Here is a 57,060-nt window from a genome sequence, read left to right as displayed (position 1 = left end):
GTAATATAGAAATGGAAATTCCAGGGTAGGGACGTTGATCATTAGATGAATAAAATGGATTGTTGAAAATCTGTCGCGATTGGTTTCATTTTAGGAAAAGAGGGAGGTTAACCGGTGATATAAAAGAGCTTACCGTGACCTTGTTATAAACGATTGATACAATCGATGACTTATCTAAAGATCTTCTTCGATAAATTCTGGCACGTTTAAAGACAAAAATAAACCAACAAAGATAGGGGCACCGTTTATTCCCATATGTATGCCACAAGTCTTTGGAAAGCCGCAACATAACCTGTATAGGCGTGAATTCGTTTTCCTTTAATTGGCTTATAAAAATTTCAAAAGCTATCATTATAGCTTGAATACCTCGTTACCCTTCGCTATAATCAAATCGAAGGACACATTTATAGTCAAACATGGATCTTAGAACGATTCTTTCGGCAGATAATTATATTGAGACTCTTAAGCTGACGGTGAAACATTTCTTGCAAACATATTTATTTTTAATAGCTTCGATGATTCATGGCGGCAGTGTAATTGAATCATAAGAATAAGAGCTGACAATATGTCAAGTTAACGCGAACTACGGTGGAAGAATGGGAAAGAAAACACAATACTACTTTATTCATGAATATGTCTGCTTTTAGCACCATTTCTGTGTACATTTTACCACCTTTTGTTCAGTTGTATTTGAAACTTACTCCTGCTTTTAAAGTTTAGGCCTGTAGCATCACCGACGAGTCCTTGAAGGACGAAGCAGCTTTACGATGAAGTTGAATTCATTGTTTGGCTCTAATCTAATTCTAAATTTATTTTGGAAGGTGCTTGTGTGTCCATTGTGCAATCCCCTTGTGTCATTGTGTCTGGAGTGTGTTAGAACATCACTCTCTGTATCCAGGTTTTGGATTTTACATTTTGAGTTTCCTGGATGAACGGTAACCCTTGTAACATAAACATTCCACATTCGTCGATGACATTGTCAAATGTTTTCTCTGTTCATTTTTCATCTCTGTTGACTCAGCTGTTCTTCTCTTGTCATGCACACTACTGCTGATATGTGGGCCACATAAAGATATATGCAGCAGGCTCTTAACGGAAGAACGTATTGAATAGATAAATGCACTTTTCATTTGTATAACATGCGTGCAATCTGTTTTGAATTGGGTGTATTTTCTTTTGTATACGCGATATCTACAAGCTCTTGTGTAAAACGTTCCTTTCAAAACTTGAAACTAATCTTCATATTTAATGCATTGATAACTTATAATAAAAGTCAACATAACCTACCTCGGGAAGTGATTGATAAACATCAGATGACCCATCTAGAAAATGAGGAGTATTTAAAAAAAATCACTATATTTGAACAAATCGACCATAACCAGTGATACAGTTTTATGTCAATTATAAGTAGTTATGACTTCTAAACTTTCAATATAAGATTGTATAATAGACACACAAGTAAATAAAACATTTAAATACAACTTTAGAGTTAGATACAGTAGAGGCAAATAAAATGGTCACATGCCCCAATCTTTAACAAATATTTACAGACAACAATACCGTTTTCCTAATTGAAGTATTAAGGTGGAAGATTAATTATAAGTATTGTTTGTTGTCTTTAGGGGGTTGTTTGCTGGTTTGTTTGTTTTTAATGTTTATTTTTATTAATTTTTATATTGTGTTGCTATGTTTAAAGTCTATATTGTGTAAACATGTTTCGTGACCACAGCTATTTCATGAATCATGCTTTAGTAAAACTTCATTATTTGGTTCTGTTGTTTCTTATTCTAAATTTGCATTCAAATGTGCTATTCATTTGTATGTCGTTTGTAAAAGCATTGAATAGTATAAACCATATTCATCAACGTTAGATGAATGCCCAGGATGTTCACCTTTAATATACTCTTTCGAAGCTATTAATAGCTGGTCAGAGGCGTACCGACAATTAATGGTACATGCCTGACCAGCTGACTGCTACACGGTTTATATCGATTATGATTCCACTGATGTCTTTATTATCTAACATTTGGAATTTTGCTGGGGAAATTGATGCAATTATTTGTTAGTATTTACGCCTTGAGACACGTAAAGCATGTCAGTGGATATATAAAAATGCTTTAACATGGAGTCGTTTAAGTTTGTATTTCTTACTTATACATAACTAAGAAAAACACATTACAGATGATGGCCCCCTACTATTAAGTTAGAACCCTGTATCGAACCTCGCCTATTAAGCTGGAACTTCCATTCTGTTCCTATCTCTGTATCGACCCTCGCCTTTTAAATTGGAACTCCCGTCCTTTTCCTATGCCTGTATTAACCCTCGCCTATGACGTTGGAACTTCAATCTTCTTCCTATCCCTATATAGACCCTCGCCTATTAAGCTGGAACTTCCATCCTCTTCCTATCCCTGTATAGACCCTCGCCTATGAAGTTGGAACTTCCATCCTCTTCCTATGCCTGTATTAACCCTCGCCTATGAAGCTGGAACTTCCATCCTCTTCCTATCCCTATATAGACCCTCGCCTATTAAGCTGGAACTTCCATCCTCTTCCTATCCCTGTATAGACCCTCGCCTATGAAGCTGGAACTTCCATCCTCTTCCTATCCCTATATAGACCCTCGCCTATTAAGCTGGAACTTCCATCCTCTTCCTATCCCTGTATAGACCCTCGCCTATTAAGCTGGAACTTCCATCCTCTTTCTATCCCTGTATCGACCCAAACCAGTTAGCTGAATAATTGATAAAGCTTGTCTGTTGAGTATGTAGCCCTTTTTCATAAGTGATGTATATGTGTCTTGGAATCAACGTACATATTTTTGTTACATGTTAGAATAGTTAGAAAAACGTGATCAGTCATGGTTTAATATGACGCATATTTTAATTTCAGGTAGTTTTATCCACAAACAGGTATATGATAGGTATGTAATGTTTAGGCTACTACAGGTTTGTTTTTCATCTCTCTACCAAGTCTATCAATTACTATGAAGTTATCTGGATGGTCTTATATCTTATTTCACCTAATGGATTAAAAGTTTGAAACTTTTGTACAAAAAATGCCAAAATAATATTCTAACACAGAATTACAATAATAGTTCACATTCCCCAGGAAATCGAAATAAGATATTTTTTGCACAGTCGATATTGCACGATCAGTTCATGCCTGATGTCGGCAATAAAATTAAGTTTTCTCTAGTGGTTTTAACCAAACACATAAACGGATCCATGAGGTTGGTGAAAACGCTAATGGAATATACCATTGACAGTTGATTAGAGACGAATCAAATGTTTTATTACCCGATGGGCATGAATGACCTCTTCAAGTACACTTCACATTTTAAGTTCGTAACTATTAATCATTTTGAGACAGTCCTAGCTTCTGGCAATGCTGCATATTATATTATGTTATTTTATCTCAGCGTACCGCTATCACAACTCCACAGCGCACCTCTTATAACCCTTTTGGTTTTCAGAATGTTTTTAGATATGTATTAACATGTTCATGTAACTTATTCTCTTTCTTCCATTGATTTCGCAATTGCGTTTAATTATCATCTTTATTGATTAATGGTTGCCAGGCAACAACCAGATTCTCCACTACCGCCCATATTTTTGTATTATCTAAATATATTCAAACCTACATTGACTACATTGATGAAGTTTTAATATACGTAGACTGTTTGTGTGAGGGTGAACATAGTGTATCTAGGGAATAATGATATGGCAATTTCAGCTGCCAATTCTGGGACTGCTTTTCTTTTCCTAAGAAATCAAATCACACAGAATAAGGCATTTAGAACTCTGAAATATACAGTCAACGAGTTTGCAAAGTGTTATCGTATGAAATAAAACCGAACAATAAAGAAAGAAGAGACAAATCGAAAGAACACGTGAGGATATAAATAGTGTAGGAGATTATCGACCCAGCTCACTAAATCTGTAATACTGCTGTAGGCTGTATATATCATACACTTCATCTTTCGTTATCTTAGACATAAACATCAATAATACCGCCTAATAAAACACACATCACACTTTTTTTTCGCATTGGCAAGAAATTGACAACCGTCTGGTGAAAGTGACACTTTCAGCTGTAGGTTTCTCTAGCAACTCACGTGAAGTCCCTTTTACTATCTCCAATGTTATTTGGAATGCTTTGTGTCTGGAGTTTGCCAGACTATTCCTCAAGCTTTATCTATCAACGAAAGAAAACGACAAGTGTAGAAGTTTTATATTGAATTTATTTTTATATACCGTATATGTAAACAATATATAATGGCACGTGTTTCTAATTTCTATTTATTTTCTATTCTCAATTTCCCACCCCCATTACCATTATATCATTATCATATCATCATACTTTGTCATCAATATCTAATCTTCATAATATATCCTCAACATTATATCCTCATTCAATCATCGCAACAATACATCATCATCATCATCATCATCATCATCATCATCATCATCATCATCATCATCATCACCATTCTTTGTCAGCATCATCGTATCTTCAATACAGCATCGTAAACCTCAGCACAAATACCCTCTGGCACCCTATTATGCATATACAGTTTTATAAAAATGGGGACACATACTAACCCACATATATATATAACAAGCAAAGCACATACGCAGAGAGAGAGAGAGGGGGGAGGGGGGGGAGAGAGAAGGGGAGAGAGAGAGATGTCAGACATTCAGATCAATAAATAGCTAATAATGATACTGTAATAATAATACTGTTCTCCTTTATCATAGGCATTGTATCTGTATATCTTTACAGTACTATTTCATAATTTGTCCATCTAAGCATCTGGTTATATATACATAGTGCTTGATAAGCAAAACATTCCTTTATCAGTTATATTGTTGAAAACTGTTTGTTAAAATAATCCAAAATTCATAGCCGTTTATTTATGTTACGCTCTCAGTTACTCAGTTACATTTCCAGAATCATTGAGTAAAATCAGGAGACAATACCATGTGACATCTAATTGTTTAGTGATGATATTGCAGTTGAAGTTGATCGCTGAATTGAGAACAAGACCTGCTGCTCTCTGCAGTAGTCTAACTTTTATCGTATTTCTCCGCATTCTGACACCTGATATTGCCCACAAGCTCGCTTGGAAACAAAGAGAAAGTAAATCGAAATAAAACACAAACATTAGTATCATAGTTATTCATGGTCTCCTCTTGTATTAGATTTAGGATACTCGTCTTGAATATTTCATTATTGCAATAATGAAAAATCCAATACTTGTATCATAAATCTAATATGAAGGGAAACCCATGACAGAAACTCTGTTCATGAAACGATCCATTGGAATGTCTGTTTTGGTCAGCAATGTACCTTCAAGACCAGTTTCATTAAATATCAAATAAATTGAAAACATCTCTAACAGTTTTATCGCAAAAGTGAGAAGAATCGCCTTTGACAGGGTTTAAGGTAAAAATGTAGAAGACAGAAATAAATAGGGAATGCCGATGTGTAGCACCATTTTTAATTTATGACGTAACGTCAATATCCGTATTTGATCAATGTCCATATTATGGCATCACAGTCGATTTCTCAATGACGCAACTAATGAAAAATGCTTGAGTGTAAAGCATACTAATGACATAGACTCAAACATCACATGGTCGAAATATCAAACAAGCAGATTATGAAATAAATCCATCTTATGATATGGTCTTAAGTAGGAATACAACGTTTAAAAAACGTACCAACATGTCAACACAGTCATAATAAACTCAAATTCAATAAAACAAGGGCAAAATATAACAAAAGAAAAATTACCACGAAAACCCATGAAAAAATTACAAAGAGAATAAGACCAGGTTTTTTGGAGAAGCAAATGTCTTCTGTTTTATCGACGACATCCGCAATGTGAATCTTGTTTGCTTCAAATAAGCAATATCACGCTATCAAATGAGAACAAGGTGGAGCTCTCGTGATCCTGTGAATAGCAAGTGCTAAACTGGCCGTGGTGGATTTCGATATTTGGTGTTACGGCTTGGATATAGCAGGATGGAATATTCACATGTCTATGTGCATTAGAAATTACAGCTGCTAGGTTTGAACATTCGAAAACAAATCGCTTCTGTATCTAAACTGCATGAACACTCCGCTTTCAGAAGTTACATTAATTAGATATCAGTAGTTGGAAGAGTAAGGCTTCGGGAAATTTCACGTATCATAAATATGACAAACGTACATATCAGATATGTTTGGGTTTGTCTTCATTGTTAAATGATGCTGGAAGCAGTCTGTGAAGGATGATGAATGACATCACAAATGTCTGTCCACCAGCTTATCGTATCATAATCCAATTATGAAACGGAGCACTCCGATAATGTCAATCAATTTTAATGTACGGATGAATTTGATACTGCCGTAGTCCTGTCTGTAAACAAAGTAATCACAAAAGCTGTCTAACGAGTTTTTAAATTCTGTCTTACCGTTTGATAACCATATATAACTGAAATTTTATACTCTTGTCTCATTACCACTTCTTTCTTTGAGAGAAGTGACCATATCTTATAAACAGACATTTTCTCTCGCAAACGGAGAAAAAATATTTGATTTCAATTATTCTGATCCCAAATTAATTTTCCTATGTGAATGTGTAATTGAGTGATTGAGTATCACAGGCGTGCATTCTGTTAACAATAAGTGTCATGTTACGGTCATAAGTATTGCAATGGATTTTACATGCAATTTGAAACATTTCTCAGAGTGAATGATATGGTGTAGTTGTATAAAGCCCTTAAAGTGTATCGATTAAGATTTAATTAGTTATTTATTCAGTTATTTTCATCCAGGATGAAAAATTCCCGGATATAAATATGTACATCTTATAATTTAAGGCTTGAATGTGTCTTTGTGTAGAAGAATTTGCAGTTCTTAGTTATACATATAAATATAACAAGCGGAACAAGCAATTTCAACTGATACATATCACTCTTGTTGGCCCGGATGTAAGCGCGCGAGGTGTCTTATTATGGGAAGAAACAGGAGTACCTGGGGAAACCCCACGTGGTCGGGTCAAGTTACCCCTAACCATTTGCTGTGTAGCTGTATAAAGCCCTTGAAGTCTATCAGCTGATAGTTTTCATGTTATAACCGTATGAACAGTCGATAACTAGTATGTGTTTACTCTTTCTACTGTTTCAGAATGTTGGGTAGCTGACCGAAATACAGCCGACGGCATTTAAAACATCATGGAAAAGAGAGAGAAAAGTCACTATAAGAATAAACTTGTTACAGGCGATTACGTGGAATGTCAGAAAGCCCTGTCTCGTTTCATCAAAGAAGGTGACAATCAAAAAGCGGACGATCTTTTGAACCTTATTCAGAACTACAACCGTACTGATATTCTAGTCAAATATCGCGAAAATGAAGATGAAACGTTTCTACATACGGCCGCAAAATATCAAGACGATGATATCATGGTCCAACGACTTGCCAGAGTATGTCCACAACTTCTTACTCAGGCGAGGGAAAACTCGGAAGATTATAAGGGACAGACTGCCTTCCATATAGCAATAACCAAGGGCAACGAACAAGCTGTTGAAACTATGCTTGTACAGGCGAAGCAGGCACAATCCACTGATCTCTTAAAGAGGATGATTTATACAGAGGCAACTGGAGCGCGGTTTGTAAATACAGTGATGATGGGTGGAATACCCCTCAGCGTCGCAGCTTTAGCATTTTATGAAGGTATAGTTACAACTTTAATTGAAAATGATGCTGAAATAGAATTTGCAAACGTAGACGGTGATACTGTATTCCATTCCTTGATTAAGTATGCTGCCATATATCCTGAAAAAGTCATTGATGTGGTGTCAATGCTCAGACACCTCCAGGAAGAACTGATGAATAAAGGGATAACAGAGCATATGTTTTCAGATGATACCGAAAGTCTAAAGTATAGATACCAATACACGTATGTGTGGTTCATAAGAAATAAGGAACATCTCAGTCCACTACAGCTAGCAGCTAAACATGGCGTCGTGGAAGCATTCAATTTCATCATGAATCTGGAAAACGTCTACTGTTTCTTTAGCACGCACGATGGTCTGTTTGACATTAAAATGTATGACGTTACAGAGGTAGACTCACTTGCAAATGTAAGAGCAGCTGCCTCAAATTATGGCCAAATGAAGAAGTCGCTTAGCCGCGGAACCGTGATTCCAAAATGGGAAGGAATTGCTAGCAAACAATTGCGGAAGTCCAAACAGCAGTATGTGACATGCTGCAGTGATTACCCAAAGACAGAAAGCATTTTAGAAATGATGTTCAACAACAGCTACCATTCCAAAGACGCTTTCCGACTGATAGAAATGCCGCCCGTGAAGAATCTAGTTCGTGCCAAGTGGACATTTTATAGATGGATTTACTACATCTGGTTTTGTTTCCATGTACTTTTTATCGTTGGTCTAACAGGGTATGCTGTTTTAAGGCCACAAATATTCTTCAACACATCCGGCAAATCTCGGGCAGATCGAGAAGCCGATAACCCGCAGGTGAATTACTTTGTCAATGTATTCCACTGGTTAACATTTGTTTGTGGTTTGCTCTACGTTGCAGTATCAGTTCTACTTTTTGTGCCAAAATTCCGCCGCTCTAATTCCCGTCAGTATTTCCTACATAATCTGGAATATATAGTGATTCTTTCTGTTCATTCAAGTTGTATTATCGTAGATACATTCATGACAGCTTCAGACGATTCTCACGATGGTATACCACTCATTATCGCTTTGATTACTGGTTGGTGGTTCACGATATTCTTTCTGCGACCACAGAGGATATTCAGCTTCTTCACGGAGATGATTAAACGAGTGATAATTGGAGATTTATTCAGATTCGGTATCGTGTTGCTATTTGAACTAATTTCCTTCACAGCAGCATTACATATCCTCTTTCAAGTGGATGTTACTCCGAATGGTGACGGTGACGTTGTCCAGAACGAATACTCGTCCTACTGGACAACCATGTTGATGATGTTCAAACTTATGCTCGGTCTTGGAGACATCGAGTCTCTGTTCGAATCCCGCGTGCCTTGGTTGTCTGTTGCACTATTTGTTGTATTTGTAATACTTTCCTATGTCCTTCTGCTGAATGCCCTGATCGCCATGATGTCACAGACTTGTGCTATCGTTCTTGAAGACAGATATCCGCAGTGGCGAGTACAACAACTATCTGTGATTTTGTTTCTGGAAGACATTTTTTGTTTATGTTGTCTAAATAAAATTTTACCTTGTCATGCAGAACCTAGGGAGATACGCGGGTTTGATACTGCTACAAAGCAAAACAAATCTGATAAACGTTTTCTCTTTGAAATACATTCCCTGCAAATGACATATGCTACTGAGGAAGATAAATCAGGATTAGTTAAAACTGCAGCGCAAGGGGTAGCAAATGTGACAGCTCATTACGATTTGGATGCACGTATGAATACTATGAGTTTCAGACCTTTGAGTCCGATACATAGAGCAACTTCATCTTTCATGAGCACAAGAAGAACCCGCCCTGGCATGTTTATCGACACGAAATCTCCAATGAAACCTACGAGACGAAATTTGGATGTTTTAGAAGAAGAAGCAGAAGAAGCAGAAATAGATACCCTTCCAAGGAAAAGAAAACAGGCCAACTTTCTAAACCATCTGCCAGAAATTGTACAAAGTGGACACAGCCCACGTTTACAGAAAAAACAAAGCTCTAAGCGTAAGAGACACAAATCGGAAAACTTACACGAAAAGAAACCATCCTCACCTACGATGGTAAACCCTGAATCTAATGGTTCGATGTATGCTTCAGCCCCGGAAGGTCTGCCTATCGTTGGGAAAGGTCGAGAGATAGATATTCAAACCGTTCGTCCCTCACATGTTTAGATAAGCATATGATACCATCGTATCTAAGGCATAACCTCAATGCCATGACAATATTAAAAGCATGTTTAGTTTCGTCTGTATGGAACAAGTCAAACTTCGCGATGCATATTAAAGAGTAATAATTATAATTGATAAATGATATAAAGTAGGTATCTTTTGCAAATTTAATAAAGGAAATGTGAATTGTGGCTAATTCTTTAGTACCACATCAGAACAATTTTAATCATAATAAGCAGAATGAAAGCAATTCCTATTTCGTACAAACAGTGTCAATTCAAGTTTTTATACTTATATTAGATATATCTTTTGAATCATGTTAATATTATCTAACTTCTCATGTACATGAAATTGAAAAAACACCCTATCCAACAACACATAATTTGATATCATACAATACAATTTTCCGGCTCAAATATTGTTCAAGGTGTTAAATCTTGTAATGGAACTTTTTTATATTTTTTATAACGAAATCATTATCCTTTAATTATTTGAATATATTTCGAAAACTGTCGTTTTAATATGTTTATGTGTATAATAATGTGATGTGTGTAATGGGATGGTTAGCTTTTAATAGCAAACAATATAGTTATAAATACAGCAATACGTCACTTCAAAGTCTTCAACGGCACCGGTCGGAAAGTTATCAAAATAGCACAAATTCGTGAATTTGGAAATTTTTCATTATCAAAGATCAATTTCAACCAGTAATATAATTTATGTGTTACTATGTGGAAGGTGACATGTCGTCTAATTTTGAAAGAATTTGCATCACTTATTTATATATGTATGTATTCAAAATAAGTATGACTTTACGTTTCGATAAGCAAGTTGAGAACAGCTTTAACTAATGTCATATTCATACTCAGAGCCCGTTGCATAATCATTGTGTTAGCTTTTGATTACTTAACATGCATTTCGAATGTAACAAAATGAGCATTACCACGTTACGTATCAACCTTGACCAAAGGGGAATAACTCCTTTATACATAGAGAAAATCGGCGAATCAATATAAAACCTTCGGTATTGAACTTCAAATAGTGACCATCTCACAAAGACCACTCAAAACAGAATATAAACGTTCCTTTAACTTTGATTAATTGCATTTAAATTCAATGCATTTTTGTTGAATATTTATTTATTTAGTGATCATAGTGATCTCATTATTGAGAAGCATTTTCTTTCTTTATGAGATATGAAGCTGGGAGTGTTGGATATTCGTTACTTTGCTTTCTTTATTGTATATATTTGAGAACGTTACATTGCTTACTTGACTTAGATTTGCATGGTGAACGTCTTCCATGAAGCAGATGACGGACCAGGTAATATTTTCTTGTACTTTTTCATGTGTTTCCATATAAGTCTTTCATTTGTTCATAGATTTTTAACCTGAGTTTGCACAATAATTATGTTCACGTGTTGGTTTCTGATACTCTATGTATATGTTTTGCTAAGAACACGTGTTAAGATTTGATGTCAAAGCAAACACTTTTAGATTTGATATCAAAGAACACTTGTTCAGATTTGATATCTGAGAACACATTTTCAGATTTGATATATAAGAACACTTGTTCAGATTTGATATCTGAGAACACGTGTTTAAAATTGATATATAAGAACATGTGTTCAGATTTGATATCTAAGAACATGTGTTTAAAATTGATGTGTGATAACACATTTTCAGATTTGATATCTGAGAACATGTGTTCAGATTTGATATCTTAGAACACGTTTTAAGATTTGATATCTGAGTACAAGTGTTTTTAGATTTAATATTTAAGAACACCTGTTAGATTTGATATTTGAGAACACGTATTTAGATTGGATATCAAAGAAATCGCATTTAGATTCGATATCAGAGCACACGTTTTAATAGTTGATACCAGAGAACACGTGTTTAGAGTTTATATCAATGAAAGAACGAAAATACCACTTTTCTTCTTTACCAGCATTTTTATTTGTCTATTTTGTTTGATTGATGTTTTTTTTTTAAAGTAGGTAAGGAAAAAGGGTACAAGAAAGTATTACGTTGAGAGTATACATGACAACATGTACATAATGTATATGTAGGAGACAAACATATATTTTAAGATGAAAATAATATTGTTTGCTATTGTTGACAATCCTTTTTAAGGGACAAATCACAAATATGATAATTTATTTTTGTTTTTGTTAAAGCACAAGAGAGAAATATCAAATTATTTCATTTATATTTGTATATTTTCTGCCAACAGGTGGGTTATTTTCTGTACAGTGATTTCTGAAAGTGCTTCCCTTCATTAATGACCACATATGTACTAGATTGTCTGTTATATTGTGTTCAATTTATAATACTTAAGCGTTTTGATTATCGTTGTCTTTCATTTTCGCTGTTGACAGATTGAGGAAATAGCTATTTCAAATACATGTTTTGTGATATCTTGTTCTCCTAGTACGAGGAAAGATTAGAAAACACAACCTTGTATATCCTTAACAAAAATATTTAATATCTTTATCTATTTTAGGTGTTTTGCTTATCAGTGATATCGATATACACATAAATGAAAACAAATCAATAGTGGACATGTTACTATTAACAGGGTGTAATAAGTTTATGTGTTGTTTATCAATCAAATTAAAGAAATACATTCATATGTATGTAGATACACAGTATTCATTAACGTATTAATACGTATGCTTTGTTTTCTGTGATAATCATGACAATGGTGTTTTTTCCTTTTTATCTGATAGCTTATATTTCTTGTTTAACATTTATACGTGTTTGTTTTATCAATGCAGACAGAATAAAGATTTTATTCATAGGTCATAGTGTTATGTTATCATTTTTGTCCCGATTTACGTCACTCGATTCGTCTCTTTCAACATACATGTCTATCAAGCTAGCGCCCATTACAGCAAAGTACGCTATAGAAATATGTATAATAGGGATTACACCACCACGGAGCCGTAAGGTATCTTACTGAATTAAACAAGTGTGAAAAAAAATTCAACATCGTATTTTATCTATAACTTAATAGTATTGTGGAATTGTAAAGAGAGAAAAGTACATATCATCTTTTAATACAAATTTTAAATTCGGTACAATACTTAAATAAGTAATTAAATTGCATCAATCAGCTGTTTCGTCCTCTAGGGGCACGTTAAGAGGATACGATCTAAATTCACTATAGACGAATGTGAAAAATTGATCGAAAGAAATGTCAAAATCTAATCAGGGAGCTGGGAGCTTGGTCGGCAATAAATTTCGTTATTTCCATATATCCGATAATATATCTGATGTGTTACACTTTACTTACTGTGCATGTGCTTTAATATAGGATCATAAATTCCAAAGAAAATTTCCTCGAAGCTCAAGCTTATTAATAAGAAAAGTTCATCATAATTTGAAATCCATCCAAAATTGACTTCCTTTACCACCGATTGTCGTTTTTAAAGAAACGAGATAGAGTTAACGGATGAAGGTCAGTGCCTCGATACGACCACGCATAACTCATTACACGATTACAACGTGTCATTATCTAATACTAAATAAGTACACGAAGTGGATCAGAATTATCGGTAACGTATATAACACGGAATCCTTACAACAAAGTATTCACTATGAGTGCATTACTTTATTTCCGGTCAGCAGACATAGTTAACATGATCGCAGATATGGGCTTTATCACGTGACGAATAGGTAATTGTAAGCTGTTTGTCTGATGTTCAGTATGCATGCATTCACAGGATCAACATTTAAACTAGAGTATTCAGAAAGTGTAGAAATACCCAGAATATCCATCCCCCCTCCCCCTTTAATGAACGAATTAATACATGAACATGTGTAGTAGATCAGTAACAACAGAATACCTCTGGCCACTGGCCAATACATAATTGTTCACAGTAGATGTCAGTAATAAATTGACATAGGCAGATACATTATGATGAAGCATCTTACTTATGTCTAGCACAATTTTGAATAATTTAATCTTACATATTAACTTCTAATAGTTCACTACCTTCTAATTATCATCAGTTATTTAGGTTTTTTTATATTGGGAGATGGCTTTCGTTCAACCTCTTTGATGTAATGTAAATAATACATGTGTTAGATATGACTTGATATAACTTGTTCCAGAATTACTGTAAAATAAATAAAATTGATTTTAAGTATATTGTAAAAAACCTACCGAATACGAAATTGTAAATATTGGTAAATTGTAATATATGAAAAGGTACAATGTATAAATACGATGAAATAAATTAGTTCACGTGTCATAACTAAGTACCCTTGAAAATATGGGGTTTTTTTAAGATAACACTTGTAAATAAGTCTTTTTATTCCATTATCCAAATTCATTTTTTTTTTTTTGTCAACTTTAAAGTTAACGACTATATCAATCATCATATATCATATCGACACTAAGTGGTCAAGGCCAACGTTTGCGGCCTACATTTCAACACCATTGCGTAATGTCCACTGTTTTGGGTAAACGATACCTCGATAATCAAAATTTTCTATAGGAAATGCAATTTGTCTAAATAATCATATCTCCTGATATCTGGTTCTATTCAAATGAAATCTAAGCTGTTTATTGTTCGGTAATATATTAAAAAGTCTTCCATATTGGATCCAAATTGCGGTTAATTCCTCCTAAAAGCCGGAAACATTTTCTTCATCATATACGTGTTAGTTTTACAAACACTTAACTTTATACAGATAGATGGTGACCTGGTCAGATTTGTGCTATGACTGTAACCTTGTTTGACACATTGACAATGTAGTAAATATACCGCTCCTTAAGTCCCTAGCAGAGGAACAATGTTGACAACAACCTTGAACATTTCTAAAGGAACCTTATTTTATTAATTCAGTTATAAAAGTAGAGTGTTACAAAGATATTCTTGCGTTTTAAAATTAATTCAAGATAAGGCTTAATACCGATATATCTATCAACATACAGATACTTTTTTTTATTATTTTTTTTTTTTCTATTTATTTTATTTTCATTCAATTATTTATCTATCAATTGTTTTTATTTAACAATAAATACACTTTTTGTATCTAAATGCAACAAGGACAGTCCAGGCGGTGTCCTTGGACAAGACTTTTTTTCTCCCAATAGTACGCAACGGTTTCCCGCATGGTGTTCATTGAGGTAGTCGCCACTTGAAAAAGACGTCACAATCTCATTAAAATTGTTCCGTGTCAATTCGTGAGAATTACATTCTCAGAATGTTTATATTTATGCATGTTTCGGAACTAAATAAAATCATAGTCACGTGGTATTGCCTATTTTACTATATAATTCTATAGAGAATGATACATTTTCAGTGAATGAACACGCTATAATTGGAGAAATTGAATAATAGGTTTTTACAATAGAATTGACAATGAAATTGATCTCCTTATTAAGTACTTTAGATATGTAACACGATGTTTACATAGTTCAATTAATGTGATGATTTTAGTTAATTTGATTAAATATTACATTAAAGTTCGAAGATACAATGCTTATAGTAACGGTGAACTTCCAAACTATTCTTACATTTTGTAAACTTGGTACCATTTCCAAACAATACGCTTACTTACTGCTTTCATCTCTGAACATTGACACAAAGATATCGTATCGTTATGGCTGATTTTGCAAAAAAAAAAAAAAAAAAAAAAAAATAATAAATAAAAGATATACCCCTATCCATATAACAAACACATATTTAGAATGTAAAACAATTTCAAAATGAACATATTATTTAGCAGCAGTCATTACCGATTTGACTTGTAACATTTGGAATTGAAAATTGACGTTTTGTCCAGTTACATTTCAATAAACAACACGAAAATACCGACATATCAACTAGATCAATTAAACTAGGGTTAAGTATGAACAAAATAAAATTTACACGAAAACTCCTAAAAGAAGGACTAGGAAAATAAGACCAGTTATTCCGGAAGAGAAAGCGTCTTCTCGTTCATCGACGACACCCGTCATATAAATCTTGGACCAACCAAGTAATAATGACATATTCTCAAGCAGGAACAGCACGTCCAGCTGCATATCAGACAAAGAAATAGAATATTTTCAATAAGATCACCAAGACGACCGTAAAACTTCCCTTCATTATTTTCATAAACCTTTTAATCTGTATTACCTGTTTGTCCGTTAGTTGTCAAATCTTGCGCGAAAATCATAATGGGAACGGGCCCTTCAGTATCGAATCAACAGCGACAAGTCAGTACAATGGATTTTTTTTATGCAGGGTAAGCTATCCAGAAATATAAAACCATCATGCTTACCACTGCTGATTTCGTTGTAGGAAAAGATTTAGCTTTCTACTTACTAGATACCTACTGTTATTTCGTAGAATAACATGATCGGGTTAACATTATTGGATTCATAAAACTACGGTGAGAAATCAGCAAAAACGATTCAGCAAAGGATAACTGATAACGAAGACTAGTTTCTGTTTTTTAAAGATCTCGTTCACATTAAACGTTCAGGTTCTATCTGTTTGTATCAGGTTCTATCTGTTTGTAACGCCATCTAGGCTAAACGGCCAGACTTCCAGAAATGTTAGACGTACCAAACTGTCCTTGAAGAACTTTAGTTCTTATTCGAATGGCTCGGCCACCAACATTTTTCCCTGATAAAATCTATAATATCGGGCGGCGGGGTTCACGAACTTCTAAAGGTTTTGCAAGTGGTTGGTGTCGGTTTCTGTTCACATCGAATTTTTTGTTTCCGGTTTCTAACTTTCTTTGTGACGTTTTCTCTCTGTGTTTCCTCATGTCCACTTCACGTCAATGCTTTCGTTACCTGTAACTTTGGTCTCCCTGCGACCTATCCACACCAAACCCTTCGTTACCACAACTGAAAATTATCATTGAAAGGGGGATTTAAGGATTGTCAAGTATATAGCCTAGGACTTCTGAAGATGAAATAACAGTTCGTTTAGAAAAGTCCATCAGCAGACGTTGATGACAACTTCCCAAACATATTCAATTTAAACTTCAGTAATGGACACTATTAATGGAACAATATTGATTTTGACTCTTTTAGAATTTTAGGAGGAAATGCACTCTAAATCCGTTAACAACTTCCACTTTCGATTTAATAAGTCTAATTCTTGAGTTAATGTATTTTCGTTGATACACAGACATATTTTTCTCTTCACTGTTTAAATATCTTTAATTAATTTCACATTATGTGGATTTAGTTTAAATAACAAGCGATGAAAATGAAAAGTTCCCTAATAACATTTACAAAAGCGTCGGCTTAATACGGAAGTTCCATATCTCAACATTTTAAGTAGTAGGGCATAGTTATTTCTGATGCAATGTAAAGTGATACATTTTCGTATAGAAATATTGTGACTGAGCGTCCATAGTAATTTGGCTGACTTGATAACACCAAAATCACCAGACATTTAAGTATATCTGCATTCTGAATGAAGCGTTCGATGAAAAGGGAGCATTTGCTCATTGTAGTTTTTCTCATGTGGAAGTATAATGTAGTTTGTAATGTACCTGTTCTGTTTATGTCCTCACACTAAAATTATTATTTTGTCTTTTGAAATATTTAATGGATTTTATTTAGATTTAAAGAAACCTATTGGTAATATGTAGAATTATATGCGTAAAACTTTTGTTGAGTGAAAAGTTTATCAAAAAGAACCACATGTTTATATATTTTTCTTGTAAACACAGACATTTTTTTTACATCAGCCGTATATCTTTCTCTTTTCCAACATCGAAATCGACATGGACAGCTCTCTACCAAGCTGCATGCTAAACGTTATGATTTAAAGTTCAAAACTGTGAATTTCCAATTTCTGGGTATCAACAATCCTGCAATCAGAACCTATCATATCCACATGGTGTACACCTTGTTCTCACATATTGGTATTTAATCAAAGTTTATTGAATCTGAATTTGGATAATGATTCTATTTACATGTAGATTTTCAATTGCAGGTGTTGTGCCAACATGTAGCAGAAAATGTTCAAACAAGATAACAGAATGAAGATCCCTTGTTTGTGATCAACATTACGTGTTTGTTATATGTTTTCGTGATATAGCACATAAAAAGTTTTATTGAAACAAGCTTTTTCACCTTTACCCTTTTATTTTGTGTTTTTGTTGTTGAGTATGAATTTTCATGCTATTAACCTGTTCATTTTGTCTAATATGAAACCATGTTTTTGACATGCTTGCTTGTTAAATGTTGCTCTACGTCCTATCAATGGTCTTGTACTTCCAGCAGAAAAATCACTAACCTGCGGCCAATAACTGACAACTTCCCCATGCACCCAACGTAGGAGGTCAAGTGAAACATGTCACTATAATGTATACAAAATATTCATTTTTTGTGTTCTTTTTAGAATTCAACAACATGTTTTCTGTAATAATAGGACGTTTGCTTAATTTGTATGATTTCTGGTATTAGATTTAATGTTTAATTATCACGAAGATTAATCTTCGGTGAAAGTTCAAACACGAATGTTATCACACTGTGTAAATGTTTAAAAGAAAAGAAAGGTTGAATTATCATTTTATTATTATTTATAATAGTTCTACGTTTTTGATTAAGTAAGGGTATTTATTTACTTTTCGTTGAGTACCTGATACCTTCCCTTATGATCGCTGATAATCTAGGTCGATCTGGGGCTGGAAAGCAGACAACTCAACCTACATTTGGAATGCCGTGCTGATTATTTACTTATAGAATGTACATTTTCAATTAATTATGTATACAACATGAAATTCCTTAGTGTTTCTTCTAGGTACCACCGGTATGTAGATCGCTTTCTTTTCAGACCTGTGAGTGACCAACCTCTTTATCAGTTAGCGGTTAAATCAAGGTTAAGACACTTTGGAGGAATGTTCAACGGAATATTCACTACATCCATACACTTACGAAATTAAAATTCAAAACAATTCTCAGCTTTTCAAATAACATAGTTCAAATTTCAACCTGGAAACTTCAACATATGCTTTCTGATATCAATATATTCATCGAGTTTTATAAAATAGTTATGTTTATATTTATACTTTATATTTTCAAAAGTTGTAATTACATTTCAGTATTTGAAATTTGTAGAAAAACCCCATCGGATTAAATATATAATTAAATAACGATATATGATTATTATAATAAGTAGAAGTGTCATCTGATAATTTATAACGTCATTTTGTGTTGAAAATATTTGAGAGTAAAAAATAAAAGGCAATGACGTAGATTCCTCAACAACATCATGTAAAAACATCCGGATAAAGCTTCTACCAGGTGGGTCTACTTCTATACTTTTGATTCTTTGTTAACAGTTTCTTCAAAACACGGCTATCCTGGAGTCACGATTAAGAACATCACGATCCGTTGTGATATTTATTGAGAGATCTCCAAATTTGTTTAAAATTACCCTTGATACCATCTCATACCATACGGAGCCCAGGAAGGGACATCAGGGAAAAATGTTAATCCGTCGCCTCGGCTTAGCATTCCGTCGCCTCGGTGTATTAATCCGTCGCCTCTGTATAAGTAATCCATGGCCTCAGTTTAAATACAGCCTTTATGAAGCAATTATACCATTTATAAATATGTAAAGAATATGCACTGGCCGTTTTATTAAACTGAAATAATGGTTTACTAAATGGATTTGGCAGTGATCATCATCAAGTGTGCAACAGCACACGTCTTTAAATAATCAAAGGAAGATCATTATCAGTATAGTTGGACGTCATTTGTCATTTGTTTAAATTGAATGTTATTTCACTTAAATGAAAAGAGAATTTACCTGATTGGAAACAAAATGATTAAACCCCTGAGGTAGGGGTTGGATATACTGAAATCATTTGGTCAGTCCGTCTGTAGATGTACCACAAGAGTCGGACAATCTCTATGTAAAATATCGCTGTTATACTACTTGAATGGCAGGATTTCTATATACATGTATAACAGTAGAAATCCTGCTATTTAATTACAGTATAATAGCTATATTTCACACACAGAATACCCGATTCCTGTGGATGTACCAGCTACTCCTCCTAATTTCAACTACTTGATGGATTTTAACGAAACTTGCTGGCAATGAATGATCCATATGCATAATCTATATCAGATTTGGTTATCTCCCCTCTTCCGAAAGTTATGTCCCATTGGCCACGCAAAAATGTACCCGCTATCACTCTTAAACTACATGATAGATATTTCAACATGCGTAGGTAGTTCGGTTATTCCCCTTTTTCGGAAGTTGGTACACATTACGTAAATTGATCAGTAATTTCCATAGTCTGTTTTACTGTAAAATCATTCTCCTCCACAATAAAAAATTACCTCAGTAGTAAAATAATAGCTCTATATGACAGTTTACATCCCACTAGTTTAGATCATGGGGCGAAGCCGCAAACATGTGACCATGAAAGCTACAAATGACGTCCATCAATAATGATAATTATCTTCCTTTGATTATTTAAAGACGTGTCGTGTTGCACACTTGATGATGATCACTGCCAAATCCATTTATCAAACCATTATTTCAGTTAAAACAGCCAGTGCATATCCTTTACGTATTTATTAATAGTATAATTGTTTAATAAAGGCTGTATTAAACCGAGGCCACGGATTATTTAAACCGAGGCCACGGATTACTTAAACTGAGGTCACGGATTGCTAAACCGAAGTCACGGATTATCATTTTTTCCTGATGTCCCTTCCCGGGCTCCGTACTCCGTAGATACCATGTGTTGACAAAAACGAATGCTTAATTCGAAAACTTGTAGCATTAGATCTAACGTTAAACAGTGTTTATTTCAATAGTTGCACATATTCCCTAAGAATTTTATAAAAATTTTGCTTATTAAATTTTGATATTCTCTCAATCGAAAGGTAGTGAAATTTGAATTTTTTTTCTGTATCAAGTTAGCCATGCTTTAACGTAATGTACGTCTCCCATTACCGAAGCCATTGTTTGTACGTATGAAACGATAACTTTTACTCTAGTGTACCTAATCCAGATAACTTTAGGACCAACGGATGTTTCGTCTTTTATAAGAGGTACCTCCTTGTGGGGAACAACTGTTAGTATGTGGGAATGATCGATATGGATGTCAAATTACTTACACAACTAGATCAACACAGCTCATTGTCACGACCTGATAACACGTTTAATAATAACACGTGATTTGATAGCTATTTAAACCGCTTGGTGCCTGTTTTTGCCAGAATTTGACTTGACTGTACGCTGTCCTGGATCTATACTTGTCAAAACCATCCTACAAATATATTTTCGGACACGTACACGGCCGTCATCCTTTCTGCTGTTAAACTATTTTCTTACGTAAGTATTCATTTTGTTGTTGGTACCAAAGACATAATCTCATGCAACCATTTATGTAATTTTATCCTATTTATTTTTTCACAGTGATATGATGAATACATCTCTTCATGTATATTATACTTAATTAAGTTGTCTTTAAAAGATATGATTAAACAATATAGGATAAACTTCAAAGTTTAATTGAATTCTTAAGTAAATCGTTTAAAAAGTATGTGTGAAATGAGCAAGTGAAGCAGCTGACAACAATTACAGTGAGCTTTGATTTATGTATTGAATAAAGCAAGCTTTAAATGAAAATTATGGAATAAATTACCAATTAATCAATATTTACAAATTTCGAAGACAACTGAATGTCAGTCAAAACAATATTTTTAAAAAACTAACATGTAGCATCGTATGGTTAGAAAAGGTTACATATTATCATTTTTCATGCAGACGGATATTAGATATCTTGTGGATCAGGTTAGTGAAAAAGTATGGAGAAGGTTTGCGGTCACCATAATGATTTCAATGGAAACATTCCATTTGTTAGCAAGATGAAGCTGGTTAGGTTTGCTTTTGGTGTTATTGTTGTATATCTTTTTATCATTTAAGAATGTGACATTACCAATTTGAAGCGATAAAGATTTACATGTCGGGTATAACACTAAGTCTTTTTCTCCTTGTACTTTTTACATGGGTCTCCGTGAATGCTTTTCATTTTTGTATTTTACCATGGGTTTATATTATAGAAATTTGGTATGGGTTATGATTATGTTGACGTGTTGGTATTTTTGTTATTAAAGAACATTGTTATAATTTTCTGATTTATAATCATTTGTTTTAAAAAGAATTATAAATCATCATGGTAAAAATTGGTAGAAATATACAATGTATCAAATCCAATGCTCACCTTCCTATTCAGTGTCGGGTATTATCCTGAATTATCGCAACATCATTGCATACCATTGTTAAACAAGCTGTAACAAGAGGAAACTCATTCTTTTTTATAGCCTTACTATTTTGCACTGGCTTGTGTCATTGTAAATAGCTGTACCTTTAAATGCTGGTACTTATCAGATGCACAAATATGCCTACATATTTAATTATGAAAATATAACTTAAAACTAATATGTTTTGTTCAGAATGAATTTACACTTCACTTTTTCTAACAAATCGTTTATTCGTTTCACTTATTCAAGCTAACGAGAGAAATAAAATCGTTTTAAGGTGTGAAATTTCCTAGGGTTCTCAAGAAAGGAGGATATAGGACGTCTTAATCAACATGACTGTTAATATTTTTTCATCAATTTACTCAAGGTTCCGAAGCGAAGCTGTTGAACAAAGAACATGCGTTCTCTCCTGATACTCTGCTGTCTCGTGTGCCTGGTTGGAATGGGTTACGCGGATTTGTGTGGGCAACAGTGCTTACAACTTCAACATTCTTGTCTAGTCATCTGCCAGTCATCAGAATCCTCCATATTGTGTGCAGACCAGTGTTCGACGAAGAAAAACATTTGTACTACCAACTGTGTGAACGCTTGGTTTGGACCATGACAATCACTAATCACCTTGTCTTGTAATGAAATGGCAGCATCAAACAAAATGTATATCCACAATTCATTCACCGCCACAGAAAGATAGTTATTCGAATTTTGACACTTTGACTCTTCAACGACGATCGTAAACTCTCAGGCTGGATATTTTTTTTGCAGTCAGATATGGTATTGCGTGATAATTAACCATTTGCTTTAATGCAATATTGAAGTAACTTTTCCTCTTGTATTGTTCTTAATGTTCCTGCTAAATCATACTTTCAAGTGTTCGTACAAAGTTTGCGAAGTATTAAAAAGCGCTGAATCAATTTTCAGAGAGACAATCGAAATTGTGTTAAGGAAAGTCAGTACGATATCATTCAATCTCGTCAATATATCGATAATCAATCCCATTCTTACTATCATTTGTTATTCTTATTAGTCATTGTGGAGGGAGAATCATCAATTCATTATTTATTTATTGTCTCGCTGTAAGGAATATAATGTTTTGTTTGAATTATGTACATTAGTATTTCTGATTCAATACAATTTCAAGAAATTTGAATGCTAAAACTGTTTTCATATTTTTTAAAATTGTTTAATTTTGTAGAACAGGGCTGATGCATTTAATCATTATTTGCCATATCTGACATCCAAAATTAAAATATCAGAAGATTTTGATTGTTCAATTACCTAGGCGTCTGAAAATTTAGGTGCCTCAAGTAGGTAACGACTGCTTAGTTTTTAAGCCATTAAATCTCATTTCCAAATATACATGTAGCAATGGTATACAAGGCCAACTAATATGCACTCAAGAATAAACATTTTCACTGAAAGATTGTGGATAGTTCATTAATAACACCATCTCTCTTCATCATAATGCTCAATCGGTACACTGCACCGGAATACACCAAACGCTTTCTACCAAATACGAAACAAAACAATCATCCGACATTTACGTTCGTCGTTAAACAATATCATAATGTATGAAATATATTTCCTATAAGCACCTGACATGTTTACAAAAGTTTATTCAAACCCAAATTAATTAAACAAGACCAAAATATAAATAAATTATGAGCATTATGATAGTTCAAAACGTGTTAGGAAAAGACCATGTTACCCGGAATGGAAAGCTTCTTATTCTTCAATGACGACTTCTGCAATGTAAATATTCGTCAATGCAAGTAACAATGTTAACAATAACAAAAACAAAAATCATGGTTACAATAATTAGCTTCTCCGAAAACTTTATCAACCTGTATATCGGAATGTCAGCTGTCGTTCTGGGACTTGTGATATTGGGATGATGACGACAAGTGAGCAAACATGTATGGTTAAACGTCTCATTTCCTTATAGTTTTAACATGATTTTTGTGATAGCGGTTATACGTATGCTTCATAAATGAAAGAATGACATATTTCATAAGTTAATAATATTTTCATGAGTGCGAATGAAACATGCATGATATCCAACGGTTTTCCATTTGATTTCTTTATTCGTATATTTTAAGGGGAAAAAAGACCGAAAAAACATTATCTTTATTTTTGGCGTCACATAATTATGTAAAAAAAATCCTACTACTTTGTACTGATATCGGCAAAAAATCGCTGCCAGATTGTAATAAGAAAAAAAAATAAACTCGCTGTGTTCAAAGATTCAGTCAAAGATCCACTTATTGTACCTTCCCTTCATTTGGCGAATATTTTAATACACATTGAATGGAAAGCACTGTTCTGACTGCTTTCAACAAAAAACAAAACATCATCATTCTATATCGATACGGTGAGATCATTTTTATCGAATTGATACTTTCTTATATATAACGGGTAAAATATAATAAAATGAGTTGTTTTATCACACCATTATGTACCATCAACTTTTAAATAAGAAAAGAAGACAGATAATTAAATGATTGATTGTAAATACTAGATTTAAACGTTGTATAATGCTATTAATCAGGGTTTTCAGTGCCTCTGTAAATTAATTATTTTGAATTATGGTCAGAATTAAGGGTATGGACGGACAAAATATTTAGTTTTGCCTCTTGTCTACGTTCTGAAGTTACACCACAGCATTGATATTGATGAGGCCAAAATTTCAAAAAATTCAGCAGTTTAGGTAAAAGCATATACTGGCTTTCATAGTTGGTTGGAACGACCATTTCGGTACAGAAGTAGCCAATGGGAGGATCGGCAGAATGCCTCTAGTCCATTAAGACTAAATAATGTTCTGATATCTACACATATGATTTATTTCTTTGAGTCGTATGTAAAATAAAGCATGCACTATGATTAATAAATAATGAAAGGATTTTGTGGCCATCACCTCAATTTTTATGATCATATTCGAACACAGACATTTTACAATATTCCTCGAGAACATATTCTGTTTATTATTCTTATTGTCAATAGCATGTAACTGCGTGTAACAAATGAAGGAAAACATTGTAAACAATAGCAAAGCGATTAGCATTAGCGAGACAATGTTTACGAAACAAAGATGTTCTCTCTTTAATACAAATTAGTACCATGGTAGCACAACTTTTTATGTAACGATTTGCTTGGTAAATGGAACCCAGGAATACAAATTCATTGAAGACAGTCATGCAAATAAAATCACAAGGCATTCACTCACAAAGATTTCTGTGAATCGGTCGAAAATTTTCAAAATTGAAACCACAAGTATAAACATGGCCTTTAAAACTACAGAAAATACCAACATATGAACAGAATTCTTATCAATACTCAACTTCAACACAACAATGATAAAAAATGAACGAAAGAAAGAAACATAAACACGTAAAAAGCAAAAGGAGAGTCAGTTCATGTATTCCGGAAGAGTAAGTATTTTCTACTTCATTGATGTCACTCGCCATGTAAATCTGGGTCAATCCGAGTGAGTAATGCTATGATCTCAAATGAGAATAAGATATACATTATATATGGTAATACCAGAATATTATTGGATTTGTATCTCTTTTTCTGTAAATATCAATTAACTGTTAACATGGCCAACAGTGTGAGTTTAACGTCACATGAACTTGTCGGTATCTTTAGATGAGATATAGTCAACATGCAAAAGCAAGTATCATGTTGTCAAAATTGGAGATCTAAATGATTTGTCTCAATTGACATCTCTGATCACTGGAAATAGTTGTCTGTCGTACATAAATGTTGTTTACGTAAAACTACTGACGTCCATACATGCGATAAGTCACAGCAAACGTGAAATGTAGACGATACTCAGCGGGAAACCATTGGACAGAAAAAGGAAATCAAATGTTAAAACACATGTATGTTCAGCGAACAAAAGGCTTGGAGAAATTTTAATACAGTGAATAGATGTATTTTTATTAAACATAACTCATATACGTTCAGTTGCTAAAGATATATCATACAACAAGTAATAAAAGGTTTCATCACCAACACTCTTCACATTTCACTAGAAGATATGATAAAAGGATGGTCAGATATACTCAGAAAAGTAATATCCAAAAATGATGGTGGAAACAGAAAGCATCAAGATTGATATTACTATTTAACTATCGCATTTTAAGACTCTAGAACTTGTAGCGACGTATAGAAGTTCTGATGAAATTAGAATATTAGTATTTACTAATAAGGCCTAGAATGGGACAATATGCAAATCGGACGTACGTCAAGAACGGCACGGCATTACGTACTAAATATTTGTTCTTCATATTTTTTTTTATGAATGAGTGGTAATTGCGAACACGAACCGAACTTTCTTTTTCTTTTTTTTCTTTTTTTCCCTTTAAATGATAAATCCTAAGATAAATTGACGGTGGCCTTCTCTAAAATCTGTCTGGTTAAAATTACTGATTTATCGATACAGACGGTGTCATATCTGAAATCGTTCTCGACCGTGTCTGAAATATAATCAAAAGAGTATGAGAAATTTAATTAGGCATTACATCAGTACTACATACAAGTCGAATAATGCAAAACAAAACAAAAACATTTCAAACATATATACAAATATCTATAGAGCATTTTTAAAAGACAATGGGAAACTGATGTCGTAATGAAGTAAATGTTAAACTGTATATTACTTTCACCATAGGTATTACTCAATTTTGTTCAATAAATGTATCGGATGAAGATAAATTATTTCACTACGATGGTTGGGTAAATCACTGGATCTTGATTGTAAGTGGAAGTAAAAACTTAACACCACGTAATGCCAGGAATGTCTGGTACATCAGTCCGTCTGAATTCATTGTTGTTAAAATGAATGTTCTCATTGTCTCCCGTTTAACAAATGAGTAAACCATCAATTATTATCTGCTAGTGTCAGGTGATTACTCTTTAAATTACGTGTCTTTAATGCAGTGCGACAAAAATAACTTTCCTCAAGAGCCTTTTATTAGAAATATTATCAACAGTATACGAAGCCAGCACTGAATTTCTTGCTGGTGAAAACGCATTCAAACTAGATATTTTTACGTACCAGTTTATATTAATTGGGATATATGTTGTTTATTCCTTATAATCATTAAATTTGTAATCATTTAGGTCATATTAATGGACATGTTCGTCATCTGTGACATGTTAGAAATTCATTGTTTAAGGACTTCCGCTTGTGCTGAATGCAAACTAATGTATATGTCTGACAAAAAGCCATTTTTTATTTGAAGGTTCATATATTACCAGTAACACGCGTTCTTTTCTGATTCCGTGTTGTCTCCTGTGCCCGGTAGGGCGGGTTACTGCAAACTCATGCCTTCATATATGCCAACAGTCACGTGTGACCTGTTTGGAAATTTGCCGGTCTTCACCAAATCCAATATCATACGCTGACCAGTGTTTAACGAAGGAGAGTTTCTGTAAAATCAATTGTAGTAACCCATAGGCATTGGGTTAGTCGGTATCAAAATACGACAGAGAGTGTGGTGAAGTTGGCAATCAAAACATGACGATGTATGATTGGGATCATTTAATTAGATTAGGTTTTTACATACATGTATGTATTCATCAGAGAATTATATCACTCAACATGTTATGTACTTAGACTCAGAATGTGTACTGACCCGAGATTTAGCTTTTCTGAGTTGTAGTGTTCTTTACAACGTACGGTTTATCTCACTATGTTTCTGTTCTAAGTGCTCGGGTCCTCGATTTTGCGCCAATGCAATTTAAATTTTGGTTTCACTTTTTATTTTTTATTTCAGCAGCCAAATTCAAACAATTCGTAGAAGTTGATTTTTTATATAAACGCAATATGAATTGCACTTTGAGAAAGAGACGTAAGGTTCGCTAAACACAGAAAGATGTTGTGTTGTCAATCATTACGGTAAATATAACCAAAATTGAAATCACATTATACAGGTGAAGTCATTGTCCAATTATGTCTCGAACATCGAGATAACAACACCAAGTTTGCAAATAAAGGACATTTTCCGACCGCGTTTTCTGCATTTTAAACTCCTCATTTATAGAACCATCATCACAACCGAAATTCAATTCGCCAGTGTAAAGGGATAAAGGTTAATTGAAAACATAATTCAAAAGAATTATCATCTTTATTCAATCACAGTAATCAATAACGTGAATAACGCAGACATGTGTTGTCTATGAGTTTGTACATAGTACGATCATCATTTCTTAAAGCATTAAAAAATAGACTAGCTGATTTCTAATCAGGTTAAAATTGGTGTCGATTTGTGCTACATTGCAGGTAGGGGAGGATTGAAAATGCTTAAGCACTTTTGAATTGTCATCCAAAAGCAAAAGCAAGAAATCGGCCTGGAATCTACGTAGAGGATCTCGTACAAATTGTCGGTGACATGATGACTATGGATTAGAAGAGCACGTGTCTGTTGTTGGTCGTTCGTAAAAGCTTTTTCTCTGAGGTGGGTGGAAGTCATGAAACTGCCACTGTAATTATATAAAGGAATATCACCAAAGTCAAAAATGATAGCAACAACACTCATAATATCGATAACATTTTCTAATGAAAAGTCTGTATGACTTCACTTATTGATTGCTATCAATTGATTTGTTATAAAACATAAGTGAATGACTGGTATAATCAGGTCATATTTGCATCTTTTTAAAGCTTCATATGACTGAGAAAAAATGTCAGTTCAACACTCTTTTTTAATTAATATAATAGAATGTTTATGTCCCTTAATACATAAAAATACATTCCCTTATCTAATATCAATATTTATCTAATAAATTATTTTTATACCACCCCTCCAGCTCCCATACCATCCTCTCCCATTTTCCCAAAAAGTTTCTCAGCATTTTGTATCTTGAATTAAAATGAAGATAATCTAAACCAAATTACATTTAAGTTCCATCCCTGTCTAGCTAAAGGCATAATTACGTAACCTACCCCGCCTTCGAGGAAGTTCCCAAAAGAGGAATGGCGATACAGAGTTTCATCCATGACGTCATCAAACTTCCGGCGAAATTCAGGATTGGACCAGTCCCATTTGTACATTTCCTCTTGGGCCAGGTGAGTGTCGTTATTGACAGTTTGGTACAAGGGCATACTCCAACATGCCTCCACATCCACCCGTGGATAGTACAACAGAAGGGACAAACACATCTCCTCGTACGTAGAAAGGCCTCCCTGGTTCAAGAGCATTTAAACTTAATCTAGTATCTTGTTACTTTTGTCCTATAAACAGCGTCATTTAAGTACGTGGTAAGTTTGAGTGGTGAGGGAAATCGGCGTTCTCGGAGAAAAACTTCCCACCAGTGGTCAGTACTTCGAACCCGCGATTGTGGAAGGCTAGTAATTTGGCTGGTCAAACGCCTTAGCCACTCTTCCATCGCGACATCTAAAATGATCTTGATATCTGTATATACTTGGGGTATGGGTTAGAAATTAATTATATGTATAAGGTACTCAACAATTGAAGGGAATGCAACAAAATGTGGGACACTTGATCAAGTGACTCTGATAACTTTACATAAGAAACGAAAAAAGGAAGTCTGTAGTTTAATTTCAGATATCTGTACAGGTATGCTTCATTTTATTATTGTTTTTAGCATTGTTAATTCTTGTTACCAACATTAGCGATATAAATGACGGACTGTCGAAACTTTACATTTCTTTTCTATCTTAATAATTATATTAACAATTAGAGACGAAGACAGTATGTATACTTAAAAGAGAAGATTGTTATCTTACTTGAGTTTATATTGGAAAAATTACAATCGCAGTCTGCGAGAATAACACCTCATGAAGTAGGAATGTACTCAATATAGATTCAGAATAAGAACATAGTAACAAAAACTATATCGAAAAACTCTGGCAGTTCATATTGGCATGACAGTACGCTATCATAAAAACTCTGGCAGTTCACTTTGACATGACAGTACGCTATCATAAAAAAACTCTGGCAGTTCATATTGGCATGACAGTACGATATCATAAAAACTCTGGCAGTTCATATTGGCATGACAGTACGCTATCATAAAAACTCTGGCAGTTCATATTGGCATGACAGTACGCTATCATAAAAAACTCTGGCAGTTCACTTTGACATGACAGTACGCTATCATAAAAATTCTGGCAGTTCACTTTGACATGACAGTACGCTATCATAAAAACTCTGGCAGTTCACTTTGACATGACAGTACGCTATCATAAAAACTCTGGCAGTTCATATTGACATGACAGTACGCTATCATAAAAACTCTGGCAGTTCATATTGGCATTACAGTACGCTATCATAAAAACTCTGGCAGTTCATATTTGCATGACAGTACGCTATCATAACTTCTTTATCACTACTGGATATTGATAAGTAACATATATGTTAAAGTATAATTTGATAATGTGACGAATCGAGACAGACAAATACTACTATAACACAAATCTGCATTTACAGTGTCCAGTTGTGAAAAAAAATTATGATAGCTTGTCATAAACTACAGGAGTGGTGAACAGGTATATTATAGAATTAAAGGTACAGTCAATATCAGAGGTAAGAAGTTGGCATGCTTTAGTCGATGAACAACCCTCTATGCAAAAATCAATACAATGAAATGACTGCAATTATTGTGCTGAATATATGCTTTGAAATACCTACCAGGGTAAGAGATGTTCGCGATGTGGAGTCATAATCACAGTTCACCTCTATACTGTCGCCCTATAGAAAACATTTTATAAATTATCAAATGTATTAAGTTTTCTCTAGACAAAATAAAGAAGTATTCATTCTAATCAATTAATCGATCACGATGATTTGATACAGAATAGCAAACCTTTCAATACATAAACATTTTATCCATTAATTCCCAATACAATCATATATCAAATGTATATTTCACTATTACGAATATACGTTTTACTACTAACAAATTTATCATATTTGTATATGATATTGATATTATTTCCCCTTAAGATATATTTGAATCAATAAACTTGAAAAAAGATATTGTATTTTTATGATAAATGATGATAAACATGCAACCTTTTTGAGTATACGTTCACGTTTGAGGTAGTGAAATTCTTGAAAGTTGAAATCGTAGTAGTTGTCATCAGCGAAAGGTTCGATCTCTGAGCCATTCCTAAAAACTCGTGTACTGAATTTTTTTGCTAACAAATGGGAATGCTGCAATACCGCAAATACGTTAACGCCTTCTTCTGGAACACCCTGAAATAACCACAAAGATGATTCACCTCAGTCTGTCAAAGTCATAGATAAGATACCTCTCGAATAATTTTGTTGCCTTTATCACATTCGTATATATCTTTTAAAGTCTGCCTTTATAATCAAGGGAGACAACCAACACAGATATTTTGTATTAGGGGAAATAAAAAATTCATTGTAGCTTTCGCATTGATCGATAAGGGTTAACCGTAAAAACATAAAATTAGAACACAGAAAGCATACCAAATAAGACTGCTAAGCAACACTTCATCAAACATTGTCGACTAAGGAAAAAGGTCGATGACATAAGAAAACCATATACGAAAGATCATCTAGAAAAAGTCGTTACATTCAATGATACAAAAATGTACTGTAAAAACTATAAAGACAACGATAAAACAGCGCGATTGAAGTCATACCCTTGCGAGATCATACTCGGAACAGTACGCTTTTGAGATAAAACTGTTCTCGTGTGGTGGAATGATTTGCGAAGGGTCAACAAAGAAACCTGCAATGAGCAATCCGGCATCGTACTTGCGAACCTCCGGAGTGTAGGTTATCCTGATGCCGGACGAATCCACGATTCCTAACAAAGGAAATTCATTGTACAGCACATTGTTCATGCAGGCTTTTTGTAGCTGATAATGCCGGAATTCATAAATATGTGACAGTTATTTGATTTATTTAACTTAGTTGATATAATAGAATCTTTTCTGACATAGATAAACACCAGATATTATTTAAAACGGTTCAAATGTACCAAGACGTAGTTGAAATGTTCTTGCATATGTCTGACAGTAAACAACGTAACAAGTTCAATGCCGCAGGAGAGTTAGGTTCCTGATGCAAATGTTGCCTCATTTTCCAAAAGCATGCCCGATTGGAGACAAATTTGATAACACTGCAGGCCAAGACAGCGTGGCGACGTTCTGCAGCGCCGCCTCATGTATAGTAGGATGTCGTGCGTTGACCTGCTGAAAAAATGGCTAGCGGCTATTACAAATTAGTGGAAGTACGTGACGTAACTCAAGCCATACGACGCTAACAACAAGCAGCGGTAAGGGGTAGACATACAAAAGGGTGACGTGCCCGTAGACCATCTTCTCGCAATCGTTTTCTTACAGTTTTTGCGTGGATAGGACATTTATGAGTACCTAAGATATGAAGGCAGATTCAGTGGCAGGAAAGTGCTGACTGCGAGAATAAACCTGTCCTGACGTTGTGACATCACCCGCGGACGAATAAATTTAGGTCTATCAACAACTCTTTTTTCTCATTTTCCCTTAACAAGACATTCTGTAGTGCAAATATGTATTTGTCTTTGACCTTACACAATCATCGCAATGGCCTGACATCGAGTTCGTGTGTTGAAAATGTTCACCCATCACTGTATTGCAAATTATTCTGAGATATTTAAGTGTCAAGCATGCTTACAGGACGAAAACGTTCATTTTCGCCCCGACATGACATGAACACAATGATTTTCTGATAAAGGGCATAGAATATTACCAATAAACATAATTTTGGATTATTATCTCTATGCGTTGTATAGGTTTTAAACTCGTACAAACATGCGCTGACAATTAAAGAAAAAACATCATCTTTCGAACAAGCACTTCATTTTTTCTGAATATTTCTAGTATGCAGCTTCTTTTTACTGATAGTATATAAATGTTCTACTGAATTATACCATTGAGGTAATACAACTCTGCCAAAACTGCTCTCGTCTTTTGTTTATGTGACGTACCCGATATGTTGGCTTGGTTGTTGTAATGCGTCTCCAAAATAAAGAAACGGGGGTCTTTATCCGTTCCAAGGGACACTCCAACATCGGGCGGGTAATAAAATGCCTGTAGACAAAATATCCGATAAAAGCACATAGATAATTATAGATATCATGAAGGATCGGGATAGATACAACGTCACGACAATTGCAATGAAAGTCTTATGGAAGACAGCTCAAAAGTAAACAAAATCATATTTCATTAAAGAAGTAATCGAATACCATATTCTGTGCTGCCTTATTATCCTCAGCCTCGTTCGTATTTTGTCTCTTGCTCCGTATGCATCCGTACTTTACATTATCAGATATTTTTCCAAAGAAAAGGATCCTGATATGCAGTTTTCAGTATATTCGTTATATGTAAATTTTCTGTTGAAAGGGGAAATGCACAATGAAAATTATCTTACACCTCCTCCAATTTCCCAGGAAGCAAATACAGCTCTGCAGTTGACGAACTCCGCGGGAGCATTTTCATAACACATGTAAGTGGTATTTGCCATTGAAGGAGAGATATTCGCGCAGTGGTACAACAACATGTGATGGACAAATGGCGTGTGTCCCTCCTGGATGTTCCCCTCCACCTACAAGAGACGGTTTCCATTCGACCGTTCGCTAGAATAACTTATACAATTTTAATTATTATCTTCAATATTATAAGATAAATATTCTAAAGATAAAAATATAAAATGTTGTTAACATGACCTGGTGATATATTGTCCTTAAAATTTTTCACTGTCTATTCAAACAATAAAGCGATGAATGAATGGAATAATAATTAATGTAGTTGCAACTGACCCATAAAACCTTGATATTCATAAATAAACAAGAAAATATCATGTCGACATAATTATAACCAAAAGTCAAATCACTAAAAGAAAGGGCAAACAATATGCAAAAGACAGATCTATACGGGGACTCCTGAAAAGGTACAAAGAGAATAAGGACATGTGTTCTGGAAGAGTAAGCATCTTCTGCTTCATCGACGACACCTTCCAAGAGAGTAATGTCACGTTCTAAGATAAGAACAAGGTATGCCAGTCATACTTACGAGCATCAGATACGCATAGCTTGATATAGTACAAAGAGAGTATTTCTCGATGAGGTCACTATGACTCTCATAAAATTTCCTTCAGAATTGTCATCAATCTGCATCTATTATATGTATTGATATTTTCATGTGTATTTCAGTGTAAGCATGTTTGAAGTAACAGTCAAATGTACACAGTTGTAATTATAGGTTTATAAACTTAGCTGACAATACCTTTACTACATGATGTTTCTTGCCGAGGTCAGGGAAGTCGAATGCTGTACATCTGTATGTGGTGGGTTTAGGAGGGATAAGATACTGTAAAGAATTCAAAGACACTAATATATATATAATATAATCGACCTCCTATATCGACTAAGACCGATCAAAACTTACCGAGTTTCAAACAATATACAGCATTGGTAACATTTAAAAAGCAAATGCAATGGACAGTGGACGTAATGCAGAGATAAATGATGCATGCAATCTTAACTTTGTTCCGGTTTTATATCACATTATAAACTACAAATCAAACTACTACCGGTCGAAACCTACTTAAATTTTCGCAATCGTATTATCGTGCACTTTCATTTTTGATAAATTAACGCAACGATGAAATTGCTCTTCCACAATAACTACTATATAAACATCATACAGAAACTGCATATCTAATGCGATACGATCAGTGCTGAAAGATTAATACCTGACTGGTGTGTTAACTAGTTTTATGAACAAACACTCAAAGGTAAATTATTTTAGAACATCCTATCTTTAATCTAAGCTTTAAGATGGATATAGACAATAAATTATAAGTATTTACATGGTTAGGAAACACATGTTATTCGTATTATTTATGATAATAACAATCAAAACACTTTCAATATCAGTTATTTGAAGTTATATAAAAAAAAGTTTTTCGGTAAATATCGTACGAATGTATCTCAGCTTACATGTTGGTTGAGAAAATCATGTGTTATGACGTTCGCTGGCATACCAGATGCCTCTTCCGATAAAGTTGTAGCCAAAAGCATGAGACTCTTGGTACCCCGACGAGATGCTCCATGCCAAGGAAGTGACGCCATTGATACAGGGTCGTCCGGATGATAGGAAAATATAAGCTTGATAGTATCGTCCTGTAACAAATGATATTTGCGTCTGTTGAAAAACAGAAATGTGTTTCAAAGCTTAATGATACTTTCTTTTAATACGGGTTTCTTAAAACAGGTAAATATTCTAAGTCATCTGAAATAATTGTATGAAGACACAAGTCATTCTGCCTGAATGTTATACATTTTCATTTTGTACACAAAAGGAGTTGTGACTAAACATTATTTGTTAAGGATACAAGATATGGTTCGGAGTGATATGTAAATAGTTCAGACAGGGGAGGGTTTTGTGCGCTCGCCTTTTTACACCATGTGCGTTTGATAAACAAAGAATAGTAAACTAGATACATACTGTAATTTTGATGTCATCAGGATCGCAAGTCTCGATCTTTCTTGTGAAGGTGAGAATAGTACTATCGTCTGTCTCGGCGCCGTGTTCCAAAAACCAGTCCTGAAATTTGTCCACTACAGGTGCAGAGTACCCAGCAGTGTGACAGTCCTGTGGGGCAAAAGTGTTACCTTAATACTATTATCCTTCATTAAAGCTGAACTAATGCCAATAAAGTTTATTGAATGCCTTATTGGGCATCACGTCGTATGAGAGAGAGCTTCCATTGGTATGCAAACAGATCTCAGCAATTTCAACGAAAGAATTTATAATGTTGACAAAACTTATATTTCTTCTTGTGATGTGAAGAACACGTTAGTTAATATGCATGTTGATAGTGCTATCGCTGATTCAGTTATCAAGAGCTAGCGCGTGTACCTCTTGTCAAAACAAAAAGGTCATTCAATATTCTTAAACAAAACACTCCGCGTCGCCATTTTAAACATTTACAAGGTGGACATGTTTAACAGATGTTTTTGTGCCAGTGTTAAATGTTAAAATCGAATCATTTCTACAAATATTCCAGTACGTATGCAATCACTTGTTCCTAAAATCATTCAGATTCTGGTCGCTTTGTGGTGACAAATAAATATGAAGAATTGAAAGATTCTCTTAAAAACAAATCTGTGATGAAACCATCGTAGAAAATGAAATTTTATATCTAAAATTGTTAAAGGAAAACAACCTTGTCAGGCAAAAGCGGACTTGTGTTCAAAGCAACGTTTTCTCACTTTCTTTACGCGTTCCAGCTATCGCTATAGACATAGAATAAATATAGAATATCCTCTACATGTATCAAGGGAAGTCGTGCATGGGAGCTGGTACATCAATAATTACCTTCAGGAACGCATTTCCGTCTTTAACCCATCCGATGACTACATCTGCAGGAAACATGCCACCTGTTCGAGAAAGTCCAAAGCCGACATATCCATGGGTCTTGACGTGGGTCTGAAACGTTATGTGGGTGTCATTTGAACGCCAATATAGGACGTAATTACCATCGTCATCCAACTGCTTCCTATGTTCATACGCAAGAGAGGATGACGAGTGACCATTTACCGTTCCTGTGGAAGAGACCGGTACGCTTCTAGGCGAGGATTTTGCACCATTTTCCGGCGATGGAGTCACTACATTGTTTTGAATTCGAATGCGATTCATTATATTGTTCCAATATGGAGGTAGAAAAACATTACTTTGTGAGCACATCACAAATGAAAAGCACAAAGCTACCTGCAAAATGCGTTCATACGCCATTTTTACATATATAAGAAAGATTCACTTTCAGTGTGGTTGTGCTCGGCAAGCGTCTGCCACACAGATATTATGGTTTTCCGGCTGTGATTTTAAAGGTCAGTGATGACCATACATAACCATGTTTCTAAGGGCTGGAGATATTTCTTGTGGTGGTCAAGGTAGCATTTCATGGTGGTCACTTTAATTTGACCGTCAGTACAAAGTGGCCTAAATATGTTAACCACGTACACAGTTTTATTTTATGTTACGGTCAGGCCTCGGTTTGCCCTATGGTGTTTTTTGTATGCAATCTGTAGACTAAGAAATTTTCTAACGAGAGGGAGAGGGGGGATATATACACGGTATTTATTTTTCTATCTATCTCGGCAATAACTCGCTTACAGAGAGCGTCATCTGTGCAAAAAGCCAGAACTGAGATGGAAGGTTACGTGGTTTCCAACTCAAAGACCTTATATTATTTAACGTAAATATTTAATGGATGATATAATGAAATACGGAACGTCTTTCAATTTGTTATCCAGTTTTGAGAATGAAACAGATCAAACGAAAGTAAATTCTAATTTTTTGTTTGATTCCTCATTCTTTTCATACTGACACAAAGTTCTGCATCTTATCTCTGCACAATGGGGGTCATAAATATGTCTAGGTGTAGACACGAATGTAACTGTGTCTGGAGAAATTGGAAATTAACTTCTACTGTATATACATAACGGAGTAAAGATTAGGGTCGACATAACAAACTAGATGTCGCTATGAGATACACTTGTATGAAAACAGACAAACTGATTTTGTTTTATTTTCGTTCAATATAAATATAAACATGCTGGTCATTTATTCCGAGGAAAAAATACAAATATCATATAACATTGTAACGACATTTAAAATTGTATAAAAAACACATTAATGAACAACACCTTTTACCGCTAAATTAAAATGAGATACAGATGAGCCAAACACTGAATTAAATTACATCATATGACTGTGTCGTCCTCCTAGGACTTTTCAGAAATGATAAGTTGAAACCTAGGTTGTTACTCAAGAAAATTTAATGTTATGGAAAGAAATATCAGATATCTAGATTTGGAGATGCACTAGCTCAATCAATTTAGTAATGTTTTATATCTGGTAATTTCAGGAAAAGTCAAGTACCTGAATATATTCCAATAAATCAGAACATAGCACCACCAGCAGTGCCTGCCACCTAAAATCTCGAAGATATGTGTAAAATGAACAAACTCTTTCGATTTCAGATTTGTTTTCTGGTTGTTGTATAACCTTTTGAATTATTTGATAAAGGTTTGTCAATCGCCTTTAATCCCCTACAAGTTTGCCATTAAAACAAAGGTTTTTGTTATGTAAGTTTGTAAACATCAAACACAATCTTTCAGTATGTAATGATTCATTCATAATATTTCACATAACATTTACAGATAGCTGAGTGTTTAATAAACAAATGATATTGAATCGTCGATTAGACAGTACGAGATCTCCACTTGTAACATAATAGATTAATTATCCTAGGAATTAAATCATTTTACTAATACAAGATTAGATATTAGCTCTTTGGATTTAGCTTTTATACAAGGAAATTGATTGTTGATTCAAAATATGCCAATCATAACATCAAATGTTTGCGTGTGCTTGAACTTTCAACCAAACGACATAACATTATCTGACTTAGAAAGGCTATCATGTGCTTGGATGGTACACGTATCACATTGTGGAGCCCAGAGTGAGAACAAAATGGAAAACTTCTGCAGAAATCTACAGATAATTACATTTCCGGCCGCTGTGATCATCTCAAAGCTCCCATTCAAAGAAATAAAAAGTTAGTGAACTCTATTGAAAATATCATAGATATTTTTGCTTTTTGAGAATATTTTTGTTAATTACAACAGTTGTTTGTTTTTCCTAACATATTATCACTCCCCTTATTCCAACCCTGTAGTGAGAGGGTAAGTGAATTAATCCTTATTTTCCTTGCTTGGATTATATATCGATATAGCGGACTTCCAGACCACAGATAAACTTTAATCTTTGAAAATGGAACTTAATTTTGAAGCAAGACGCTTTCTTCTTATCTGCTTTCGTGTTGAAATCTAACAATATTAAACACTTTGAAAATCTCAAGGGAAATAGATCTAACGAGAGCGTCCATTCAGTCTGAAACACGTAACATGGTACAAGGCACAAAAGCAGGTGCTCTAATAGAAATGTTTTCAAAAGTCGAAAAGGTTAAATATCATAAATAGCTTTAGAAAGAGTTATACAACTGTTGCTGTATGATAAACGTGATAATTTCGATTTCCCTATTGTGACCATTCCGTTTCTATATCGTGGTACACTGCTTCTTTAGCATGTGACGTATGTTTAACTTGGTTTCATATTTTGAGATTTGTTCTAAATATGACGACTTTCTTGAAAGATAATAATATTTAACGCCGTAACATTGACAGATAGTAAAATACGCTACTTTTTCTGGGACATCTGACTTTTTGTTGCAGTTTACCTATTGTTTGTGAAAGTTTTCAAATATGAATAAAACAAAATCAGGATTTTCTTCTATCAAATCCCAGTAGATGAGAGATATGCCTATTGAATATTTTGGCGCCAAATTTGCCTTGAAACACTTTTTATTTCATTTTCAGTTTCCTATTTTAAGTGTACTTTTTAAGTTGAATTTAAGTTTTTTAGCGATGCTCCGTTACTTTTTTGTCGGTGTAATCGTTCTCAGACATTCATCCTCCAGTTACAAGATCTATGATAATATCTAATAGGTTTAATATAATATATGTACCAAAATAGAAATAGGAATGTCTGAGCAATTTAACATATAGATTACAGTAATACTGATATGTTTTGTGTTTTCAATATACTGCATTTGTTTTTACACCTAAAGTGACGTCATCGTAGACAAAACCTTGATAAAATATTAACTTATTTTTTCTAAGCTAAATACTTGAGTGTTAGTGACGTTTTGTAGCTTTCATTGGGATATGAACACCTTTTTTTCTCCGCATAGCCGTATATATTTGATAATGTGGTGAAGCTGGCGATTAAGGCTTTAAGTGATAGCCGGTATGTTGGTTCCAATAACACTATAAATCATGAAGTTTGGTATTATATTCAGTGAAAAGAAAATATATTTAAATATATTACGGGTAAGTTGTATGATGTTTCTTTGTATGCGCCAGCGAATATATTATCTATCAGCATAGTTTTCTGATATTTATATGCATATTTTTTCTGATTTATAGAGGGGTCGCAGTGACTTTTCTATTTTTTTTTTTTTTTTTTTTGTAACCTCGGATGAAAGTACGAAGTTCGGTGGTTCGACGCTTCCTGCCCGAGGTTTCCATTTCAACGGAAGATGAAAAACGGGTCGGTCTGTAAGGTCATGGTTGTTGTCTTTTTTCCAGGACATTTTATCGTAATTGCACTAGATGGAATGTAACTGGCTTCCCGTATCTTGTTCAATGAGAAAGCAACCAGCTACTTCAAGACTACTGTGGCTCAGAATGACTCTGGTTATTCACTTGGCGAAATAAAAAAAAAGCAAAGAATGCACGATTTACCCTAACAAAGCTTACATATTCGTTCACTGATAATTCAATTAAGAGATAAAACACACATATGGCATGATTTTAATATTTTAATAAACTTGCAACTCCCATGGTTATAAGGTATCAAGTGAACTACAACTACAGATAATGGATAGATAAAAGCTTAAATATACACATAACACAGTCTTTATACACATTGACATGTCAACTAGGACACTGTACTGACATTAGTTTAATATTGGAAGAAATTTTGTTGGCATCACGCAACAACAAATATGATTTTTCAATCGTCAATAATTACAGGACTGTGAATTTATCTATTTCATTCATTCTTTAAATTTTGTGTGAAAAGGTAATATGCGGAAATTGAAACTAATGGTATTTTACATTTAGTCTGAACATTCGGCTAGTACATGTATCAGCAATATAAAATGTTTGTACACATGATTGTACAGAAGACACAAAAGATTGACACCAATTACCTCTTTCTCTAGACAGCTATGTATATGTTTTAACTGGAGAGAATTTTCTTTGTCTCACCTTAGGATGACAATGACGCCATATCAACAATGTTAAACATTGACAATTAATTACTCCCATGAGGATGAGATAGGGAGGAAGCTGCAAACACTCGGCAAATGTCATTTTTTTTCCAACACAGTAATATTCCTGTTTTGGGAGTAAAAAATTCTAATAATTAAAATCGTCCGAGAAAAAAATGCTGACAAGAAGTAACCTCCGGATTAAGTTTTTTTTTTTTTATATAGAAAAGCTTTGAATTAAAAAGGACATGAATTTCAAACTTTGTGTATGAGTGTGTTTGTGTGTGTGGTGGTGGTGGTGGTGTGTGTGTGCGTGTGGGAGGGTGTGTGTGTGTGTGTGAGTGTGTGTGGGTATGTGTGTGGGTGTGTGTGTGTGGGGGGGGGGGGTGTTTGTGGGGTGTGTGTGTGTATGTGAGTGGGTGTGTGTATGTATGTATGTGTGTGAAGTTGATAAGTAACATTTTTTTTTAAACGCATACATATGGTTCCATGTCCTATGTTCTAAACCAAACCCAGGGTCGCTGCAACTTAACATGGTTGGTGACAGTAAGGATAATCATATCTACACCATGTCGCAAAATGTTCACAGTTGTATTTCCCAAGATTATACTTAAGATCCCGGGGTATACAACTAAGTGCTCTCTCGGCGATCTTCTCCCCAGGAAGAGGCCTGGAAATGAAAAAGATATCTAATTAATATGACAGTGATATACATGAAAATACTGCAAATAGTTGAAGTGTGTATATATAACATGATTCTTTACTATTCGGAAACCAGAGCGCTGAACTAAAAACTAAAACAAGCCTCAATTCATTTCACTGAAAATGTTTAAACGGTAATCCTCGTACAACAGGATACATGCATTATTTCAGCTGAATATTTGTGTACCAATCAGCTCAGTTTATCCACACTTACTTAATTTTTCCATCCAGATAATTGTCTATCACGGCATTACAATCCCCAATGGTCTCAAACAAGTCACGTGATTCTACGTCACCTCCATTGTCTGCCACAAAATCCACTACCTTGTTCTTTCCTGCTTATTCAAGAAATGTAAGAATTCACATTTTGCGAGTAATAACTCACTCTGACAGTATTATTTCACTTACTAATTGAACTTATTTTTGGTGATGTTGCTTTCTGTCTCGTTTTGTCATGAAGACATTATAAGCAATAAAAGTAAAACTTCTTTTTTTGTTTATTTTATATAATTTTGAATTTAGATTTCTTTTGTTTGTTTGTTTGTTTGTTTACATGCTTGCTTGTCTGTCTGTCTGTCTGTTTTGTTTTGTGTTGCGTAAGTGTGTTTTTATTAAACATTGTTCGAAATGTAATTATGTCTTATGTTTGCCTTATATAACTGTTCATAATTGGAGGAAATAAATGAGATAATTTAATCTAACACATATAGTAGTTAGCGCACTACAATGTTAACATTTTCTCGTCATCAATATGATTCCTTTATCTTATATATCCATACAATGGTATATCAAACAGCTGAAAACTACGGTAGTGGCAAAAAACTAGCAGCCATATTAATGTTATAAACATTTAACGTAGAGTTTTCTACGTGATATCTTGATAACTAAAAACTTTTCCACAATATACATTTATCGAAAAAATTCTGCGGAATCTGGAAGCAGGTACGTTCTATCAAAAAAGGCTGAAAAGTCGAAAATGTCCATCCTAATAAAGTCTAACTGAGGAAAGATTTCCAAACTGGTTATTATGTAAGTAGAGAGATCATTTTACGTAATGCCTTTGATTTCAAGTCCATGACTCACTGTTTAGATGGAATTTAACTATCTTTACATACCTATATATATTGCGTAATGAAGAAATCCAGTGCGTTCTATCTGTATCATGTCACCTTTCTTCACATTTTGCATACTGATTTTGATCCTTGATTTTCGCATTTGGTCCGATTCCGAACTGCGAAAAGATCTTGAAACACTATTGAATGACGCAACTGAACATTGTAGACTTCCAGAGAAATTTTGGCTCGACCCACCCGTAGAGAACGACATACCAAAGGACGGTGATGTTCCTGGAATCACATACAAACATATTATGAATGTATATATTTATGTATTCATATCCTTATTAGACGATCAGGAGTAGATTTGAAAATAAGGTTTAAAGTTTATGTGTAATAATCATGGCGATATGAACAGTCATCGATCACATGTATCTACATATTAAAAGAATAAATTATATAAGACGCATTGTCGTACTTGTATGAAGAGATGTATCTCAGAAAAAAATATCCAAACATCCACAATCTTACCCATTCTAAATTAATAACTACCACCCTGTTCCCAAGTACAACAGGGCTGCTAGGCAGTGTAAAACTGCTTGTAAACCTATCAAAATGTAAACTCTCGCGAGATTGGCGCAATGGTAATTTTACAAGGAAAACTCTAGAGCGATTCCGTAAAGCGGCATTCATCGTGAGAATTTAGGGATTAACAGTCGTTGGTAGAAATGAATAGGAAAATTTAGCTTACAACATCTAATTGCTGTGACAAATGAAAGCCGATTAGTTCCATAAGAAAGATAAAAGTTATCTCGTTATTATGAATTAAATTGTAACACATATAGCGAGTTGATAAAAATATTTTCCATCTTGTATACTATAGAAGACCATGCCTGAATGTTGACCCTGATAGGGGTCACTATTTGGAGTTTTTTTTTATATAGGAAGGCATTCTTTACTGTCGACCGATATCAAGACATAAATACCGGATAGATAATCAGAACGACGTGTCAAAGATATGCATCGTAACACTGGCTGTCACTACGTATACCGGTATGAGTATACGCTTAATGGCCGCCAATACTGGTCAGTGATTACACATCTTACCCAGCCAATGAGTCATAACTACTTAATACCTCATAACATTTATGGTAACTACTGGTCAGTGTGGATACCTCATTACATTGATGGTCACTACTGGTCAGTGTGTTTACTTTATTACAATGATGGTCACTACTGGTCAGTGTGTTTACCTCATTACATTGACGGTAACTGCTGGTCAATGTATATACCTCATTACATTGATGGTCATTACTCATCAATTTTTTTACCTCATCACATTGATGGTCACTACTGGTTAGTGTGTATACCTCATTACATTGACGGTCATTACTTAGCAGTGTATATACCAAATTACACTGATGGTCTGTACTGGTCAGTATTTTGAATCTCACTGCTGATCAGTGTTTATACTTCATTATAATGACTGTCAAGATATCATGTTTTCTAATGTTTAACTTTGAAGCTTTGTCATGCCTTTCGGGAAACTTGTTTTTTTTTTAAATCCTACAGAAAACTTTAATATTCACGATGTTTCGCTTAATGATACTTAGAATGACATTATGACAAGTGTTTTTCCTGTTAGCTAATTTAACAAATGTCTTCTTTATTCATTGCTGATAAATCATGTGTCTCTCTCAATGCTCAAATATATAACGTTAACTTTCTTTATACGTATTGTAAACGGAAACGAATTTCGTAATACAAATATCTGTTATTTTGTGACGTGTACAGCTGTGAATAATTGTTTTGAGATACATTTAATGCAATACAATAAAGTGGTCATTGTGTTCTGATGAGATCATTTTGGTGATAATATATCAATTCTAAAATCATCTACTGTTATGCATACCTTTAAGCTTCAATCTCTGTCTCGTTGGAGTGTCTTCTAATGCCTCCTGTGATTACAATAATGATTTATTTTTATACAACAAAGTTCAGTGAAATATCTGTAAATCTGGAAAGTCCTGTTTCTATATTTAATCAAAGACCATTCAGTACATGCTGTTATGCAATATCTTTGTATTGAGGTATAAACGCTTTTCCACGAATGGGGTTTTATTTTTGTATGTCATATCTGGAAATACCCAGTACAAAAAGGAATACTAATGGTCACAACTGGTCAATGTATTCTGTATTACACTAATGGTCACATCTGGTCAATGTATTCTGTATTACACTGATGGTCACTACTGGTCAATGTATTCTATATTACACTGATGGTCACTACTGACCAGTGTGTATATATCATCACACTGCCGGTCACTTCTGCTCATTAGGTAAACATCACACTGACCGTCATTACTGGTCAGTGGGTATATATCATCACACTGCCGGTCACTACTGCTCAATAGGTAAACATTACATTGACCGTCACTACTGGCCAATGTGTTTATATATCATCACACTGCCGGTCACTACTGACCAGTTGGTAAACATTACATTGACCGTCACTACTGACCAGTGTTTATATATCATCACACTGCCGGTCACTACTGGTCAGTTGGTAAACATTACATTGACCGTCACTACTGACCAGTGTTTATATATCATCACACTGCCGGTCACAACTGGTCAGTTGGTAAACATTACATTGACCGTCACTACTGGCCAGTGTGTATATATCATCACACTGCCGGTCACAACTGGTCAGTTGGTAAACATTACACCGACCGTCACTACTAGTTAATGAAACCATTTCCTTACATTAAATGTCACTACTGACCAGTGTTTATATCTTCTTACAATGTCCATCGCTACTTGTAACTGTGTATTCCTCTTAATATTCACGGTCACTTCATGTCAGTATGTCTACAATATAACACTGTCAGTCACTACCTGTCAATGTCAATATCTCATTCTATTGTCCGTCACTACTGGTCAATGTTAATACCTCACTACTGGTCAATGTATTCTATATTACACTGATGGTCACTACTGTTAATGTGTATACTAAATTACATTCAAGATCATTTCTGACCAGTGTACTGACTCTAACTGCTGGTCAGTGTGTTTACTAAATATAACATTGAAGATCACTACTGAACATTGTATTGTAAACTACACTGACGGCATTACTCTCAGAGTATATACTAAATTACACTGACGGTCACTATTGGTTAGTGTATTGACTCTCACTTCTGATCAGCGTTTATACTTCATTATAATGACTGTCAAGATATCATGTTTTCTAATGTTTAACTTTGAAGCTTTGTCATGCCTTTCGGGAAACTTGTTTTTTTTTAAATCCTACAGAAAACTTTAATATTCACGATGTTTCGCTTAATGATACTTAGAATGACATTATGACAAGTGTTTTTCCTGTTAGCTAATTTAACAAATGTCTTCTTTATTCATTGCTGATAAATCATGTGTCTCTCTCAATGCTCAAATATATAACGTTAACTTTCTTTATACGTATTGTAAACAGAAACGAATTTCGTAATACAAATATCTGTTATTTTGTGACGTGTACAGCTGTGAATAATTGTTTTGAGATACATTTAATGCAATACAATAAAGTGGTCATTGTGTTCTGATGAGATCATTTTGGTGATAATATATCAATTCTAAAATCATCTACTGTTATGCATACCTTTAAGCTTCAATCTCTGTCTCGTTGGAGTGTCTTCTAATGCCTCCTGTGATTACAATAATGATTTATTTTTATACAACAAAGTTCAGTGAAATATCTGTAAATCTGGGAAGTCCTGTTTCTATATTTAATCAAAGACCATTCAGTACATGCTGTTATGCAATATCTTTGTATTGAGGTATAAACGCTTTTCCACGAATGGGGTTTTATTTTTGTATGTCATATCTGGAAATACCCAGTACTAAAAGGAATACTAATGGTCACAACTGGTCAATGTATTCTGTATTACACTGATGGTCACTACTGGTCAATGTATTCTATATTACACTGATGGTCACTACTGGCCAGTGTGTATATATCATCACACTGCCGGTCACTACTGCTCAATAGGTAAACATTACACTGACCGTCACTACTGGCCAGTGTGTATATATCATAACAATGCCGGTCACTACTGCTCAATAGGTAAACATTACACTGACCGTCACTACTGGCCAATGTGTTTATATATCATCACACTGCCGGTCACTACTGACCAGTTGGTAAACATTACATTGACCGTCACTACTGACCAGTGTTTATATATCATCACACTGCCGGTCACTACTGGTCAGTTGGTAAACATTACATTGACCGTCACTACTGACCAGTGTTTATATATCATCACACTGCCGGTCACAACTGGTCAGTTGGTAAACATTACATTGACCGTCACTACTGGCCAGTGTGTATATATCATCACACTGCCGGTCACAACTGGTCAGTTGGTAAACATTACACCGACCGTCACTACTAGTTAATGAAACCATTTCCTTACATTAAATGTCACTACTGACCAGTGTTTATATCTTCTTACAATGTCCATCGCTACTTGTAACTGTGTATTCCTCTTAATATTCACGGTCACTTCATGTCAGTATGTCTACAATATAACACTGTCAGTCACTACCTGTCAATGTCAATATCTCATTCTATTGTCCGTCACTACTGGTCAATGTTAATACCTCACTACTGGTCAATGTATTCTATATTACACTGATGGTCACTACTGTTAATGTGTATACTAAATTACATTCAAGATCATTTCTGACCAGTGTACTGACTCTAACTGCTGGTCAGTGTGTTTACTAAATATAACATTGAAGATCACTACTGAACATTGTATTGTAAACTACACTGACGGCATTACTCTCAGAGTATATACTAAATTACACTGACGGTCACTATTGGTTAGTGTATTGACTCTCACTTCTGATCAGCGTTTATACTTCATTATAATGACTGTCAAGATATCATGTTTTCTAATGTTTAACTTTGAAGCTTTGTCATGCCTTTCGGGAAACTTGTTTTTTTTTAAATCCTACAGAAAACTTTAATATTCACGATGTTTCGCTTAATGATACTTAGAATGACATTATGACAAGTGTTTTTCCTGTTAGCTAATTTAACAAATGTCTTCTTTATTCATTGCTGATAAATCATGTGTCTCTCTCAATGCTCAAATATATAACGTTAACTTTCTTTATACGTATTGTAAACAGAAACGAATTTCGTAATACAAATATCTGTTATTTTGTGACGTGTACAGCTGTGAATAATTGTTTTGAGATACATTTAATGCAATACAATAAAGTGGTCATTGTGTTCTGATGAGATCATTTTGGTGATAATATATCAATTCTAAAATCATCTACTGTTATGCATACCTTTAAGCTTCAATCTCTGTCTCGTTGGAGTGTCTTCTAATGCCTCCTGTGATTACAATAATGATTTATTTTTATACAACAAAGTTCAGTGAAATATCTGTAAATCTGGGAAGTCCTGTTTCTATATTTAATCAAAGACCATTCAGTACATGCTGTTATGCAATATCTTTGTATTGAGGTATAAACGCTTTTCCACGAATGGGGTTTTATTTTTGTATGTCATATCTGGAAATACCCAGTACAAAAAGGAATACTAATGGTCACAACTGGTCAATGTATTCTGTATTACACTGATGGTCACTACTGGTCAATGTATTCTATATTACACTGATGGTCACTACTGGCCAGTGTGTATATATGATCACACTGCCGGTCACTTCTGCTCAATAGGTAAACATTACACTGACCGTCACTACTGGCCAGTGTGTATATATCATCACACTGCCGGTCACTTCTGCTCAATAGGTAAACATTACACTGACCGTCACTTCTGGCCAATGTGTATATATCATCACAATATCGGTCACTTCTGGTCAGTTGGTAAACATTACATTGACCCTCACTACTGGCCAGTGTTTATATATCATCACACTGCCGGTCACTACTGACCAGTTGGTAAACATTACATTGACCGTCACTACTGACCAGTGTTTATATATCATCACACTGCCGGTCACAACTGGTCAGTTGGTAAACATTACATTGACCGTCACTACTGGCCAGTGTGTATATACACTGCCGGTCACAACTGGTCAGTTGGTAAACATTACATTGACCGTCACTACTGGCCAGTGTGTATATATCATCACACTGCCGGTCACAACTGGTCAGTTGGTAAACATTACACCGACCGTCACTACTAGTTAATGAAACCATTTCCTTACATTAAATGTCACTACTGACCAGTGTTTATATCTTCTTACAATGTCCATCGCTACTTGTAACTGTGTATTCCTCTTAATATTCACGGTCACTTCATGTCAGTATGTCTACAATATAACACTGTCAGTCACTACCTGTCAATGTCAATATCTCATTCTATTGTCCGTCACTACTGGTCAATGTTAATACCTCACTACTGGTCAATGTATTCTATATTACACTGATGGTCACTACTGTTAATGTGTATACTAAATTACATTCAAGATCATTTCTGACCAGTGTACTGACTCTAACTGCTGGTCAGTGTGTTTACTAAATATAACATTGAAGATCACTACTGAACATTGTATTGTAAACTACACTGACGGCATTACTCTCAGAGTATATACTAAATTACACTGACGGTCACTATTGGTTAGTGTATTGACTCTCACTTCTGATCAGCGTTTATACTTCATTATAATGACTGTCAAGATATCATGTTTTCTAATGTTTAACTTTGAAGCTTTGTCATGCCTTTCGGGAAACTTGTTTTTTTTTAAATCCTACAGAAAACTTTAATATTCACGATGTTTCGCTTAATGATACTTAGAATGACATTATGACAAGTGTTTTTCCTGTTAGCTAATTTAACAAATGTCTTCTTTATTCATTGCTGATAAATCATGTGTCTCTCTCAATGCTCAAATATATAACGTTAACTTTCTTTATACGTATTGTAAACAGAAACGAATTTCGTAATACAAATATCTGTTATTTTGTGACGTGTACAGCTGTGAATAATTGTTTTGAGATACATTTAATGCAATACAATAAAGTGGTCATTGTGTTCTGATGAGATCATTTTGGTGATAATATATCAATTCTAAAATCATCTACTGTTATGCATACCTTTAAGCTTCAATCTCTGTCTCGTTGGAGTGTCTTCTAATGCCTCCTGTGATTACAATAATGATTTATTTTTATACAACAAAGTTCAGTGAAATATCTGTAAATCTGGGAAGTCCTGTTTCTATATTTAATCAAAGACCATTCAGTACATGCTGTTATGCAATATCTTTGTATTGAGGTATAAACGCTTTTCCACGAATGGGGTTTTATTTTTGTATGTCATATCTGGAAATACCCAGTACTAAAAGGAATACTAATGGTCACAACTGGTCAATGTATTCTGTATTACACTGATGGTCACTACTGGTCAATGTATTCTATATTACACTGATGGTCACTACTGGCCAGTGTGTATATATCATCACACTGCCGGTCACTACTGCTCAATAGGTAAACATTACACTGACCGTCACTACTGGCCAGTGTGTATATATCATAACAATGCCGGTCACTACTGCTCAATAGGTAAACATTACACTGACCGTCACTACTGGCCAATGTGTTTATATATCATCACACTGCCGGTCACTACTGACCAGTTGGTAAACATTACATTGACCGTCACTACTGACCAGTGTTTATATATCATCACACTGCCGGTCACTACTGGTCAGTTGGTAAACATTACATTGACCGTCACTACTGACCAGTGTTTATATATCATCACACTGCCGGTCACAACTGGTCAGTTGGTAAACATTACATTGACCGTCACTACTGGCCAGTGTGTATATATCATCACACTGCCGGTCACAACTGGTCAGTTGGTAAACATTACACCGACCGTCACTACTAGTTAATGAAACCATTTCCTTACATTAAATGTCACTACTGACCAGTGTTTATATCTTCTTACAATGTCCATCGCTACTTGTAACTGTGTATTCCTCTTAATATTCACGGTCACTTCATGTCAGTATGTCTACAATATAACACTGTCAGTCACTACCTGTCAATGTCAATATCTCATTCTATTGTCCGTCACTACTGGTCAATGTTAATACCTCACTACTGGTCAATGTATTCTATATTACACTGATGGTCACTACTGTTAATGTGTATACTAAATTACATTCAAGATCATTTCTGACCAGTGTACTGACTCTAACTGCTGGTCAGTGTGTTTACTAAATATAACATTGAAGATCACTACTGAACATTGTATTGTAAACTACACTGACGGCATTACTCTCAGAGTATATACTAAATTACACTGACGGTCACTATTGGTTAGTGTATTGACTCTCACTTCTGATCAGCGTTTATACTTCATTATAATGACTGTCAAGATATCATGTTTTCTAATGTTTAACTTTGAAGCTTTGTCATGCCTTTCGGGAAACTTGTTTTTTTTTAAATCCTACAGAAAACTTTAATATTCACGATGTTTCGCTTAATGATACTTAGAATGACATTATGACAAGTGTTTTTCCTGTTAGCTAATTTAACAAATGTCTTCTTTATTCATTGCTGATAAATCATGTGTCTCTCTCAATGCTCAAATATATAACGTTAACTTTCTTTATACGTATTGTAAACAGAAACGAATTTCGTAATACAAATATCTGTTATTTTGTGACGTGTACAGCTGTGAATAATTGTTTTGAGATACATTTAATGCAATACAATAAAGTGGTCATTGTGTTCTGATGAGATCATTTTGGTGATAATATATCAATTCTAAAATCATCTACTGTTATGCATACCTTTAAGCTTCAATCTCTGTCTCGTTGGAGTGTCTTCTAATGCCTCCTGTGATTACAATAATGATTTATTTTTATACAACAAAGTTCAGTGAAATATCTGTAAATCTGGGAAGTCCTGTTTCTATATTTAATCAAAGACCATTCAGTACATGCTGTTATGCAATATCTTTGTATTGAGGTATAAACGCTTTTCCACGAATGGGGTTTTATTTTTGTATGTCATATCTGGAAATACCCAGTACAAAAAGGAATACTAATGGTCACAACTGGTCAATGTATTCTGTATTACACTAATGGTCACATCTGGTCAATGTATTCTGTATTACACTGATGGTCACTACTGGCCAGTGTGTATATATCATCACACTGCCGGTCACTACTGCTCAATAGGTAAACATTACACTGACCGTCACTACTGGCCAGTGTGTATATATCATAACAATGCCGGTCACTACTGCTCAATAGGTAAACATTACACTGACCGTCACTACTGGCCAATGTGTTTATATATCATCACACTGCCGGTCACTACTGACCAGTTGGTAAACATTACATTGACCGTCACTACTGACCAGTGTTTATATATCATCACACTGCCGGTCACTACTGGTCAGTTGGTAAACATTACATTGACCGTCACTACTGACCAGTGTTTATATATCATCACACTGCCGGTCACAACTGGTCAGTTGGTAAACATTACATTGACCGTCACTACTGGCCAGTGTGTATATATCATCACACTGCCGGTCACAACTGGTCAGTTGGTAAACATTACACCGACCGTCACTACTAGTTAATGAAACCATTTCCTTACATTAAATGTCACTACTGACCAGTGTTTATATCTTCTTACAATGTCCATCGCTACTTGTAACTGTGTATTCCTCTTAATATTCACGGTCACTTCATGTCAGTATGTCTACAATATAACACTGTCAGTCACTACCTGTCAATGTCAATATCTCATTCTATTGTCCGTCACTACTGGTCAATGTTAATACCTCACTACTGGTCAATGTATTCTATATTACACTGATGGTCACTACTGTTAATGTGTATACTAAATTACATTCAAGATCATTTCTGACCAGTGTACTGACTCTAACTGCTGGTCAGTGTGTTTACTAAATATAACATTGAAGATCACTACTGAACATTGTATTGTAAACTACACTGACGGCATTACTCTCAGAGTATATACTAAATTACACTGACGGTCACTATTGGTTAGTGTATTGACTCTCACTTCTGATCAGCGTTTATACTTCATTATAATGACTGTCAAGATATCATGTTTTCTAATGTTTAACTTTGAAGCTTTGTCATGCCTTTCGGGAAACTTGTTTTTTTTTAAATCCTACAGAAAACTTTAATATTCACGATGTTTCGCTTAATGATACTTAGAATGACATTATGACAAGTGTTTTTCCTGTTAGCTAATTTAACAAATGTCTTCTTTATTCATTGCTGATAAATCATGTGTCTCTCTCAATGCTCAAATATATAACGTTAACTTTCTTTATACGTATTGTAAACAGAAACGAATTTCGTAATACAAATATCTGTTATTTTGTGACGTGTACAGCTGTGAATAATTGTTTTGAGATACATTTAATGCAATACAATAAAGTGGTCATTGTGTTCTGATGAGATCATTTTGGTGATAATATATCAATTCTAAAATCATCTACTGTTATGCATACCTTTAAGCTTCAATCTCTGTCTCGTTGGAGTGTCTTCTAATGCCTCCTGTGATTACAATAATGATTTATTTTTATACAACAAAGTTCAGTGAAATATCTGTAAATCTGGGAAGTCCTGTTTCTATATTTAATCAAAGACCATTCAGTACATGCTGTTATGCAATATCTTTGTATTGAGGTATAAACGCTTTTCCACGAATGGGGTTTTATTTTTGTATGTCATATCTGGAAATACCCAGTACAAAAAGGAATACTAATGGTCACAACTGGTCAATGTATTCTGTATTACACACTGATGGTCACTACTGGTCAATGTATTCTATATTACACTGATGGTCACTACTGGCCAGTGTGTATATATCATCACACTGCCGGTCACTACTGCTCAATAGGTAAACATTACACTGACCGTCACTACTGGCCAGTGTGTATATATCATAACAATGCCGGTCACTACTGCTCAATAGGTAAACATTACACTGACCGTCACTACTGGCCAATGTGTTTATATATCATCACACTGCCGGTCACTACTGACCAGTTGGTAAACATTACATTGACCGTCACTACTGACCAGTGTTTATATATCATCACACTGCCGGTCACTACTGGTCAGTTGGTAAACATTACATTGACCGTCACTACTGACCAGTGTTTATATATCATCACACTGCCGGTCACAACTGGTCAGTTGGTAAACATTACATTGACCGTCACTACTGGCCAGTGTGTATATATCATCACACTGCCGGTCACAACTGGTCAGTTGGTAAACATTACACCGACCGTCACTACTAGTTAATGAAACCATTTCCTTACATTAAATGTCACTACTGACCAGTGTTTATATCTTCTTACAATGTCCATCGCTACTTGTAACTGTGTATTCCTCTTAATATTCACGGTCACTTCATGTCAGTATGTCTACAATATAACACTGTCAGTCACTACCTGTCAATGTCAATATCTCATTCTATTGTCCGTCACTACTGGTCAATGTTAATACCTCACTACTGGTCAATGTATTCTATATTACACTGATGGTCACTACTGTTAATGTGTATACTAAATTACATTCAAGATCATTTCTGACCAGTGTACTGACTCTAACTGCTGGTCAGTGTGTTTACTAAATATAACATTGAAGATCACTACTGAACATTGTATTGTAAACTACACTGACGGCATTACTCTCAGAGTATATACTAAATTACACTGACGGTCACTATTGGTTAGTGTATTGACTCTCACTTCTGATCAGCGTTTATACTTCATTATAATGACTGTCAAGATATCATGTTTTCTAATGTTTAACTTTGAAGCTTTGTCATGCCTTTCGGGAAACTTGTTTTTTTTTAAATCCTACAGAAAACTTTAATATTCACGATGTTTCGCTTAATGATACTTAGAATGACATTATGACAAGTGTTTTTCCTGTTAGCTAATTTAACAAATGTCTTCTTTATTCATTGCTGATAAATCATGTGTCTCTCTCAATGCTCAAATATATAACGTTAACTTTCTTTATACGTATTGTAAACAGAAACGAATTTCGTAATACAAATATCTGTTATTTTGTGACGTGTACAGCTGTGAATAATTGTTTTGAGATACATTTAATGCAATACAATAAAGTGGTCATTGTGTTCTGATGAGATCATTTTGGTGATAATATATCAATTCTAAAATCATCTACTGTTATGCATACCTTTAAGCTTCAATCTCTGTCTCGTTGGAGTGTCTTCTAATGCCTCCTGTGATTACAATAATGATTTATTTTTATACAACAAAGTTCAGTGAAATATCTGTAAATCTGGGAAGTCCTGTTTCTATATTTAATCAAAGACCATTCAGTACATGCTGTTATGCAATATCTTTGTATTGAGGTATAAACGCTTTTCCACGAATGGGGTTTTATTTTTGTATGTCATATCTGGAAATACCCAGTACAAAAAGGAATACTAATGGTCACAACTGGTCAATGTATTCTGTATTACACTGATGGTCACTATTACTGGTCAATGTATTCTATATTACACTGATGGTCACTACTGGCCAGTGTGTATATATCATCACACTGCCGGTCACTACTGCTCAATAGGTAAACATTACACTGACCGTCACTACTGGCCAGTGTGTATATATCATAACAATGCCGGTCACTACTGCTCAATAGGTAAACATTACACTGACCGTCACTACTGGCCAATGTGTTTATATATCATCACACTGCCGGTCACTACTGACCAGTTGGTAAACATTACATTGACCGTCACTACTGACCAGTGTTTATATATCATCACACTGCCGGTCACTACTGGTCAGTTGGTAAACATTACATTGACCGTCACTACTGACCAGTGTTTATATATCATCACACTGCCGGTCACAACTGGTCAGTTGGTAAACATTACATTGACCGTCACTACTGGCCAGTGTGTATATATCATCACACTGCCGGTCACAACTGGTCAGTTGGTAAACATTACACCGACCGTCACTACTAGTTAATGAAACCATTTCCTTACATTAAATGTCACTACTGACCAGTGTTTATATCTTCTTACAATGTCCATCGCTACTTGTAACTGTGTATTCCTCTTAATATTCACGGTCACTTCATGTCAGTATGTCTACAATATAACACTGTCAGTCACTACCTGTCAATGTCAATATCTCATTCTATTGTCCGTCACTACTGGTCAATGTTAATACCTCACTACTGGTCAATGTATTCTATATTACACTGATGGTCACTACTGTTAATGTGTATACTAAATTACATTCAAGATCATTTCTGACCAGTGTACTGACTCTAACTGCTGGTCAGTGTGTTTACTAAATATAACATTGAAGATCACTACTGAACATTGTATTGTAAACTACACTGACGGCATTACTCTCAGAGTATATACTAAATTACACTGACGGTCACTATTGGTTAGTGTATTGACTCTCACTTCTGATCAGCGTTTATACTTCATTATAATGACTGTCAAGATATCATGTTTTCTAATGTTTAACTTTGAAGCTTTGTCATGCCTTTCGGGAAACTTGTTTTTTTTTAAATCCTACAGAAAACTTTAATATTCACGATGTTTCGCTTAATGATACTTAGAATGACATTATGACAAGTGTTTTTCCTGTTAGCTAATTTAACAAATGTCTTCTTTATTCATTGCTGATAAATCATGTGTCTCTCTCAATGCTCAAATATATAACGTTAACTTTCTTTATACGTATTGTAAACAGAAACGAATTTCGTAATACAAATATCTGTTATTTTGTGACGTGTACAGCTGTGAATAATTGTTTTGAGATACATTTAATGCAATACAATAAAGTGGTCATTGTGTTCTGATGAGATCATTTTGGTGATAATATATCAATTCTAAAATCATCTACTGTTATGCATACCTTTAAGCTTCAATCTCTGTCTCGTTGGAGTGTCTTCTAATGCCTCCTGTGATTACAATAATGATTTATTTTTATACAACAAAGTTCAGTGAAATATCTGTAAATCTGGGAAGTCCTGTTTCTATATTTAATCAAAGACCATTCAGTACATGCTGTTATGCAATATCTTTGTATTGAGGTATAAACGCTTTTCCACGAATGGGGTTTTATTTTTGTATGTCATATCTGGAAATACCCAGTACAAAAAGGAATACTAATGGTCACAACTGGTCAATGTATTCTGTATTACACTAATGGTCACATCTGGTCAATGTATT

At 34.5% G+C, this 57,060-nt stretch overlaps 2 protein-coding genes across 2 annotated transcripts; one reads left to right on the top strand and one right to left on the bottom strand.

Moving 5' to 3' along the window:
* Window positions 1-7,223: 7,223 nt before the first annotated feature.
* On the top strand, window positions 7,224-9,896 carry LOC132548280 (transient receptor potential cation channel subfamily V member 5-like). The gene has a single exon (XM_060212132.1). It carries the CDS (start codon window positions 7,224-7,226, stop codon window positions 9,894-9,896), a length of 2,673 nt encoding a protein of 890 aa, XP_060068115.1.
* An 18,645-nt stretch (window positions 9,897-28,541) lies between these two features.
* Window positions 28,542-36,918, bottom strand: LOC132548155 (DBH-like monooxygenase protein 1). Its single transcript, XM_060211978.1, has 11 exons — window positions 36,502-36,918; window positions 35,629-35,775; window positions 35,121-35,303; window positions 34,405-34,488; window positions 33,551-33,724; window positions 33,108-33,210; window positions 31,780-31,946; window positions 31,181-31,363; window positions 30,797-30,856; window positions 29,089-29,328; window positions 28,542-28,625 (listed from the first exon to the last, which is right to left on the bottom strand). The coding sequence occupies exons 1-11, from the start codon at window positions 36,916-36,918 to the stop codon at window positions 28,542-28,544; spliced, it is 1,842 nt and encodes a 613-aa protein (XP_060067961.1).
* Window positions 36,919-57,060: the final 20,142 nt, after the last annotated feature.

This window comes from Ylistrum balloti, unplaced genomic scaffold (assembly GCF_031769215.1).
Source record: "Ylistrum balloti isolate Yb309-2 unplaced genomic scaffold, AGI_CSIRO_Ybal_v1 Utg370006, whole genome shotgun sequence".
Classification (NCBI taxonomy): domain Eukaryota; kingdom Metazoa; phylum Mollusca; class Bivalvia; order Pectinida; family Pectinidae; genus Ylistrum; species Ylistrum balloti.
Note: the sequence above shows the minus strand (reverse complement) of the source record. Positions and strands in the feature narration are given on the sequence as shown.

Excerpts from the sequence above, each read along its gene's own strand:
- LOC132548280 (XM_060212132.1), top strand. The coding sequence starts at position 7,224 with ATGGAAAAGAGAGAGAAAAGTCACTATAAGAATAAACTTGTTACAGGC.
- LOC132548155 (XM_060211978.1), bottom strand. The coding sequence starts at position 36,918 with ATGGCGTATGAACGCATTTTGCAGGTAGCTTTGTGCTTTTCATTTGTG. Across the intron at positions 30,857-31,180 it reads GTGAACGTATACTCAAAAAG|GGCGACAGTATAGAGGTGAA; the intron begins GTTGCATGTTTA and ends TGTTTTCTATAG. Across the intron at positions 28,626-29,088 it reads GGAACTTCCTCGAAGGCGGG|TGGCAGTTTCATGACTTCCA; the intron begins GTAGGTTACGTA and ends ATATAATTACAG.